This window comes from Garra rufa, unplaced genomic scaffold (assembly GCF_049309525.1).
Source record: "Garra rufa unplaced genomic scaffold, GarRuf1.0 hap1_unplaced_001, whole genome shotgun sequence".
Classification (NCBI taxonomy): domain Eukaryota; kingdom Metazoa; phylum Chordata; class Actinopteri; order Cypriniformes; family Cyprinidae; genus Garra; species Garra rufa.
Window position 1 is genome coordinate 13,682,230 of NW_027394276.1, and position 72,089 is coordinate 13,754,318.

Below are 72,089 nucleotides of genomic sequence, written 5' to 3' on the forward strand. Positions count from 1 at the left end.
TTTAATATTGCAGTCTGTGCATGAATAAAACCTATTTTGCAACACAGAGAAACATATCTGAAGGTGTTAGAAGTGTTTTGCATGATTTTTGAAGTTAGAGCCTGAAATGTCAGAAAACAGCGTTTCAGCGCAGAACAAACTTGGTTCCAGCAATGCAAGCTGAATCTTGGTCCCACTTTAAAATATCAGTCTGTGCATGAATAAAACCTATTTTGCAACACAGAGAAACATATCTGAAGGTGTTAGAAGTGTTTTGCATGATTTTTGAAGTTAGAGCCTGAAGTGTCAGAAAACAGCGTTTCAGCGCAGAACAAACTTGGTTCCAGCAATGCAAGCTGAATCTTGGTCCAAAATTAAAATTGCAGTCTGTGCCTGAATAAAACCTATTTTGCAACACAGAGAAACATATCTGAAGGTGTTAGAAGTGTTTTGCATGATTTTTGAAGTTAGAGCCTGAAATGTCAGAAAAAGGCGTTTCAGCACATAACAAACTTGGTTCAGGCAATGCAAGCTGAAACTCGGTCCAAAATTAAAATTGCAGTCTGTGCATGAATAAAACCTATTTTGCAACACAGAGAAACATATCTGAAGGTGTTAGAAGTGTTTTGCATGATTTTTGAAGTTAGAGCCTGAAATGTCAGAAAACAGCGTTTCAGCGCAGAACAAACTTGGTTCCAGCACTGCAAGCTGAATCTTGGTCCCACTTTAAAATATCAGTCTGTGCATGAATAAAACCTATTTTGCAACACAGAGAAACATATCTGAACGTGTTAGAAGTGTTTTGCATGATTTTTGAAGTTAGAGCCTGAAATGTCAGGAAACAGCGTTTCAGTGCAGAACAAAGTTGGTTCAGGCAATGCAAGCTGAATCTCTGTCCCACTTTAAATTTACACTCTTTGCATGACTAAAACCTATTTTGCAACACAGAGAAACATATCTGAAGTTGTTAGAAGTGTTTTGCATGATTTTTGAAGTTAGAGCCTGAAATGTCAGAAAACGGCTTTTCAGCACATAACAAACTTGGTTCAGGCAATGCAAGCTGAAACTTGGTCCAAAATTAAAATTGCAGTCTGTGCATGAATAAAACCTATTTTGCAACACAGAGAAACATATTTGAAGGTGTTAGAAGTGTTTTGCATGATTTTTGAAGTTAGAGCCTGAAATGTCAGAAAACGGCTTTTCAGCACATAACAAACTTGGTTCAGGCAATGCAAGCTGAAACTCGGTCCAATATTAAAATTGCAGTCTGTGCATGAATAAAACCTATTTTGCAACACAGAGAAACATATCTGAAGGTGTTAGAAGTGTTTTGCATGATTTTTGAAGTTAGAGCCTGAAATGTCAGGAAACAGCGTTTCAGTGCAGAACAAACTTGTTTCAAGCAATGCAAGCTGAATCTCTGTCCCACTTTAATATTGCAGTCTGTGCATGAATAAAACCTATTTTGCAACACAGAGAAACATATCTGAAGGTGTTAGAAGTGTTTTGCATGATTTTTGAAGTTAGAGCCTGAAATGTCAGAAAACAGCGTTTCAGCGCAGAACAAACTTGGTTCCAGCAATGCAAGCTAAATCTTGGTCCCACTTTAAAATATCAGTCTGTGCATGAATAAAACCTATTTTGCAACACAGAGAAACATATCTGAAGGTGTTAGAAGTGTTTTGCATGATTTTTGAAGTTAGAGCCTGAAATGTCAGAAAACGTCTAGGTTACGAAGGTAACCCTCGTTCCCCGAAGGAGGGAACGGAGACGTTACATTGGGATCTCGCCTGAGAGACCGATCACCTCTGAGCCTTATTAAAAAGGCCAATTGAAAATTGGCGAGTGGACGTGCGCGCCGGCCACGCCCCCGTACATACGGGTATATAAGATGGCTGCGCGCACCACTCAGTCAGGCTTTTGCTGAAGAGCCGGGAGAGCCCGGCGTCAGCGCGACGCCAGGGGCGTGGCAGGGGAATGTAACGTCTCCGTTCCCTCCTTCGGGGAACGAGGGTTACCTTCGTAACCTAGACGTTACCCCTTCAGTCGAATCACTTCGACGTTACATTGGGAACAAACCCATGGAAAAGGCCACGACCCTGACGCCGCGTTACGCAACAGCTTCACGTGCTGACAAGTATACGTGCCGGCAGGCGAAGTGTAACGTAACCTTCCCAACGCCCTGGGGCCCAATAAGGGGGCCCCTCCAGGGATGCCAGTTGTACTGAAGCATGGGTTGGGGGGGCGGAGCACATGAAATTTTACATGTGGAAATAAGAATAATTCAATATATCCATAAAAAGTTTTTTGGGGATATACGAGGGAAACAGCGGTCTCCTCCGCTGGAATAATAAAAAAACTAAGCCACAACCTGCGGGGCGAAGGAAACCCAGGCAGGATCACAGTGCAGGACTACTCCGCGCCTAGCCCTGACTGCGGGGCAGGAGGACCCAGGGTTCGCCGGAGGGAACATTCTGGGAAATAGCGCACGGATCCACGTGGGAATGGCGCAGCAAGCCGACACCAGCCGGTCTTCCCGCTCGCCTGAGAGTCCCTAAGTTAGGACACGGGAGAACGGCCTCTACGCAAGGTTGGAGAACCAAGCGAAGGTAGGGTGTCGCCCAGCCCGCAGCTTCCGATTTTTACATCTGCTGGTGAGGTGCCATGAACCAAGGATCACGGCTGTCCCTGGGTATAACAGGGAGGGGCATCTACCACCATTTAGCCAACCTCAGTTCGGGGAGCATTCCCTTTCTGCGAATCCCGAGGCAGAAGCTGCTGGTGCGGCTGAAGTGCCGAGTGATTCAGTCTCACATATTTAACGACACAACATCGCACGACTGGGTCTGCCTCCTCCAGAGCAGAGCTTGCAGGTCTACCACCTGGTCGCGGAAAGGCGTGGTGGGGACCTTGGGCACCGAGCCGGGGTCTCGACGGTAACGTGGAGAACGCCGGGCCCGAATTCTCGACACACTTTGCTGGCAGAGAAGCTTATAGGCCCTCTTGATGGGAGCCAGGGCAGTCAGGAGCGCTGTCTTAATGACAGGAACTTTAGCTCGACTGAGGCCCGTGGCTCCAACGGAGCGACCCGCGGCCCTGAAAGGCGACGGGGAGGCCCACGAGGTATGAGGTGCGTGCTAAGCACCTCTGAGGAACCTGAGCTTGTCGGTAACTTACCCTCTTAAGGAAGCCGGGGCAGTCAGGAGTGCTGTCTTAATGACAGAAATTCTAGCTCGACTGAGGCCCGAGGCTCCTGAGGAGCACCCCGCGGCCCCGAAGGCGACGGGGGGGTCCCAGAGGGTATGAGGCGTTACTTGACAGAGAAAACTTTTAGGTCTCCTGCCCTCTTAACGGGAGCCAGGGCGGTCAGGAGCGCTGTCTTGATGACAGGAATGCTAGCTCGACTGAGGCCAGTGGCTCAATTGGAGCGTCCCGCGGCTCTGAAGGCGACGGAAAGGCCCCAAGAGGGTGTGGGGTGCGTTCTGGGCACCTCTGGGAAACCTCACGGCCAGTGAATGCTTACCTACTTAGCTCCATCTACTGCATGTGATACGCGGCGAAGCAGCTGCATATACTTAGAGTGAGGGGACAGTCTGCGCTCAACTCTCCTGCAGGAAGGGAAGCATACTGCAACCGTGTAACTCTGTGGAAAGCCAGCAAATAGACCTCATCTCAGTGCGAGCCTGCCTAGTCAAGGGAGCTCGGTACTGAGTGATAATTGTATCACGGCCTGCGAAGGCCGGAGAGGTCTGGGTGTCATCCCGTGCCCTACAGGGAGGGACTGCCGCGAGGGAACGGTTACTAGACCTGAGTCTGGGTGGGCCATTCTTGTAGCGCAACCAACAGACTTACTCCTCGTCCTCCCTGGACTTGCACAGAGTCTGTGCAAGGAGGCTCGCTGGGGAAGGGCGTACTTGGGCCCCGGAGGACAGCTGAGTGCCAGCGCTGCTCTGAAAGAGGCAGCTGGTAATGGGAGCAATCGGGGGCGAGCGGATGTGGCTGGCCTACCGATATGCTCCAAACTAGCTGCGTCACGGGGTGGAGTCGCCATCCTGCAGGTGGTGGACTGCCGTGAGAGCCGATAGGCTGCACGGTTGAGTTTACCTGCTTCGAGTGAATGGCCAGTAGCAAAATCTGCCACATACTCCCTGGGAGCAGATGGAGAGGCTGTAAGCCTCTGTCGTACATGGCAACCCAACCCGTGGTGAGCCACGGGCTGGCTTGTCGGCCAAACTGCGGGAAAACGCCAGTCCGGAGTGGGCCGAGATGCCATGCCCATCATGGGACTCGATCGTGCTGAAGCGGTCTCACATGAACAAGCTTAGCGGCTCTTAGCGGCTAGAGCTGTCATGTGCCCCAGGAGCCTCAGTTTGAGAGAACCGCTGTGTTGTGCCTGATTGATTCAGGAACTACAGCACTGACTGCGCGCTCTTGGTAGTAAGGCGGGCTGTCTTGAGGACCGAGTCGGGCTCCCGACCGAGGAAACGAATTTCCTCGGTTGGCCTGAAGGACCAGATGGCGGGGGTGCCGAGGCACCAGGTCCCAATGTTCGCACAACGGAACTCACGAGTGGGCTGGTAAAGCACCAGTCGAAGAGACGGTTGAAGACGCGAATACCTGTCTGCCGAAGAGGGGACAGGGGAGCTCCCATGGCCTAAGAAGGCAGGAAGGAGAGGGACTAGCCAAATGGAAGCACCTCGCGCTGAGCGCTCGATCCCCGGGGCAGACCGCCGAAGGGGTGTGCGCCGGGGAGATCGAGACGCGACAGCGGGTGCCCTTCAGGCAGATGGCTGCAACCCAGCCCTGGAGACGGAACATACTTGTATGTGCGTCGTCGTGAGCATGTGAGCCGACAGCCTAAGAAGGGATCGGAACAGAGCTCCATCCAGGGCGGATGTTAACCCACCACTCTAACTGGACACGTGAAGTCAGGACTCTTATCAAACCCCGACCTCGTCCCGGCTGGAGAGACAGGCTGGATCGCGTCCTTCGCCAGTAGGAACGCGACCTCCGCAGGCAGAACAGAGGCACGCCTGTTTCTGAATAAAGAATGTAAGGGGTACCTGTGAGTCTGGGCGGACGCCTGGAGCCGGGCCGTACCGTCCGTATCAACCAGTGTAGTGGTATCAAGGGAACGTTGACCGGCGTGACCGTGGTGGGGCAGCCTGGGGAAAGACAGGGAAGGAGACAAAACCCAGAAGGATAACGTCCTGGAGAAGTGTCTAACTGCACTAAGCAGTGCTTACCTACTTCCCTGGTTCCCGCGCTGGCGACATCCGGTCCCGAGTCTGGTTCCGAGGAGTGGAAGTGCTGCTCAGGAAGGAAACTCGGGGCCGGGGCCCCAGAGGTGAGAAGGCTGGGTCTTTCTGTGATTTCAAATGACCGGCTAAGTCCCGCTTCCAGCGGGAGTGCCGACAGAGTAGCTCTCTCCACCTCCGGGGGTGCTCGCATCAGGGACGCTTCGAAGCTCGCCTGCGAGGGTCTTCCGTCGCAGGACCCTGAGAGGCGAGCGGCGTCCCTCTCCCACGGGCGGCTCGACGTCGGCTGCGAGCCTGGATCGTGTGGCTCAGCAGGGGACGGAGCTGCGGGGGGACGCCCTCGGCGACGGGCAGGCGGAGGCGGGGGCCCAGGCGGCGGAATGGTAACTTCGCGGCGGGGCAGGATATGTTGGACGGCCTCCGTCTGCCTCTGGACCGTTGGAGCGCCAGAGGAGATGCCCAGCCCGAACGACGGGGAGGCGTACTGCTCTGGCATCTCGACGGGGTATGCTGATGGGCGGAGGATCGCAGGCTTTTGGGGGCCGGCGATACGTTCGACGCCGCTGAGCAAAAACCCTTCACGGTGTCGCCGAATAGGCCGCTCTGGGGAATGGGAGAGTCGAGAAAGCGAACTTTGTCGGCCTCTGCCATCCGGGCCAGAGTCAGCCATAGGTGGCGTTCCTGGACCACACAGGTGGACATCACCTGACCAAGGGGACACGCCGCGACCTAGTAGCCCGAAGGGCGAAGTCAGTGGCGGCGCGGAGTTCTTCAAGTACCCCCTGGTCAGGACCACTCTCGTGCAGGCCTTAAGGTGCCTGCACCTGGCACTTTTGCAGTGTTGCCATGGCCTGCAGGGCGGGGCAGCGTGTCGGGGGGCGCAGAAAAGGCCCAGCCGATGAGGGCGGAAGAATTTCACATGCCCAAAAAGGGAGACGCGGAGGGCCCCACCAGGCGGCCGCGCCTGCGGGCAAAGGTGCACCGCGATGGCGCGCCCGACCCGGGGGACCGCCACGTACCCCTTGGCTGCCCCGCCATGGAGAGTGGCGAGGGGAGAGGAGCTGGAAGCGCGTCAAATGAATAGGGCGCCGTAGATTTTGTCAGCTCCTCATGCACATCCGGTCAGAACGGGACCGGGGGGGAGCGCGGCGCTGCCGCCGGGCCCCCCCCAGGAACCAGTCGTCCAGCCTAGAAGGATCGGCCGGGCCCCCTGAGGAACCTTCAAACCGATCCCCCCCGGCCGCCCGGAGAAGCATAGCCTACAGTTCGACATCAACCTCCGGGGGGGCAGCGACCATGGGTGGGCGCCGCGCCGCGGGAAGAGATGTGTCACCGTCTGACTCTCCCTCTGATGCTGTGACAGACATCTCATCCTCTGCAGGAGCACCGAAGGAGACGCTCAGCCCGCCAGGCGGGGAAGCGTCTGCTGCGGAAACTCAACGGGACCGCGCTGAGATAGAGAGGTCCGCAGGGCTTTTTGAGCCGGCGGAATGCTGTCTATCGTAATTTGAATGTCCCCCCCCGCGCCCCACCGCGGTGGCCGAAGAGCATAGGCGGCTCAACGGCTGACCACGGGAGGGAGGCGGGGGGAGCCAGCTCGCGAACGAGCGGCGGGACTTCAGCGTGGTCATGGTCATGCTTTCACCGCATGAACCATTCATGAGCACCACCCCAGTGTGCTCAAAGCCTAAACACGTGAGGCAGCGCTCATGTCCGTTTGCTGAGGAGAGGAAACTACCACATCCAGAAACGCACGGCCGAAAAGACATCCTGAAAAGAACGTCTAAAACGGCCGCTAGAAATTGCTCTTTTGTGATCCCGGTTTGCCCAGGGAGGCGCCGCGGGGCAATGCACTCGCCGGGGCTGCTCGCTGGAATGCAAAAAGGCTTTATATGGCCGTGAAAACGGCCGCCCGCGGGACCGCGCTGGCGGCTGCCAAACAATGCTCTTTCTGTGAAACACTCTTTTAGTTATGGCAGCGCAGCAGCAGGAGGGAGCATGAACTCTGAAGAACTCTTCTCGGCTGTTTAGAGGCTCGACACATCGGCTCTGAAAGCAAAAGTCTGACTGAGTGGTGCGCGCAGCCATCTTATATACCCGTATGTACGGGGGCGTGGCCGGCGCGCACGTCCACTCGCCAATTTTCAATTGGCCTTTTTAATAAGGCTCAGAGGTGATCGGTCTCTCAGGCGAGATCCCAATGTAACGTCGAAGTGATTCGACTGAAGGGGTAACAGCGTTTCAGCGCAGAAGAAACTTGGTTCCAGCAATGCAAGCTGAATCTTGGTCCCACTTTAAAATATCAGTCTGTGCATGAATAAAACCTATTTTGCAACACAGAGAAACATATCTGAACGTGTTAGAAGTGTTTTGCATGATTTTTGAAGTTAGAGCCTGAAATGTCAGGAAACAGCGTTTCAGTGCAGAACAAACTTGTTTCAAGCAATGCAAGCTGAATCTCTCTCCCACTTTAATATTGCAGTCTGTGCATGAATAAAACCTATTTTGCAACACAGAGAAACATATCTGAAGGTGTTAGAAGTGTTTTGCATGATTTTTGAAGTTAGAGCCTGAAATGTCAGAAAACAGCGTTTCAGCGCAGAACAAACTTGGTTCCAGCAATGCAAGCTGAATCTTGGTCCCACTTTAAAATATCAGTCTGTGCATGAATAAAACCTATTTTGCAACACAGAGAAACATATCTGAAGGTGTTAGAAGTGTTTTGCATGATTTTTGAAGTTAGAGCCTGAAATGTCAGAAAACAGCGTTTCAGCCCATAACAAACTTGGTTCTGGCAATGCAGGCTGAAACTCGGTCCAAAATTAAAATTGCAGCCTGTGCATGAATAAAACCTATTTTGCAACACAGAGAAACATGTCTTAAGGTGTTAGAAGTGTTTTGCATGATTTTTTAAGTTAGAGCCTGAAATGTCAGAAAACAGCGTTTCAGCGCAGAACAAACTTGCTTCTGGCAATGCAGGCTGAAACTCGGTCCAATATTAAAATTGCAGTCTGTGCATGAATAAAACCTATTTTGCAACACAGAGAAACATATCTGAAGGTGTTAGAAGTGTTTTGCATGATTTTTGAAGTTAGAGCCTGAAATGTCAGAAAACGGCTTTTCAGCACATAACAAACTTGGTTCAGGCAATGCAAGCTGAAACTCGGTCCAATATTAAAATTGCAGTCTGTGCATGAATAAAACCTATTTTGCAACACAGAGAAACATATCTGAAGGTGTTAGAAGTGTTTTGCATGATTTTTGAAGTTAGAGCCTGAAATGTCAGAAAACAGCGTTTCAGCCCATAACAAACTTGGTTCTGGCAATGCAGGCTGAAACTCGGTCCAAAATTAAAATTGCAGCCTGTGCATGAATAAAACCTATTTTGCAACACAGAGAAACATGTCTTAAGGTGTTAGAAGTGTTTTGCATGATTTTTTAAGTTAGAGCCTGAAATGTCAGGAAACAGCGTTTCAGTGCAGAACAAACTTGTTTCAAGCAATGCAAGCTGAATCTCTGTCCCACTTTAATATTGCAGTCTGTGCATGAATAAAACCTATTTTGCAACACAGAGAAACATATCTGAAGGTGTTAGAAGTGTTTTGCATGATTTTTGAAGTTAGAGCCTGTAATGTCAGAAAACAGCGTTTCAGCGCAGAACAAACTTGGTTCCAGCAATGCAAGCTGAATCTTGGTCCCACTTTAAAATATCAGTCTGTGCATGAATAAAACCTATTTTGCAACACAGAGAAACATATCTGAAGGTGTTAGAAGTGTTTTGCATGATTTTTGAAGTTAGAGCCTGAAATGTCAGAAAACAGCGTTTCAGCGCAGAAGAAACTTGGTTCCAGCAATGCAAGCTGAATCTTGGTCCCACTTTAAAATATCAGTCTGTGCATGAATAAAACCTATTTTGCAACACAGAGAAACATATCTGAAGGTGTTAGAAGTGTTTTGCATGATTTTTGAAGTTAGAGCCTGAAATGTCAGCAAACAGCGTTTCAGCGCAGAACAAACTTGGTTCCAGCAATGCAAGATGAATCTTGGTCCCAATTTAAAATATCAGTCTGTGCATGAATAAAACCTATTTTGCAACACAAAGAAACATATCTGAAGGTGTTAGAAGTGTTTTGCATGATTTTTGAAGTTAGAGCCTGAAGTGTCAGAAAACAGCGTTTCAGCGCAGATAAAACTTGGTTCCAGCAATGCAAGCTGAATCTTGGTCCCACTTTAAAATATCAGTCTGTGCATGAATAAAACCTATTTTGCAACACAGAGAAACATATCTGAACTTGTTAGAAGTGTTTTGCATGATTTTTGAAGTTAGAGCCTGAAATGTCAGGAAACAGCGTTTCAGTGCAGAACAAACTTGTTTCAAGCAATGCAAGCTGAATCTCTCTCCCACTTTAATATTGCAGTCTGTGCATGAATAAAACCTATTTTGCAACACAGAGAAACATATCTGAAGGTGTTAGAAGTGTTTTGCATGATTTTTGAAGTTAGAGCCTGAAATGTCAGAAAACGGCTTTTCAGCACATAACAAACTTGGTTCAGGCAATGCAAGCTGAAACTTGGTCCAAAATTAAAATTGCAGTCTGTGCATGAATAAAACCTATTTTGCAACACAGAGAAACATATCTGAAGGTGTTAGAAGTGTTTTGCATGATTTTTGAAGTTAGAGCCTGAAATGTCAGAAAACGGCGTTTCAGCACATAACAAACTTGGTTCAGGCAATGCAAGCTGAAACTCGGTCCAAAATTAAAATTGCAGTCTGTGCATGAATAAAACCTATTTTGCAACACAGAGAAACATATTTGAAGGTGTTAGAAGTGTTTTGCATGATTTTTGAAGTTAGAGCCTGAAATGTCAGAAAACGGCTTTTCAGCACATAACAAACTTGGTTCAGGCAATGCAAGCTGAAACTCGGTCCAATATTAAAATTGCAGTCTGTGCATGAATAAAACCTATTTTGCAACACAGAGAAACATATCTGAAGGTGTTAGAAGTTTTTTGCATGATTTTTGAAGTTAGAGCCTGAAATGTCAGGAAACAGCGTTTCAGTGCAGAACAAACTTGTTTCAAGCAATGCAAGCTGAATCTCTGTCCCACTTTAATATTGCAGTCTGTGCATGAATAAAACCTATTTTGCAACACAGAGAAACATATCTGAAGGTGTTAGAAGTGTTTTGCATGATTTTTGAAGTTAGAGCCTGAAATGTCAGAAAACAGCGTTTCAGCGCAGAACAAACTTGGTTCCAGCAATGCAAGCTAAATCTTGGTCCCACTTTAAAATATCAGTCGGTGCAAGAATAAAACCTATTTTGCAACACAGAGAAACATATCTGAAGGTGTTAGAAGTGTTTTGCATGATTTTTGAAGTTAGAGCCTGAAATGTCAGAAAACAGCGTTTCAGCGCAGAACAAACTTGGTTCCAGCAATGCAAGATGAATCTTGGTCCCAATTTAAAATATCAGTCTGTGCATGAATAAAACCTATTTTGCAACACAGAGAAACATATCTGAAGGTGTTAGAAGTGTTTTGCATGATTTTTGAAGTTAGAGCCTGAAGTGTCAGAAAACAGCGTTTCAGCGCAGATAAAACTTGGTTCCAGCAATGCAAGCTGAATCTTGGTCCCACTTTAAAATATCAGTCTGTGCATGAATAAAACCTATTTTGCAACACAGAGAAACATATCTGAACGTGTTAGAAGTGTTTTGCATGATTTTTGAAGTTAGAGCCTGAAATGTCAGGAAACAGCGTTTCAGTGCAGAACAAACTTGTTTCAAGCAATGCAAGCTGAATCTCTCTCCCACTTTAATATTGCAGTCTGTGCATGAATAAAACCTATTTTGCAACACAGAGAAACATATCTGAAGGTGTTAGAAGTGTTTTGCATGATTTTTGAAGTTAGAGCCTGAAATGTCAGAAAACAGCGTTTCAGCGCAGAACAAACTTGGTTCCAGCAATGCAAGCTGAATCTTGGTCCCACTTTAAAATATCAGTCTGTGCATGAATAAAACCTATTTTGCAACACAGAGAAACATATCTGAAGGTGTTAGAAGTGTTTTGCATGATTTTTGAAGTTAGAGCCTGAAATGTCAGGAAACAGCGTTTCAGTGCAGAACAAACTTGTTTCAAGCATTGCAAGCTGAATCTTGGTCCCACTTTAATATTGCAGTCTGTGCATGAATAAAACCTATTTTGCAACACAGAGAAACATATCTGAAGGTGTTAGAAGTGTTTTGCATGATTTTTGAAGTTAGAGCCTGAAATGTCAGAAAACAGCGTTTCAGCGCAGAACAAACTTGGTTCCAGCAATGCAAGCTGAATCTTGGTCCCACTTTAAAATATCAGTCTGTGCATGAATAAAACCTATTTTGCAACACAGAGAAACATATCTGAAGGTGTTAGAAGTGTTTTGCATGATTTTTGAAGTTAGAGCCTGAAGTGTCAGAAAACAGCGTTTCAGCGCAGAACAAACTTGGTTCCAGCAATGCAAGCTGAATCTTGGTCCAAAATTAAAATTGCAGTCTGTGCCTGAATAAAACCTATTTTGCAACACAGAGAAACATATCTGAAGGTGTTAGAAGTGTTTTGCATGATTTTTGAAGTTAGAGCCTGAAATGTCAGAAAAAGGCGTTTCAGCACATAACAAACTTGGTTCAGGCAATGCAAGCTGAAACTCGGTCCAAAATTAAAATTGCAGTCTGTGCATGAATAAAACCTATTTTGCAACACAGAGAAACATATCTGAAGGTGTTAGAAGTGTTTTGCATGATTTTTGAAGTTAGAGCCTGAAATGTCAGAAAACAGCGTTTCAGCGCAGAACAAACTTGGTTCCAGCACTGCAAGCTGAATCTTGGTCCCACTTTAAAATATCAGTCTGTGCATGAATAAAACCTATTTTGCAACACAGAGAAACATATCTGAACGTGTTAGAAGTGTTTTGCATGATTTTTGAAGTTAGAGCCTGAAATGTCAGGAAACAGCGTTTCAGTGCAGAACAAAGTTGGTTCAGGCAATGCAAGCTGAATCTCTGTCCCACTTTAAATTTACACTCTTTGCATGACTAAAACCTATTTTGCAACACAGAGAAACATATCTGAAGTTGTTAGAAGTGTTTTGCATGATTTTTGAAGTTAGAGCCTGAAATGTCAGAAAACGGCTTTTCAGCACATAACAAACTTGGTTCAGGCAATGCAAGCTGAAACTTGGTCCAAAATTAAAATTGCAGTCTGTGCATGAATAAAACCTATTTTGCAACACAGAGAAACATATTTGAAGGTGTTAGAAGTGTTTTGCATGATTTTTGAAGTTAGAGCCTGAAATGTCAGAAAACGGCTTTTCAGCACATAACAAACTTGGTTCAGGCAATGCAAGCTGAAACTCGGTCCAATATTAAAATTGCAGTCTGTGCATGAATAAAACCTATTTTGCAACACAGAGAAACATATCTGAAGGTGTTAGAAGTGTTTTGCATGATTTTTGAAGTTAGAGCCTGAAATGTCAGGAAACAGCGTTTCAGTGCAGAACAAACTTGTTTCAAGCAATGCAAGCTGAATCTCTGTCCCACTTTAATATTGCAGTCTGTGCATGAATAAAACCTATTTTGCAACACAGAGAAACATATCTGAAGGTGTTAGAAGTGTTTTGCATGATTTTTGAAGTTAGAGCCTGAAATGTCAGAAAACAGCGTTTCAGCGCAGAACAAACTTGGTTCCAGCAATGCAAGCTAAATCTTGGTCCCACTTTAAAATATCAGTCTGTGCATGAATAAAACCTATTTTGCAACACAGAGAAACATATCTGAAGGTGTTAGAAGTGTTTTGCATGATTTTTGAAGTTAGAGCCTGAAATGTCAGAAAACAGCGTTTCAGCGCAGAAGAAACTTGGTTCCAGCAATGCAAGCTGAATCTTGGTCCCACTTTAAAATATCAGTCTGTGCATGAATAAAACCTATTTTGCAACACAGAGAAACATATCTGAAGGTGTTAGAAGTGTTTTGCATGATTTTTGAAGTTAGAGCCTGAAATGTCAGAAAACAGCGTTTCAGCGCAGAACAAACTTGGTTCCAGCAATGCAAGATGAATCTTGGTCCCAATTTAAAATATCAGTCTGTGCATGAATAAAACCTATTTTGCAACACAGAGAAACATATCTGAAGGTGTTAGAAGTGTTTTGCATGATTTTTGAAGTTAGAGCCTGAAGTGTCAGAAAACAGCGTTTCAGCGCAGATAAAACTTGGTTCCAGCAATGCAAGCTGAATCTTGGTCCCACTTTAAAATATCAGTCTGTGCATGAATAAAACCTATTTTGCAACACAGAGAAACATATCTGAATGTGTTAGAAGTGTTTTGCATGATTTTTGAAGTTAGAGCCTGAAATGTCAGGAAACAGCGTTTCAGTGCAGAACAAACTTGTTTCAAGCAATGCAAGCTGAATCTCTCTCCCACTTTAATATTGCAGTCTGTGCATGAATAAAACCTATTTTGCAACACAGAGAAACATATCTGAAGGTGTTAGAAGTGTTTTGCATGATTTTTGAAGTTAGAGCCTGAAATGTCAGAAAACAGCGTTTCAGCGCAGAACAAACTTGGTTCCAGCAATGCAAGCTGAATCTTGGTCCCACTTTAAAATATCAGTCTGTGCATGAATAAAACCTATTTTGCAACACAGAGAAACATATCTGAAGGTGTTAGAAGTGTTTTGCATGATTTTTGAAGTTAGAGCCTGAAATGTCAGGAAACAGCGTTTCAGTGCAGAACAAACTTGTTTCAAGCATTGCAAGCTGAATCTTGGTCCCACTTTAATATTGCAGTCTGTGCATGAATAAAACCTATTTTGCAACACAGAGAAACATATCTGAAGGTGTTAGAAGTGTTTTGCATGATTTTTGAAGTTAGAGCCTGAAATGTCAGAAAACAGCGTTTCAGCGCAGAACAAACTTGGTTCCAGCAATGCAAGCTGAATCTTGGTCCCACTTTAAAATATCAGTCTGTGCATGAATAAAACCTATTTTGCAACACAGAGAAACATATCTGAAGGTGTTAGAAGTGTTTTGCATGATTTTTGAAGTTAGAGCCTGAAGTGTCAGAAAACAGCGTTTCAGCGCAGAACAAACTTGGTTCCAGCAATGCAAGCTGAATCTTGGTCCAAAATTAAAATTGCAGTCTGTGCATGAATAAAACCTATTTTGCAACACAGAGAAACATATCTGAAGGTGTTAGAAGTGTTTTGCATGATTTTTGAAGTTAGAGCCTGAAATGTCAGAAAACAGCGTTTCAGCCCATAACAAACTTGGTTCTGGCAATGCAGGCTGAAACTCGGTCCAAAATTAAAATTGCAGCCTGTGCATGAATAAAGCCTATTTTGCAACACAGAGAAACAAGTCTTAAGGTGTTAGAAGTGTTTTGCATGATTTTTTAAGTTAGAGCCTGAAATGTCAGAAAACAGCGTTTCAGCGCAGAACAAACTTGCTTCTGGCAATGCAGGCTGAAACTCGGTCCAATATTAAAATTGCAGTCTGTGCATGAATAAAACCTATTTTGCAACACAGAGAAACATATCTGAAGGTGTTAGAAGTGTTTTGCATGATTTTTGAAGTTAGAGCCTGAAATGTCAGAAAACGGCTTTTCAGCACATAACAAACTTGGTTCAGGCAATGCAGGCTGAAACTCGGTCCAAAATTAAAATTGCAGCCTGTGCATGAATAAAACCTATTTTGCAACACAGAGAAACATGTCTTAAGGTGTTAGAAGTGTTTTGCATGATTTTTTAAGTTAGAGCCTGAAATTTTAGAAAACAGCGTTTCAGCGCAGAACAAACTTGCTTCTGGCAATGCAGGCTGAAACTCGGTCCAATATTAAAATTGCAGTCTGTGCATGAATAAAACCTATTTTGCAACACAGAGAAACATATCTGAAGGTGTTAGAAGTGTTTTGCATGATTTTTGAAGTTAGAGCCTGAAATGTCAGAAAACAGCGTTTCAGCCCATAACAAACTTGGTTCTGGCAATGCAGGCTGAAACTCGGTCCAAAATTAAAATTGCAGCCTGTGCATGAATAAAACCTATTTTGCAACACAGAGAAACATGTCTTAAGGTGTTAGAAGTGTTTTGCATGATTTTTTAAGTTAGAGCCTGAAATTTTAGAAAACAGCGTTTCAGCGCAGAACAAACTTGCTTCTGGCAATGCAGGCTGAAACTCGGTCCAATATTAAAATTGCAGTCTGTGCATGAATAAAACCTATTTTGCAACACAGAGAAACATATCTGAAGGTGTTAGAAGTGTTTTGCATGATTTTTGAAGTTAGAGCCTGAAATGTCAGAAAACGGCTTTTCAGCACATAACAAACTTGGTTCAGGCAATGCAAGCTGAAACTCGTTCCAATATTAAAATTGCAGTCTGTGCATGAATAAAACCGATTTTGCAACACAGAGAAACATATCTGAAGGTGTTAGAAGTGTTTTGCATGATTTTTGAAGTTAGAGCCTGAAATGTCAGAAAACAGCGTTTCAGCGCAGAACAAACTTTGTTCCAGCAATGCAAGCTGAATCTTGGTCCCACTTTAAAATATCAGTCTGTGCATGAATAAAACCTATTTTGCAACACAGAGAAACATATCTGAAGGTGTTAGAAGTGTTTGGCATGATTTTTGAAGTTAGAGCCTGAAATGTCAGAAAACAGCGTTTCAGCCCATAACAAACTTGTTTCAAGCATTGCAAGCTGAATCTTGGTCCCACTTTAAAATATCAGTCTGTGCATGAATAAAACCTATTTTGCAACACAGAGAAACATATCTGAAGGTGTTAGAAGTGTTTTGCATGATTTTTGAAGTTAGAGCCTGAAATGTCAGAAAACAGCGTTTCAGCACATAACAAACTTGGTTCAGGCAATGCAAGCTGAAACTCGGTCCAAAATTAAAATTGCAGTCTGTGCATGAATAAAACCTATTTTGCAACACAGAGAAACATATCTGAAGGTGTTAGAAGTGTTTTGCATGATTTTTGAAGTTAGAGCCTGAAATGTCAGAAAACAGCGTTTCAGCGCAGAACAAACTTGGTTCCAGCACTGCAAGCTGAATCTTGGTCCCACTTTAAAATATCAGTCTGTGCATGAATAAAACCTATTTTGCAACACAGAGAAACATATCTGAAGGTGTTAGAAGTGTTTTGCATGATTTTTGAAGTTAGAGCCTGAAATGTCAGAAAACAGCGTTTCAGCGCAGAAGAAACTTGGTTCCAGCAATGCAAGCTGAATCTTGGTCCCACTTTAAAATATCAGTCTGTGCATGAATAAAACCTATTTTGCAACACAGAGAAACATATCTGAACGTGTTAGAAGTGTTTTGCATGATTTTTGAAGTTAGAGCCTGAAATGTCAGGAAACAGCGTTTCAGTGCAGAACAAACTTGTTTCAAGCAATGCAAGCTGAATCTCTCTCCCACTTTAATATTGCAGTCTGTGCATGAATAAAACCTATTTTGCAACACAGAGAAACATATCTGAAGGTGTTAGAAGTGTTTTGCATGATTTTTGAAGTTAGAGCCTGAAATGTCAGAAAACAGCGTTTCAGCGCAGAACAAACTTGGTTCCAGCAATGCAAGCTGAATCTTGGTCCCACTTTAAAATATCAGTCTGTGCATGAATAAAACCTATTTTGCAACACAGAGAAACATATCTGAAGGTGTTAGAAGTGTTTTGCATGATTTTTGAAGTTAGAGCCTGAAATGTCAGAAAACAGCGTTTCAGCCCATAACAAACTTGGTTCTGGCAATGCAGGCTGAAACTCGGTCCAAAATTAAAATTGCAGCCTGTGCATGAATAAAACCTATTTTGCAACACAGAGAAACATGTCTTAAGGTGTTAGAAGTGTTTTGCATGATTTTTTAAGTTAGAGCCTGAAATGTCAGAAAACAGCGTTTCAGCGCAGAACAAACTTGCTTCTGGCAATGCAGGCTGAAACTCGGTCCAATATTAAAATTGCAGTCTGTGCATGAATAAAACCTATTTTGCAACACAGAGAAACATATCTGAAGGTGTTAGAAGTGTTTTGCATGATTTTTGAAGTTAGAGCCTGAAATGTCAGAAAACGGCTTTTCAGCACATAACAAACTTGGTTCAGGCAATGCAAGCTGAAACTCGGTCCAATATTAAAATTGCAGTCTGTGCATGAATAAAACCTATTTTGCAACACAGAGAAACATATCTGAAGGTGTTAGAAGTGTTTTGCATGATTTTTGAAGTTAGAGCCTGAAATGTCAGAAAACAGCGTTTCAGCCCATAACAAACTTGGTTCTGGCAATGCAGGCTGAAACTCGGTCCAAAATTAAAATTGCAGCCTGTGCATGAATAAAACCTATTTTGCAACACAGAGAAACATGTCTTAAGGTGTTAGAAGTGTTTTGCATGATTTTTTAAGTTAGAGCCTGAAATGTCAGGAAACAGCGTTTCAGTGCAGAACAAACTTGTTTCAAGCAATGCAAGCTGAATCTCTGTCCCACTTTAATATTGCAGTCTGTGCATGAATAAAACCTATTTTGCAACACAGAGAAACATATCTGAAGGTGTTAGAAGTGTTTTGCATGATTTTTGAAGTTAGAGCCTGTAATGTCAGAAAACAGCGTTTCAGCGCAGAACAAACTTGGTTCCAGCAATGCAAGCTGAATCTTGGTCCCACTTTAAAATATCAGTCTGTGCATGAATAAAACCTATTTTGCAACACAGAGAAACATATCTGAAGGTGTTAGAAGTGTTTTGCATGATTTTTGAAGTTAGAGCCTGAAATGTCAGAAAACAGCGTTTCAGCGCAGAAGAAACTTGGTTCCAGCAATGCAAGCTGAATCTTGGTCCCACTTTAAAATATCAGTCTGTGCATGAATAAAACCTATTTTGCAACACAGAGAAACATATCTGAAGGTGTTAGAAGTGTTTTGCATGATTTTTGAAGTTAGAGCCTGAAATGTCAGCAAACAGCGTTTCAGCGCAGAACAAACTTGGTTCCAGCAATGCAAGATGAATCTTGGTCCCAATTTAAAATATCAGTCTGTGCATGAATAAAACCTATTTTGCAACACAAAGAAACATATCTGAAGGTGTTAGAAGTGTTTTGCATGATTTTTGAAGTTAGAGCCTGAAGTGTCAGAAAACAGCGTTTCAGCGCAGATAAAACTTGGTTCCAGCAATGCAAGCTGAATCTTGGTCCCACTTTAAAATATCAGTCTGTGCATGAATAAAACCTATTTTGCAACACAGAGAAACATATCTGAACTTGTTAGAAGTGTTTTGCATGATTTTTGAAGTTAGAGCCTGAAATGTCAGGAAACAGCGTTTCAGTGCAGAACAAACTTGTTTCAAGCAATGCAAGCTGAATCTCTCTCCCACTTTAATATTGCAGTCTGTGCATGAATAAAACCTATTTTGCAACACAGAGAAACATATCTGAAGGTGTTAGAAGTGTTTTGCATGATTTTTGAAGTTAGAGCCTGAAATGTCAGAAAACGGCTTTTCAGCACATAACAAACTTGGTTCAGGCAATGCAAGCTGAAACTTGGTCCAAAATTAAAATTGCAGTCTGTGCATGAATAAAACCTATTTTGCAACACAGAGAAACATATCTGAAGGTGTTAGAAGTGTTTTGCATGATTTTTGAAGTTAGAGCCTGAAATGTCAGAAAACGGCGTTTCAGCACATAACAAACTTGGTTCAGGCAATGCAAGCTGAAACTCGGTCCAAAATTAAAATTGCAGTCTGTGCATGAATAAAACCTATTTTGCAACACAGAGAAACATATTTGAAGGTGTTAGAAGTGTTTTGCATGATTTTTGAAGTTAGAGCCTGAAATGTCAGAAAACGGCTTTTCAGCACATAACAAACTTGGTTCAGGCAATGCAAGCTGAAACTCGGTCCAATATTAAAATTGCAGTCTGTGCATGAATAAAACCTATTTTGCAACACAGAGAAACATATCTGAAGGTGTTAGAAGTTTTTTGCATGATTTTTGAAGTTAGAGCCTGAAATGTCAGGAAACAGCGTTTCAGTGCAGAACAAACTTGTTTCAAGCAATGCAAGCTGAATCTCTGTCCCACTTTAATATTGCAGTCTGTGCATGAATAAAACCTATTTTGCAACACAGAGAAACATATCTGAAGGTGTTAGAAGTGTTTTGCATGATTTTTGAAGTTAGAGCCTGAAATGTCAGAAAACAGCGTTTCAGCGCAGAACAAACTTGGTTCCAGCAATGCAAGCTAAATCTTGGTCCCACTTTAAAATATCAGTCGGTGCAAGAATAAAACCTATTTTGCAACACAGAGAAACATATCTGAAGGTGTTAGAAGTGTTTTGCATGATTTTTGAAGTTAGAGCCTGAAATGTCAGAAAACAGCGTTTCAGCGCAGAACAAACTTGGTTCCAGCAATGCAAGATGAATCTTGGTCCCAATTTAAAATATCAGTCTGTGCATGAATAAAACCTATTTTGCAACACAGAGAAACATATCTGAAGGTGTTAGAAGTGTTTTGCATGATTTTTGAAGTTAGAGCCTGAAGTGTCAGAAAACAGCGTTTCAGCGCAGATAAAACTTGGTTCCAGCAATGCAAGCTGAATCTTGGTCCCACTTTAAAATATCAGTCTGTGCATGAATAAAACCTATTTTGCAACACAGAGAAACATATCTGAACGTGTTAGAAGTGTTTTGCATGATTTTTGAAGTTAGAGCCTGAAATGTCAGGAAACAGCGTTTCAGTGCAGAACAAACTTGTTTCAAGCAATGCAAGCTGAATCTCTCTCCCACTTTAATATTGCAGTCTGTGCATGAATAAAACCTATTTTGCAACACAGAGAAACATATCTGAAGGTGTTAGAAGTGTTTTGCATGATTTTTGAAGTTAGAGCCTGAAATGTCAGAAAACAGCGTTTCAGCGCAGAACAAACTTGGTTCCAGCAATGCAAGCTGAATCTTGGTCCCACTTTAAAATATCAGTCTGTGCATGAATAAAACCTATTTTGCAACACAGAGAAACATATCTGAAGGTGTTAGAAGTGTTTTGCATGATTTTTGAAGTTAGAGCCTGAAATGTCAGGAAACAGCGTTTCAGTGCAGAACAAACTTGTTTCAAGCATTGCAAGCTGAATCTTGGTCCCACTTTAATATTGCAGTCTGTGCATGAATAAAACCTATTTTGCAACACAGAGAAACATATCTGAAGGTGTTAGAAGTGTTTTGCATGATTTTTGAAGTTAGAGCCTGAAATGTCAGAAAACAGCGTTTCAGCGCAGAACAAACTTGGTTCCAGCAATGCAAGCTGAATCTTGGTCCCACTTTAAAATATCAGTCTGTGCATGAATAAAACCTATTTTGCAACACAGAGAAACATATCTGAAGGTGTTAGAAGTGTTTTGCATGATTTTTGAAGTTAGAGCCTGAAGTGTCAGAAAACAGCGTTTCAGCGCAGAACAAACTTGGTTCCAGCAATGCAAGCTGAATCTTGGTCCAAAATTAAAATTGCAGTCTGTGCCTGAATAAAACCTATTTTGCAACACAGAGAAACATATCTGAAGGTGTTAGAAGTGTTTTGCATGATTTTTGAAGTTAGAGCCTGAAATGTCAGAAAAAGGCGTTTCAGCACATAACAAACTTGGTTCAGGCAATGCAAGCTGAAACTCGGTCCAAAATTAAAATTGCAGTCTGTGCATGAATAAAACCTATTTTGCAACACAGAGAAACATATCTGAAGGTGTTAGAAGTGTTTTGCATGATTTTTGAAGTTAGAGCCTGAAATGTCAGAAAACAGCGTTTCAGCGCAGAACAAACTTGGTTCCAGCACTGCAAGCTGAATCTTGGTCCCACTTTAAAATATCAGTCTGTGCATGAATAAAACCTATTTTGCAACACAGAGAAACATATCTAAACGTGTTAGAAGTGTTTTGCATGATTTTTGAAGTTAGAGCCTGAAATGTCAGGAAACAGCGTTTCAGTGCAGAACAAAGTTGGTTCAGGCAATGCAAGCTGAATCTCTGTCCCACTTTAAATTTACACTCTTTGCATGACTAAAACCTATTTTGCAACACAGAGAAACATATCTGAAGTTGTTAGAAGTGTTTTGCATGATTTTTGAAGTTAGAGCCTGAAATGTCAGAAAACGGCTTTTCAGCACATAACAAACTTGGTTCAGGCAATGCAAGCTGAAACTTGGTCCAAAATTAAAATTGCAGTCTGTGCATGAATAAAACCTATTTTGCAACACAGAGAAACATATTTGAAGGTGTTAGAAGTGTTTTGCATGATTTTTGAAGTTAGAGCCTGAAATGTCAGAAAACGGCTTTTCAGCACATAACAAACTTGGTTCAGGCAATGCAAGCTGAAACTCGGTCCAATATTAAAATTGCAGTCTGTGCATGAATAAAACCTATTTTGCAACACAGAGAAACATATCTGAAGGTGTTAGAAGTGTTTTGCATGATTTTTGAAGTTAGAGCCTGAAATGTCAGGAAACAGCGTTTCAGTGCAGAACAAACTTGTTTCAAGCAATGCAAGCTGAATCTCTGTCCCACTTTAATATTGCAGTCTGTGCATGAATAAAACCTATTTTGCAACACAGAGAAACATATCTGAAGGTGTTAGAAGTGTTTTGCATGATTTTTGAAGTTAGAGCCTGAAATGTCAGAAAACAGCGTTTCAGCGCAGAACAAACTTGGTTCCAGCAATGCAAGCTAAATCTTGGTCCCACTTTAAAATATCAGTCTGTGCATGAATAAAACCTATTTTGCAACACAGAGAAACATATCTGAAGGTGTTAGAAGTGTTTTGCATGATTTTTGAAGTTAGAGCCTGAAATGTCAGAAAACAGCGTTTCAGCGCAGAAGAAACTTGGTTCCAGCAATGCAAGCTGAATCTTGGTCCCACTTTAAAATATCAGTCTGTGCATGAATAAAACCTATTTTGCAACACAGAGAAACATATCTGAAGGTGTTAGAAGTGTTTTGCATGATTTTTGAAGTTAGAGCCTGAAATGTCAGAAAACAGCGTTTCAGCGCAGAACAAACTTGGTTCCAGCAATGCAAGATGAATCTTGGTCCCAATTTAAAATATCAGTCTGTGCATGAATAAAACCTATTTTGCAACACAGAGAAACATATCTGAAGGTGTTAGAAGTGTTTTGCATGATTTTTGAAGTTAGAGCCTGAAGTGTCAGAAAACAGCGTTTCAGCGCAGATAAAACTTGGTTCCAGCAATGCAAGCTGAATCTTGGTCCCACTTTAAAATATCAGTCTGTGCATGAATAAAACCTATTTTGCAACACAGAGAAACATATCTGAATGTGTTAGAAGTGTTTTGCATGATTTTTGAAGTTAGAGCCTGAAATGTCAGGAAACAGCGTTTCAGTGCAGAACAAACTTGTTTCAAGCAATGCAAGCTGAATCTCTCTCCCACTTTAATATTGCAGTCTGTGCATGAATAAAACCTATTTTGCAACACAGAGAAACATATCTGAAGGTGTTAGAAGTGTTTTGCATGATTTTTGAAGTTAGAGCCTGAAATGTCAGAAAACAGCGTTTCAGCGCAGAACAAACTTGGTTCCAGCAATGCAAGCTGAATCTTGGTCCCACTTTAAAATATCAGTCTGTGCATGAATAAAACCTATTTTGCAACACAGAGAAACATATCTGAAGGTGTTAGAAGTGTTTTGCATGATTTTTGAAGTTAGAGCCTGAAATGTCAGGAAACAGCGTTTCAGTGCAGAACAAACTTGTTTCAAGCATTGCAAGCTGAATCTTGGTCCCACTTTAATATTGCAGTCTGTGCATGAATAAAACCTATTTTGCAACACAGAGAAACATATCTGAAGGTGTTAGAAGTGTTTTGCATGATTTTTGAAGTTAGAGCCTGAAATGTCAGAAAACAGCGTTTCAGCGCAGAACAAACTTGGTTCCAGCAATGCAAGCTGAATCTTGGTCCCACTTTAAAATATCAGTCTGTGCATGAATAAAACCTATTTTGCAACACAGAGAAACATATCTGAAGGTGTTAGAAGTGTTTTGCATGATTTTTGAAGTTAGAGCCTGAAGTGTCAGAAAACAGCGTTTCAGCCCATAACAAACTTGGTTCTGGCAATGCAGGCTGAAACTCGGTCCAAAATTAAAATTGCAGCCTGTGCATGAATAAAACCTATTTTGCAACACAGAGAAACAAGTCTTAAGGTGTTAGAAGTGTTTTGCATGATTTTTTAAGTTAGAGCCTGAAATGTCAGAAAACAGCGTTTCAGCGCAGAACAAACTTGCTTCTGGCAATGCAGGCTGAAACTCGGTCCAATATTAAAATTGCAGTCTGTGCATGAATAAAACCTATTTTGCAACACAGAGAAACATATCTGAAGGTGTTAGAAGTGTTTTGCATGATTTTTGAAGTTAGAGCCTGAAATGTCAGAAAACGGCTTTTCAGCACATAACAAACTTGGTTCAGGCAATGCAGGCTGAAACTCGGTCCAAAATTAAAATTGCAGCCTGTGCATGAATAAAACCTATTTTGCAACACAGAGAAACATGTCTTAAGGTGTTAGAAGTGTTTTGCATGATTTTTTAAGTTAGAGCCTGAAATTTTAGAAAACAGCGTTTCAGCGCAGAACAAACTTGCTTCTGGCAATGCAGGCTGAAACTCGGTCCAATATTAAAATTGCAGTCTGTGCATGAATAAAACCTATTTTGCAACACAGAGAAACATATCTGAAGGTGTTAGAAGTGTTTTGCATGATTTTTGAAGTTAGAGCCTGAAATGTCAGAAAACAGCGTTTCAGCCCATAACAAACTTGGTTCTGGCAATGCAGGCTGAAACTCGGTCCAAAATTAAAATTGCAGCCTGTGCATGAATAAAACCTATTTTGCAACACAGAGAAACATGTCTTAAGGTGTTAGAAGTGTTTTGCATGATTTTTTAAGTTAGAGCCTGAAATTTTAGAAAACAGCGTTTCAGCGCAGAACAAACTTGCTTCTGGCAATGCAGGCTGAAACTCGGTCCAATATTAAAATTGCAGTCTGTGCATGAATAAAACCTATTTTGCAACACAGAGAAACATATCTGAAGGTGTTAGAAGTGTTTTGCATGATTTTTGAAGTTAGAGCCTGAAATGTCAGAAAACGGCTTTTCAGCACATAACAAACTTGGTTCAGGCAATGCAAGCTGAAACTCGTTCCAATATTAAAATTGCAGTCTGTGCATGAATAAAACCTATTTTGCAACACAGAGAAACATATCTGAAGGTGTTAGAAGTGTTTTGCATGATTTTTGAAGTTAGAGCCTGAAATGTCAGAAAACAGCGTTTCAGCCCATAACAAACTTGGTTCTGGCAATGCAGGCTGAAACTCGGTCCAAAATTAAAATTGCAGCCTGTGCATGAATAAAACCTATTTTGCAACACAGAGAAACATGTCTTAAGGTGTTAGAAGTGTTTTGCATGATTTTTTAAGTTAGAGCCTGAAATTTTAGAAAACAGCGTTTCAGCGCAGAACAAACTTGCTTCTGGCAATGCAGGCTGAAACTCGGTCCAATATTAAAATTGCAGTCTGTGCATGAATAAAACCTATTTTGCAACACAGAGAAACATATCTGAAGGTGTTAGAAGTGTTTTGCATGATTTTTGAAGTTAGAGCCTGAAATGTCAGAAAACGGCTTTTCAGCACATAACAAACTTGGTTCAGGCAATGCAAGCTGAAACTTGGTCCAAAATTAAAATTGCAGTCTGTGCATGAATAAAACCTATTTTGCAACACAGAGAAACATATCTGAAGGTGTTAGAAGTGTTTTGCATGATTTTTGAAGTTAGAGCCTGAAATGTCAGAAAACAGCGTTTCAGCGCAGAACAAACTTGGTTCCAGCAATGCAAGCTAAATCTTGGTCCCACTTTAAAATATCAGTCTGTGCATGAATAAAACCTATTTTGCAACACAGAGAAACATATCTGAAGGTGTTAGAAGTGTTTTGCATGATTTTTGAAGTTAGAGCCTGAAATGTCAGAAAACAGCGTTTCAGCGCAGAAGAAACTTGGTTCCAGCAATGCAAGCTGAATCTTGGTCCCACTTTAAAATATCAGTCTGTGCATGAATAAAACCTATTTTGCAACACAGAGAAACATATCTGAAGGTGTTAGAAGTGTTTTGCATGATTTTTGAAGTTAGAGCCTGAAATGTCAGAAAACAGCGTTTCAGCGCAGAACAAACTTGGTTCCAGCAATGCAAGATGAATCTTGGTCCCAATTTAAAATATCAGTCTGTGCATGAATAAAACCTATTTTGCAACACAGAGAAACATATCTGAAGGTGTTAGAAGTGTTTTGCATGATTTTTGAAGTTAGAGCCTGAAGTGTCAGAAAACAGCGTTTCAGCGCAGATAAAACTTGGTTCCAGCAATGCAAGCTGAATCTTGGTCCCACTTTAAAATATCAGTCTGTGCATGAATAAAACCTATTTTGCAACACAGAGAAACATATCTGAACGTGTTAGAAGTGTTTTGCATGATTTTTGAAGTTAGAGCCTGAAATGTCAGGAAACAGCGTTTCAGTGCAGAACAAACTTGTTTCAAGCAATGCAAGCTGAATCTCTCTCCCACTTTAATATTGCAGTCTGTGCATGAATAAAACCTATTTTGCAACACAGAGAAACATATCTGAAGGTGTTAGAAGTGTTTTGCATGATTTTTGAAGTTAGAGCCTGAAATGTCAGAAAACAGCGTTTCAGCGCAGAACAAACTTGGTTCCAGCAATGCAAGCTGAATCTTGGTCCCACTTTAAAATATCAGTCTGTGCATGAATAAAACCTATTTTGCAACACAGAGAAACATATCTGAAGGTGTTAGAAGTGTTTTGCATGATTTTTGAAGTTAGAGCCTGAAATGTCAGGAAACAGCGTTTCAGTGCAGAACAAACTTGTTTCAAGCATTGCAAGCTGAATCTTGGTCCCACTTTAATATTGCAGTCTGTGCATGAATAAAACCTATTTTGCAACACAGAGAAACATATCTGAAGGTGTTAGAAGTGTTTTGCATGATTTTTGAAGTTAGAGCCTGAAATGTCAGAAAAAGGCGTTTCAGCACATAACAAACTTGGTTCAGGCAATGCAAGCTGAAACTCGGTCCAAAATTAAAATTGCAGTCTGTGCATGAATAAAACCTATTTTGCAACACAGAGAAACATATCTGAAGGTGTTAGAAGTGTTTTGCATGATTTTTGAAGTTAGAGCCTGAAATGTCAGAAAACAGCGTTTCAGCGCAGAACAAACTTGGTTCCAGCAATGCAAGATGAATCTTGGTCCCAATTTAAAATATCAGTCTGTGCATGAATAAAACCTATTTTGCAACACAGAGAAACATATCTGAAGGTGTTAGAAGTGTTTTGCATGATTTTTGAAGTTAGAGCCTGAAGTGTCAGAAAACAGCGTTTCAGCGCAGATAAAACTTGGTTCCAGCAATGCAAGCTGAATCTTGGTCCCACTTTAAAATATCAGTCTGTGCATGAATAAAACCTATTTTGCAACACAGAGAAACATATCTGAACGTGTTAGAAGTGTTTTGCATGATTTTTGAAGTTAGAGCCTGAAATGTCAGGAAACAGCGTTTCAGTGCAGAACAAACTTGTTTCAAGCAATGCAAGCTGAATCTCTCTCCCACTTTAATATTGCAGTCTGTGCATGAATAAAACCTATTTTGCAACACAGAGAAACATATCTGAAGGTGTTAGAAGTGTTTTGCATGATTTTTGAAGTTAGAGCCTGAAATGTCAGAAAACAGCGTTTCAGCGCAGAACAAACTTGGTTCCAGCAATGCAAGCTGAATCTTGGTCCCACTTTAAAATATCAGTCTGTGCATGAATAAAACCTATTTTGCAACACAGAGAAACATATCTGAAGGTGTTAGAAGTGTTTTGCATGATTTTTGAAGTTAGAGCCTGAAATGTCAGGAAACAGCGTTTCAGTGCAGAACAAACTTGTTTCAAGCATTGCAAGCTGAATCTTGGTCCCACTTTAATATTGCAGTCTGTGCATGAATAAAACCTATTTTGCAACACAGAGAAACATATCTGAAGGTGTTAGAAGTGTTTTGCATGATTTTTGAAGTTAGAGCCTGAAATGTCAGAAAAAGGCGTTTCAGCACATAACAAACTTGGTTCAGGCAATGCAAGCTGAAACTCGGTCCAAAATTAAAATTGCAGTCTGTGCATGAATAAAACCTATTTTGCAACACAGAGAAACATATCTGAAGGTGTTAGAAGTGTTTTGCATGATTTTTGAAGTTAGAGCCTGAAATGTCAGAAAACAGCGTTTCAGCGCAGAACAAACTTGGTTCCAGCACTGCAAGCTGAATCTTGGTCCCACTTTAAAATATCAGTCTGTGCATGAATAAAACCTATTTTGCAACACAGAGAAACATATCTGAACGTGTTAGAAGTGTTTTGCATGATTTTTGAAGTTAGAGCCTGAAATGTCAGGAAACAGCGTTTCAGTGCAGAACAAAGTTGGTTCAGGCAATGCAAGCTGAATCTCTGTCCCACTTTAAATTTACACTCTTTGCATGACTAAAACCTATTTTGCAACACAGAGAAACATATCTGAAGTTGTTAGAAGTGTTTTGCATGATTTTTGAAGTTAGAGCCTGAAATGTCAGAAAACGGCTTTTCAGCACATAACAAACTTGGTTCAGGCAATGCAAGCTGAAACTTGGTCCAAAATTAAAATTGCAGTCTGTGCATGAATAAAACCTATTTTGCAACACAGAGAAACATATTTGAAGGTGTTAGAAGTGTTTTGCATGATTTTTGAAGTTAGAGCCTGAAATGTCAGAAAACGGCTTTTCAGCACATAACAAACTTGGTTCAGGCAATGCAAGCTGAAACTCGGTCCAATATTAAAATTGCAGTCTGTGCATGAATAAAACCTATTTTGCAACACAGAGAAACATATCTGAAGGTGTTAGAAGTGTTTTGCATGATTTTTGAAGTTAGAGCCTGAAATGTCAGGAAACAGCGTTTCAGTGCAGAACAAACTTGTTTCAAGCAATGCAAGCTGAATCTCTGTCCCACTTTAATATTGCAGTCTGTGCATGAATAAAACCTATTTTGCAACACAGAGAAACATATCTGAAGGTGTTAGAAGTGTTTTGCATGATTTTTGAAGTTAGAGCCTGAAATGTCAGAAAACAGCGTTTCAGCGCAGAACAAACTTGGTTCCAGCAATGCAAGCTAAATCTTGGTCCCACTTTAAAATATCAGTCTGTGCATGAATAAAACCTATTTTGCAACACAGAGAAACATATCTGAAGGTGTTAGAAGTGTTTTGCATGATTTTTGAAGTTAGAGCCTGAAATGTCAGAAAACAGCGTTTCAGCGCAGAAGAAACTTGGTTCCAGCAATGCAAGCTGAATCTTGGTCCCACTTTAAAATATCAGTCTGTGCATGAATAAAACCTATTTTGCAACACAGAGAAACATATCTGAAGGTGTTAGAAGTGTTTTGCATGATTTTTGAAGTTAGAGCCTGAAATGTCAGAAAACAGCGTTTCAGCGCAGAACAAACTTGGTTCCAGCAATGCAAGATGAATCTTGGTCCCAATTTAAAATATCAGTCTGTGCATGAATAAAACCTATTTTGCAACACAGAGAAACATATCTGAAGGTGTTAGAAGTGTTTTGCATGATTTTTGAAGTTAGAGCCTGAAGTGTCAGAAAACAGCGTTTCAGCGCAGATAAAACTTGGTTCCAGCAATGCAAGCTGAATCTTGGTCCCACTTTAAAATATCAGTCTGTGCATGAATAAAACCTATTTTGCAACACAGAGAAACATATCTGAACGTGTTAGAAGTGTTTTGCATGATTTTTGAAGTTAGAGCCTGAAATGTCAGGAAACAGCGTTTCAGTGCAGAACAAACTTGTTTCAAGCAATGCAAGCTGAATCTCTCTCCCACTTTAATATTGCAGTCTGTGCATGAATAAAACCTATTTTGCAACACAGAGAAACATATCTGAAGGTGTTAGAAGTGTTTTGCATGATTTTTGAAGTTAGAGCCTGAAATGTCAGAAAACAGCGTTTCAGCGCAGAACAAACTTGGTTCCAGCAATGCAAGCTGAATCTTGGTCCCACTTTAAAATATCAGTCTGTGCATGAATAAAACCTATTTTGCAACACAGAGAAACATATCTGAAGGTGTTAGAAGTGTTTTGCATGATTTTTGAAGTTAGAGCCTGAAATGTCAGGAAACAGCGTTTCAGTGCAGAACAAACTTGTTTCAAGCATTGCAAGCTGAATCTTGGTCCCACTTTAATATTGCAGTCTGTGCATGAATAAAACCTATTTTGCAACACAGAGAAACATATCTGAAGGTGTTAGAAGTGTTTTGCATGATTTTTGAAGTTAGAGCCTGAAATGTCAGAAAACAGCGTTTCAGCGCAGAACAAACTTGGTTCCAGCAATGCAAGCTGAATCTTGGTCCCACTTTAAAATATCAGTCTGTGCATGAATAAAACCTATTTTGCAACACAGAGAAACATATCTGAAGGTGTTAGAAGTGTTTTGCATGATTTTTGAAGTTAGAGCCTGAAGTGTCAGAAAACAGCGTTTCAGCGCAGAACAAACTTGGTTCCAGCAATGCAAGCTGAATCTTGGTCCAAAATTAAAATTGCAGTCTGTGCCTGAATAAAACCTATTTTGCAACACAGAGAAACATATCTGAAGGTGTTAGAAGTGTTTTGCATGATTTTTGAAGTTAGAGCCTGAAATGTCAGAAAAAGGCGTTTCAGCACATAACAAACTTGGTTCAGGCAATGCAAGCTGAAACTCGGTCCAAAATTAAAATTGCAGTCTGTGCATGAATAAAACCTATTTTGCAACACAGAGAAACATATCTGAAGGTGTTAGAAGTGTTTTGCATGATTTTTGAAGTTAGAGCCTGAAATGTCAGAAAACAGCGTTTCAGCGCAGAACAAACTTGGTTCCAGCACTGCAAGCTGAATCTTGGTCCCACTTTAAAATATCAGTCTGTGCATGAATAAAACCTATTTTGCAACACAGAGAAACATATCTGAACGTGTTAGAAGTGTTTTGCATGATTTTTGAAGTTAGAGCCTGAAATGTCAGGAAACAGCGTTTCAGTGCAGAACAAAGTTGGTTCAGGCAATGCAAGCTGAATCTCTGTCCCACTTTAAATTTACACTCTTTGCATGACTAAAACCTATTTTGCAACACAGAGAAACATATCTGAAGTTGTTAGAAGTGTTTTGCATGATTTTTGAAGTTAGAGCCTGAAATGTCAGAAAACGGCTTTTCAGCACATAACAAACTTGGTTCAGGCAATGCAAGCTGAAACTTGGTCCAAAATTAAAATTGCAGTCTGTGCATGAATAAAACCTATTTTGCAACACAGAGAAACATATTTGAAGGTGTTAGAAGTGTTTTGCATGATTTTTGAAGTTAGAGCCTGAAATGTCAGAAAACGGCTTTTCAGCACATAACAAACTTGGTTCAGGCAATGCAAGCTGAAACTCGGTCCAATATTAAAATTGCAGTCTGTGCATGAATAAAACCTATTTTGCAACACAGAGAAACATATCTGAAGGTGTTAGAAGTGTTTTGCATGATTTTTGAAGTTAGAGCCTGAAATGTCAGGAAACAGCGTTTCAGTGCAGAACAAACTTGTTTCAAGCAATGCAAGCTGAATCTCTGTCCCACTTTAATATTGCAGTCTGTGCATGAATAAAACCTATTTTGCAACACAGAGAAACATATCTGAAGGTGTTAGAAGTGTTTTGCATGATTTTTGAAGTTAGAGCCTGAAATGTCAGAAAACAGCGTTTCAGCGCAGAACAAACTTGGTTCCAGCAATGCAAGCTAAATCTTGGTCCCACTTTAAAATATCAGTCTGTGCATGAATAAAACCTATTTTGCAACACAGAGAAACATATCTGAAGGTGTTAGAAGTGTTTTGCATGATTTTTGAAGTTAGAGCCTGAAATGTCAGAAAACAGCGTTTCAGCGCAGAAGAAACTTGGTTCCAGCAATGCAAGCTGAATCTTGGTCCCACTTTAAAATATCAGTCTGTGCATGAATAAAACCTATTTTGCAACACAGAGAAACATATCTGAAGGTGTTAGAAGTGTTTTGCATGATTTTTGAAGTTAGAGCCTGAAATGTCAGAAAACAGCGTTTCAGCGCAGAACAAACTTGGTTCCAGCAATGCAAGATGAATCTTGGTCCCAATTTAAAATATCAGTCTGTGCATGAATAAAACCTATTTTGCAACACAGAGAAACATATCTGAAGGTGTTAGAAGTGTTTTGCATGATTTTTGAAGTTAGAGCCTGAAGTGTCAGAAAACAGCGTTTCAGCGCAGATAAAACTTGGTTCCAGCAATGCAAGCTGAATCTTGGTCCCACTTTAAAATATCAGTCTGTGCATGAATAAAACCTATTTTGCAACACAGAGAAACATATCTGAATGTGTTAGAAGTGTTTTGCATGATTTTTGAAGTTAGAGCCTGAAATGTCAGGAAACAGCGTTTCAGTGCAGAACAAACTTGTTTCAAGCAATGCAAGCTGAATCTCTCTCCCACTTTAATATTGCAGTCTGTGCATGAATAAAACCTATTTTGCAACACAGAGAAACATATCTGAAGGTGTTAGAAGTGTTTTGCATGATTTTTGAAGTTAGAGCCTGAAATGTCAGAAAACAGCGTTTCAGCCCATAACAAACTTGGTTCTGGCAATGCAGGCTGAAACTCGGTCCAAAATTAAAATTGCAGCCTGTGCATGAATAAAACCTATTTTGCAACACAGAGAAACAAGTCTTAAGGTGTTAGAAGTGTTTTGCATGATTTTTTAAGTTAGAGCCTGAAATGTCAGAAAACAGCGTTTCAGCGCAGAACAAACTTGCTTCTGGCAATGCAGGCTGAAACTCGGTCCAATATTAAAATTGCAGTCTGTGCATGAATAAAACCTATTTTGCAACACAGAGAAACATATCTGAAGGTGTTAGAAGTGTTTTGCATGATTTTTGAAGTTAGAGCCTGAAATGTCAGAAAACGGCTTTTCAGCACATAACAAACTTGGTTCAGGCAATGCAGGCTGAAACTCGGTCCAAAATTAAAATTGCAGCCTGTGCATGAATAAAACCTATTTTGCAACACAGAGAAACATGTCTTAAGGTGTTAGAAGTGTTTTGCATGATTTTTTAAGTTAGAGCCTGAAATTTTAGAAAACAGCGTTTCAGCGCAGAACAAACTTGCTTCTGGCAATGCAGGCTGAAACTCGGTCCAATATTAAAATTGCAGTCTGTGCATGAATAAAACCTATTTTGCAACATAGAGAAACATATCTGAAGGTGTTAGAAGTGTTTTGCATGATTTTTGAAGTTAGAGCCTGAAATGTCAGAAAACAGCGTTTCAGCCCATAACAAACTTGGTTCTGGCAATGCAGGCTGAAACTCGGTCCAAAATTAAAATTGCAGCCTGTGCATGAATAAAACCTATTTTGCAACACAGAGAAACATGTCTTAAGGTGTTAGAAGTGTTTTGCATGATTTTTTAAGTTAGAGCCTGAAATTTTAGAAAACAGCGTTTCAGCGCAGAACAAACTTGCTTCTGGCAATGCAGGCTGAAACTCGGTCCAATATTAAAATTGCAGTCTGTGCATGAATAAAACCTATTTTGCAACACAGAGAAACATATCTGAAGGTGTTAGAAGTGTTTTGCATGATTTTTGAAGTTAGAGCCTGAAATGTCAGAAAACGGCTTTTCAGCACATAACAAACTTGGTTCAGGCAATGCAAGCTGAAACTCGTTCCAATATTAAAATTGCAGTCTGTGCATGAATAAAACCTATTTTGCAACACAGAGAAACATATCTGAAGGTGTTAGAAGTGTTTTGCATGATTTTTGAAGTTAGAGCCTGAAATGTCAGAAAACAGCGTTTCAGCCCATAACAAACTTGGTTCTGGCAATGCAGGCTGAAACTCGGTCCAAAATTAAAATTGCAGCCTGTGCATGAATAAAACCTATTTTGCAACACAGAGAAACATGTCTTAAGGTGTTAGAAGTGTTTTGCATGATTTTTTAAGTTAGAGCCTGAAATTTTAGAAAACAGCGTTTCAGCGCAGAACAAACTTGCTTCTGGCAATGCAGGCTGAAACTCGGTCCAATATTAAAATTGCAGTCTGTGCATGAATAAAACCTATTTTGCAACACAGAGAAACATATCTGAAGGTGTTAGAAGTGTTTTGCATGATTTTTGAAGTTAGAGCCTGAAATGTCAGAAAACGGCTTTTCAGCACATAACAAACTTGGTTCAGGCAATGCAAGCTGAAACTTGGTCCAAAATTAAAATTGCAGTCTGTGCATGAATAAAACCTATTTTGCAACACAGAGAAACATATCTGAAGGTGTTAGAAGTGTTTTGCATGATTTTTGAAGTTAGAGCCTGAAATGTCAGAAAACAGCGTTTCAGCGCAGAACAAACTTGGTTCCAGCAATGCAAGCTAAATCTTGGTCCCACTTTAAAATATCAGTCTGTGCATGAATAAAACCTATTTTGCAACACAGAGAAACATATCTGAAGGTGTTAGAAGTGTTTTGCATGATTTTTGAAGTTAGAGCCTGAAATGTCAGAAAACAGCGTTTCAGCGCAGAAGAAACTTGGTTCCAGCAATGCAAGCTGAATCTTGGTCCCACTTTAAAATATCAGTCTGTGCATGAATAAAACCTATTTTGCAACACAGAGAAACATATCTGAAGGTGTTAGAAGTGTTTTGCATGATTTTTGAAGTTAGAGCCTGAAATGTCAGAAAACAGCGTTTCAGCGCAGAACAAACTTGGTTCCAGCAATGCAAGATGAATCTTGGTCCCAATTTAAAATATCAGTCTGTGCATGAATAAAACCTATTTTGCAACACAGAGAAACATATCTGAAGGTGTTAGAAGTGTTTTGCATGATTTTTGAAGTTAGAGCCTGAAGTGTCAGAAAACAGCGTTTCAGCGCAGATAAAACTTGGTTCCAGCAATGCAAGCTGAATCTTGGTCCCACTTTAAAATATCAGTCTGTGCATGAATAAAACCTATTTTGCAACACAGAGAAACATATCTGAACGTGTTAGAAGTGTTTTGCATGATTTTTGAAGTTAGAGCCTGAAATGTCAGGAAACAGCGTTTCAGTGCAGAACAAACTTGTTTCAAGCAATGCAAGCTGAATCTCTCTCCCACTTTAATATTGCAGTCTGTGCATGAATAAAACCTATTTTGCAACACAGAGAAACATATCTGAAGGTGTTAGAAGTGTTTTGCATGATTTTTGAAGTTAGAGCCTGAAATGTCAGAAAACAGCGTTTCAGCGCAGAACAAACTTGGTTCCAGCAATGCAAGCTGAATCTTGGTCCCACTTTAAAATATCAGTCTGTGCATGAATAAAACCTATTTTGCAACACAGAGAAACATATCTGAAGGTGTTAGAAGTGTTTTGCATGATTTTTGAAGTTAGAGCCTGAAATGTCAGGAAACAGCGTTTCAGTGCAGAACAAACTTGTTTCAAGCATTGCAAGCTGAATCTTGGTCCCACTTTAATATTGCAGTCTGTGCATGAATAAAACCTATTTTGCAACACAGAGAAACATATCTGAAGGTGTTAGAAGTGTTTTGCATGATTTTTGAAGTTAGAGCCTGAAATTTTAGAAAACAGCGTTTCAGCGCAGAACAAACTTGCTTCTGGCAATGCAGGCTGAAACTCGGTCCAATATTAAAATTGCAGTCTGTGCATGAATAAAACCTATTTTGCAACACAGAGAAACATATCTGAAGGTGTTAGAAGTGTTTTGCATGATTTTTGAAGTTAGAGCCTGAAATGTCAGAAAACAGCGTTTCAGCGCAGAACAAACTTGGTTCCAGCAATGCAAGCTGAATCTTGGTCCCACTTTAAAATATCAGTCTGTGCATGAATAAAACCTATTTTGCAACACAGAGAAACATATCTGAAGGTGTTAGAAGTGTTTTGCATGATTTTTGAAGTTAGAGCCTGAAATGTCAGGAAACAGCGTTTCAGTGCAGAACAAACTTGTTTCAAGCATTGCAAGCTGAATCTTGGTCCCACTTTAATATTGCAGTCTGTGCATGAATAAAACCTATTTTGCAACACAGAGAAACATATCTGAAGGTGTTAGAAGTGTTTTGCATGATTTTTGAAGTTAGAGCCTGAAATTTTAGAAAACAGCGTTTCAGCGCAGAACAAACTTGCTTCTGGCAATGCAGGCTGAAACTCGGTCCAATATTAAAATTGCAGTCTGTGCATGAATAAAACCTATTTTGCAACACAGAGAAACATATCTGAAGGTGTTAGAAGTGTTTTGCATGATTTTTGAAGTTAGAGCCTGAAATGTCAGAAAACGGCTTTTCAGCACATAACAAACTTGGTTCAGGCAATGCAAGCTGAAACTTGGTCCAAAATTAAAATTGCAGTCTGTGCATGAATAAAACCTATTTTGCAACACAGAGAAACATATCTGAAGGTGTTAGAAGTGTTTTGCATGATTTTTGAAGTTAGAGCCTGAAATGTCAGAAAACAGCGTTTCAGCGCAGAACAAACTTGGTTCCAGCAATGCAAGCTAAATCTTGGTCCCACTTTAAAATATCAGTCTGTGCATGAATAAAACCTATTTTGCAACACAGAGAAACATATCTGAAGGTGTTAGAAGTGTTTTGCATGATTTTTGAAGTTAGAGCCTGAAATGTCAGAAAACAGCGTTTCAGCGCAGAAGAAACTTGGTTCCAGCAATGCAAGCTGAATCTTGGTCCCACTTTAAAATATCAGTCTGTGCATGAATAAAACCTATTTTGCAACACAGAGAAACATATCTGAAGGTGTTAGAAGTGTTTTGCATGATTTTTGAAGTTAGAGCCTGAAATGTCAGAAAACAGCGTTTCAGCGCAGAACAAACTTGGTTCCAGCAATGCAAGATGAATCTTGGTCCCAATTTAAAATATCAGTCTGTGCATGAATAAAACCTATTTTGCAACACAGAGAAACATATCTGAAGGTGTTAGAAGTGTTTTGCATGATTTTTGAAGTTAGAGCCTGAAGTGTCAGAAAACAGCGTTTCAGCGCAGATAAAACTTGGTTCCAGCAATGCAAGCTGAATCTTGGTCCCACTTTAAAATATCAGTCTGTGCATGAATAAAACCTATTTTGCAACACAGAGAAACATATCTGAACGTGTTAGAAGTGTTTTGCATGATTTTTGAAGTTAGAGCCTGAAATGTCAGAAAACAGCGTTTCAGCGCAGAACAAACTTGGTTCCAGCAATGCAAGCTGAATCTTGGTCCCACTTTAAAATATCAGTCTGTGCATGAATAAAACCTATTTTGCAACACAGAGAAACATATCTGAAGGTGTTAGAAGTGTTTTGCATGATTTTTGAAGTTAGAGCCTGAAATGTCAGGAAACAGCGTTTCAGTGCAGAACAAACTTGTTTCAAGCAATGCAAGCTGAATCTCTCTCCCACTTTAATATTGCAGTCTGTGCATGAATAAAACCTATTTTGCAACAGAGAAACATATCTGAAGGTGTTAGAAGTGTTTTGCATGATTTTTGAAGTTAGAGCCTGAAATGTCAGAAAACAGCGTTTCAGCCCATAACAAACTTGGTTCAGGCAATGCAAGCTGAAACTTGGTCCAAAATTAAAATTGCAGTCTGTGCATGAATAAAACCTATTTTGCAACACAGAGAAACATATCTGAAGGTGTTAGAAGTGTTTTGCATGATTTTTGAAGTTAGAGCCTGAAATGTCAGAAAACGGCTTTTCAGCACATAACAAACTTGGTTCAGGCAATGCAAGCTGAAACTCGTTCCAATATTAAAATTGCAGTCTGTGCATGAATAAAACCTATTTTGCAACACAGAGAAACATATCTGAAGGTGTTAGAAGTGTTTTGCATGATTTTTGAAGTTAGAGCCTGAAATGTCAGAAAACAGCGTTTCAGCCCATAACAAACTTGGTTCTGGCAATGCAGGCTGAAACTCGGTCCAAAATTAAAATTGCAGCCTGTGCATGAATAAAACCTATTTTGCAACACAGAGAAACATGTCTTAAGGTGTTAGAAGTGTTTTGCATGATTTTTTAAGTTAGAGCCTGAAATTTTAGAAAACAGCGTTTCAGCGCAGAACAAACTTGCTTCTGGCAATGCAGGCTGAAACTCGGTCCAATATTAAAATTGCAGTCTGTGCATGAATAAAACCTATTTTGCAACACAGAGAAACATATCTGAAGGTGTTAGAAGTGTTTTGCATGATTTTTGAAGTTAGAGCCTGAAATGTCAGAAAACGGCTTTTCAGCACATAACAAACTTGGTTCAGGCAATGCAAGCTGAAACTCGGTCCAATATTAAAATTGCAGTCTGTGCATGAATAAAACCTATTTTGCAACACAGAGAAACATATCTGAAGGTGTTAGAAGTGTTTTGCATGATTTTTGAAGTTAGAGCCTGAAATGTCAGAAAACGGCTTTTCAGCACATAACAAACTTGGTTCAGGCAATGCAAGCTGAAACTTGGTCCAAAATTAAAATTGCAGTCTGTGCATGAATAAAACCTATTTTGCAACACAGAGAAACATATCTGAACGTGTTAGAAGTGTTTTGCATGATTTTTGAAGTTAGAGCCTGAAATGTCAGAAAACAGCGTTTCAGCGCAGAACAAACTTGGTTCCAGCAATGCAAGCTAAATCTTGGTCCCACTTTAAAATATCAGTCTGTGCATGAATAAAACCTATTTTGCAACACAGAGAAACATATCTGAAGGTGTTAGAAGTGTTTTGCATGATTTTTGAAGTTAGAGACTGAAATGTCAGAAAACAGCGTTTCAGCGCAGAAGAAACTTGGTTCCAGCAATGCAAGCTGAATCTTGGTCCCACTTTAAAATATCAGTCTGTGCATGAATAAAACCTATTTTGCAACACAGAGAAACATATCTGAAGGTGTTAGAAGTGTTTTGCATGATTTTTGAAGTTAGAGCCTGAAATGTCAGAAAACAGCGTTTCAGCGCAGAACAAACTTGGTTCCAGCAATGCAAGATGAATCTTGGTCCCAATTTAAAATATCAGTCTGTGCATGAATAAAACCTATTTTGCAACACAGAGAAACATATCTGAAGGTGTTAGAAGTGTTTTGCATGATTTTTGAAGTTAGAGCCTGAAGTGTCAGAAAACAGCGTTTCAGCGCAGATAAAACTTGGTTCCAGCAATGCAAGCTGAATCTTGGTCCCACTTTAAAATATCAGTCTGTGCATGAATAAAACCTATTTTGCAACACAGAGAAACATATCTGAACGTGTTAGAAGTGTTTTGCATGATTTTTGAAGTTAGAGCCTGAAATGTCAGGAAACAGCGTTTCAGTGCAGAACAAACTTGTTTCAAGCAATGCAAGCTGAATCTCTCTCCCACTTTAATATTGCAGTCTGTGCATGAATAAAACCTATTTTGCAACACAGAGAAACATATCTGAAGGTGTTAGAAGTGTTTTGCATGATTTTTGAAGTTAGAGCCTGAAATGTCAGAAAACAGCGTTTCAGCGCAGAACAAACTTGGTTCCAGCAATGCAAGCTGAATCTTGGTCCCACTTTAAAATATCAGTCTGTGCATGAATAAAACCTATTTTGCAACACAGAGAAACATATCTGAAGGTGTTAGAAGTGTTTTGCATGATTTTTGAAGTTAGAGCCTGAAATGTCAGGAAACAGCGTTTCAGTGCAGAACAAACTTGTTTCAAGCATTGCAAGCTGAATCTTGGTCCCACTTTAATATTGCAGTCTGTGCATGAATAAAACCTATTTTGCAACACAGAGAAACATATCTGAAGGTGTTAGAAGTGTTTTGCATGATTTTTGAAGTTAGAGCCTGAAATTTTAGAAAACAGCGTTTCAGCGCAGAACAAACTTGCTTCTGGCAATGCAGGCTGAAACTCGGTCCAATATTAAAATTGCAGTCTGTGCATGAATAAAACCTATTTTGCAACACAGAGAAACATATCTGAAGGTGTTAGAAGTGTTTTGCATGATTTTTGAAGTTAGAGCCTGAAATGTCAGAAAACAGCGTTTCAGCGCAGAACAAACTTGGTTCCAGCAATGCAAGCTGAATCTTGGTCCCACTTTAAAATATCAGTCTGTGCATGAATAAAACCTATTTTGCAACACAGAGAAACATATCTGAAGGTGTTAGAAGTGTTTTGCATGATTTTTGAAGTTAGAGCCTGAAATGTCAGGAAACAGCGTTTCAGTGCAGAACAAACTTGTTTCAAGCATTGCAAGCTGAATCTTGGTCCCACTTTAATATTGCAGTCTGTGCATGAATAAAACCTATTTTGCAACACAGAGAAACATATCTGAAGGTGTTAGAAGTGTTTTGCATGATTTTTGAAGTTAGAGCCTGAAATTTTAGAAAACAGCGTTTCAGCGCAGAACAAACTTGCTTCTGGCAATGCAGGCTGAAACTCGGTCCAATATTAAAATTGCAGTCTGTGCATGAATAAAACCTATTTTGCAACACAGAGAAACATATCTGAAGGTGTTAGAAGTGTTTTGCATGATTTTTGAAGTTAGAGCCTGAAATGTCAGAAAACGGCTTTTCAGCACATAACAAACTTGGTTCAGGCAATGCAAGCTGAAACTTGGTCCAAAATTAAAATTGCAGTCTGTGCATGAATAAAACCTATTTTGCAACACAGAGAAACATATCTGAAGGTGTTAGAAGTGTTTTGCATGATTTTTGAAGTTAGAGCCTGAAATGTCAGAAAACAGCGTTTCAGCGCAGAACAAACTTGGTTCCAGCAATGCAAGCTAAATCTTGGTCCCACTTTAAAATATCAGTCTGTGCATGAATAAAACCTATTTTGCAACACAGAGAAACATATCTGAAGGTGTTAGAAGTGTTTTGCATGATTTTTGAAGTTAGAGCCTGAAATGTCAGAAAACAGCGTTTCAGCGCAGAAGAAACTTGGTTCCAGCAATGCAAGCTGAATCTTGGTCCCACTTTAAAATATCAGTCTGTGCATGAATAAAACCTATTTTGCAACACAGAGAAACATATCTGAAGGTGTTAGAAGTGTTTTGCATGATTTTTGAAGTTAGAGCCTGAAATGTCAGAAAACAGCGTTTCAGCGCAGAACAAACTTGGTTCCAGCAATGCAAGATGAATCTTGGTCCCAATTTAAAATATCAGTCTGTGCATGAATAAAACCTATTTTGCAACACAGAGAAACATATCTGAAGGTGTTAGAAGTGTTTTGCATGATTTTTGAAGTTAGAGCCTGAAGTGTCAGAAAACAGCGTTTCAGCGCAGATAAAACTTGGTTCCAGCAATGCAAGCTGAATCTTGGTCCCACTTTAAAATATCAGTCTGTGCATGAATAAAACCTATTTTGCAACACAGAGAAACATATCTGAACGTGTTAGAAGTGTTTTGCATGATTTTTGAAGTTAGAGCCTGAAATGTCAGGAAACAGCGTTTCAGTGCAGAACAAACTTGTTTCAAGCAATGCAAGCTGAATCTCTCTCCCACTTTAATATTGCAGTCTGTGCATGAATAAAACCTATTTTGCAACACAGAGAAACATATCTGAAGGTGTTAGAAGTGTTTTGCATGATTTTTGAAGTTAGAGCCTGAAATGTCAGAAAACAGCGTTTCAGCGCAGAACAAACTTGGTTCCAGCAATGCAAGCTGAATCTTGGTCCCACTTTAAAATATCAGTCTGTGCATGAATAAAACCTATTTTGCAACACAGAGAAACATATCTGAAGGTGTTAGAAGTGTTTTGCATGATTTTTGAAGTTAGAGCCTGAAATGTCAGGAAACAGCGTTTCAGTGCAGAACAAACTTGTTTCAAGCATTGCAAGCTGAATCTTGGTCCCACTTTAATATTGCAGTCTGTGCATGAATAAAACCTATTTTGCAACACAGAGAAACATATCTGAAGGTGTTAGAAGTGTTTTGCATGATTTTTGAAGTTAGAGCCTGAAATGTCAGAAAACAGCGTTTCAGCGCAGAACAAACTTGGTTCCAGCAATGCAAGCTGAATCTTGGTCCCACTTTAAAATATCAGTCTGTGCATGAATAAAACCTATTTTGCAACACAGAGAAACATATCTGAAGGTGTTAGAAGTGTTTTGCATGATTTTTTAAGTTAGAGCCTGAAATGTCAGAAAACAGCGTTTCAGCGCAGAAGAAACTTGCTTCTGGCAATGCAGGCTGAAACTCGGTCCAATATTAAAATTGCAGTCTGTGCATGAATAAAACCTATTTTGCAACACAGAGAAACATATCTGAAGGTGTTAGAAGTGTTTTGCATGATTTTTGAAGTTAGAGCCTGAAATGTCAGAAAACGGCTTTTCAGCACATAACAAACTTGGTTCAGGCAATGCAAGCTGAAACTCGTTCCAATATTAAAATTGCAGTCTGTGCATGAATAAAACCTATTTTGCAACACAGAGAAACATATCTGAAGGTGTTAGAAGTGTTTTGCATGATTTTTGAAGTTAGAGCCTGAAATGTCAGAAAACAGCGTTTCAGCCCATAACAAACTTGGTTCTGGCAATGCAGGCTGAAACTCGGTCCAAAATTAAAATAGCAGCCTGTGCATGAATAAAACCTATTTTGCAACACAGAGAAACATGTCTTAAGGTGTTAGAAGTGTTTTGCATGATTTTTTAAGTTAGAGCCTGAAATTTTAGAAAACAGCGTTTCAGCGCAGAAGAAACTTGGTTCCAGCAATGCAAGCTGAATCTTGGTCCCAATTTAAAATATCAGTCTGTGCATGAATAAAACCTATTTTGCAACACAGAGAAACATATCTGAAGGTGTTAGAAGTGTTTTGCATGATTTTTGAAGTTAGAGCCTGAAGTGTCAGAAAACAGCGTTTCAGCGCAGATAAAACTTGGTTCCAGCAATGCAAGCTGAATCTTGGTCCCACTTTAAAATATCAGTCTGTGCATGAATAAAATCTATTTTGCAACACAGAGAAACATATCTGAACGTGTTAGAAGTGTTTTGCATGATTTTTGAAGTTAGAGCCTGAAATGTCAGGAAACAGCGTTTCAGTGCAGAACAAACTTGTTTCAAGCAATGCAAGCTGAATCTCTCTCCCACTTTAATATTGCAGTCTGTGCATGAATAAAACCTATTTTGCAACACAGAGAAACATATCTGAAGGTGTTAGAAGTGTTTTGCATGATTTTTGAAGTTAGAGCCTGAAATGTCAGAAAACAGCGTTTCAGCGCAGAACAAACTTGGTTCCAGCAATGCAAGCTGAATCTTGGTCCCACTTTAAAATATCAGTCTGTGCATGAATAAAACCTATTTTGCAACACAGAGAAACATATCTGAAGGTGTTAGAAGTGTTTTGCATGATTTTTGAAGTTAGAGCCTGAAATGTCAGGAAACAGCGTTTCAGTGCAGAACAAACTTGTTTCAAGCATTGCAAGCTGAATCTTGGTCCCACTTTAATATTGCAGTCTGTGCATGAATAAAACCTATTTTGCAACACAGAGAAACATATCTGAAGGTGTTAGAAGTGTTTTGCATGATTTTTGAAGTTAGAGCCTGAAATGTCAGAAAACAGCGTTTCAGCGCAGAACAAACTTGGTTCCAGCAATGCAAGCTGAATCTTGGTCCCACTTTAAAATATCAGTCTGTGCATGAATAAAACCTATTTTGCAACACAGAGAAACATATCTGAAGGTGTTAGAAGTGTTTTGCATGATTTTTGAAGTTAGAGCCTGAAGTGTCAGAAAACAGCGTTTCAGCGCAGAACAAACTTGGTTCCAGCAATGCAAGCTGAATCTTGGTCCAAAATTAAAATTGCAGTCTGTGCATGAATAAAACCTATTTTGCAACACAGAGAAACATATCTGAAGGTGTTAGAAGTGTTTTGCATGATTTTTGAAGTTAGAGCCTGAAATGTCAGAAAAAGGCGTTTCAGCACATAACAAACTTGGTTCAGGCAATGCAAGCTGAAACTCGGTCCAAAATTAAAATTGCAGTCTGTGCATGAATAAAACCTATTTTGCAACACAGAGAAACATATCTGAAGGTGTTAGAAGTGTTTTGCATGATTTTTGAAGTTAGAGCCTGAAATGTCAGAAAACAGCGTTTCAGCGCAGAACAAACTTGGTTCCAGCACTGCAAGCTGAATCTTGGTCCCACTTTAAAATATCAGTCTGTGCATGAATAAAACCTATTTTGCAACACAGAGAAACATATCTGAACGTGTTAGAAGTGTTTTGCATGATTTTTGAAGTTAGAGCCTGAAATGTCAGGAAACAGCGTTTCAGTGCAGAACAAACTTGTTTCAATCAATGCAAGCTGAATCTCTCTCCCACTTTAATATTGCAGTCTGTGCATGAATAAAACCTATTTTGCAACACAAGTGTTTTGCATGATTTTTTAAGTTAGAGCCTGAAATGTCAGAAAACAGCGTTTCAGCGCAGAAGAAACTTGCTTCTGGCAATGCAGGCTGAAACTCGGTCCAATATTAAAATTGCAGTCTGTGCATGAATAAAACCTATTTTGCAACACAGAGAAACATATCTGAAGGTGTTAGAAGTGTTTTGCATGATTTTTGAAGTTAGAGCCTGAAATGTCAGAAAACGGCTTTTCAGCACATAACAAACTTGGTTCAGGCAATGCAAGCTGAAACTCGTTCCAATATTAAAATTGCAGTCTGTGCATGAATAAAACCTATTTTGCAACACAGAGAAACATATCTGAAGGTGTTAGAAGTGTTTTGCATGATTTTTGAAGTTAGAGCCTGAAATGTCAGAAAACAGCGTTTCAGCCCATAACAAACTTGGTTCTGGCAATGCAGGCTGAAACTCGGTCCAAAATTAAAATTGCAGCCTGTGCATGAATAAAACCTATTTTGCAACACAGAGAAACATGTCTTAAGGTGTTAGAAGTGTTTTGCATGATTTTTTAAGTTAGAGCCTGAAATTTTAGAAAACAGCGTTTCAGCGCAGAACAAACTTGCTTCTGGCAATGCAGGCTGAAACTCGGTCCAATATTAAAATTGCAGTCTGTGCATGAATAAAACCTATTTTGCAACACAGAGAAACATATCTGAAGGTGTTAGAAGTGTTTTGCATGATTTTTGAAGTTAGAGCCTGAAATGTCAGAAAACGGCTTTTCAGCACATAACAAACTTGGTTCAGGCAATGCAAGCTGAAACTCGTTCCAATATTAAAATTGCAGTCTGTGCATGAATAAAACCTATTTTGCAACACAGAGAAACATATCTGAAGGTGTTAGAAGTGTTTTGCATGATTTTTGAAGTTAGAGCCTGAAATGTCAGAAAACAGCGTTTCAGCCCATAACAAACTTGGTTCTGGCAATGCAGGCTGAAACTCGGTCCAAAATTAAAATTGCAGCCTGTGCATGAATAAAACCTATTTTGCAACACAGAGAAACATGTCTTAAGGTGTTAGAAGTGTTTTGCATGATTTTTTAAGTTAGAGCCTGAAATTTTAGAAAACAGCGTTTCAGCGCAGAACAAACTTGCTTCTGGCAATGCAGGCTGAAACTCGGTCCAATATTAAAATTGCAGTCTGTGCATGAATAAAACCTATTTTGCAACACAGAGAAACATATCTGAAGGTGTTAGAAGTGTTTTGCATGATTTTTGAAGTTAGAGCCTGAAATGTCAGAAAACGGCTTTTCAGCACATAACAAACTTGGTTCAGGCAATGCAAGCTGAAACTTGGTCCAAAATTAAAATTGCAGTCTGTGCATGAATAAAACCTATTTTGCAACACAGAGAAACATATCTGAAGGTGTTAGAAGTGTTTTGCATGATTTTTTAAGTCAGAGCCTGAAATGTCAGAAAACAGCGTTTCAGCGCAGAACAAACTTGCTTCTGGCAATGCAGGCTGAAACTCGGTCCAATATTAAAATTGCAGTCTGTGCATGAATAAAACCTATTTTGCAACACAGAGAAACATATCTGAAGGTGTTAGAAGTGTTTTGCATGATTTTTGAAGTTAGAGCCTGAAATGTCAGAAAACGGCTTTTCAGCACATAACAAACTTGGTTCAGACAATGCAAGCTGAAACTCGGTCCAATATTAAAATTGCAGTCTGTGCATGAATAAAACCTATTTTGCAACACAGAGAAACATATCTGAAGGTGTTAGAAGTGTTTTGCATGATTTTTGAAGTTAGAGCCTGAAATGTCAGAAAACGGCTTTTCAGCACATAACAAACTTGGTTCAGGCAATGCAAGCTGAAACTCGGTCCAAAATTAAAATTGCAGTCTGTGCATGAATAAAACCTATTTTGCAACACAGAGAAACATATCTGAAGGTGTTAGAAGTGTTTTGCATGATTTTTTAAGTTAGAGCCTGAAATGTCAGAAAACAGCGTTTCAGCGCAGAACAAACTTCCTTCTGGCAATGCAGGCTGAAACTCGGTCCAATATTAAAATTGCAGTCTGTGCATGAATAAAACCTATTTTGCAACACAGAGAAACATATCTGAAGGTGTTAGAAGTGTTTTGCATGATTTTTGAAGTTAGAGCCTGAAATGTCAGAAAACGGCTTTTCAGCACATAACAAACTTGGTTCAGGCAATGCAAGCTGAAACTCGGTCCAAAATTAAAATTGAAGTCTGTGCATGAATAAAACCTATTTTGCAACACAGAGAAACATATCTGAAGGTGTTAGACGTGTTTTGCATGATTTTTGAAGTTAGAGCCTGAAATGTCAGAAAACGGCTTTTCAGCACATAACAAACTTGGTTCAGGCAATGCAAGCTGAAACTCGGTCCAATATTAAAATTGCAGTCTGTGCATGAATAAAACCTATTTTGCAACACAGAGAAACATATCTGAAGGTGTTAGAAGTGTTTTGCATGATTTTTGAAGTTAGAGCCTGAAATGTCAGGAAACAGCGTTTCAGTGCAGAACAAACTTGTTTCAAGCAATGCAAGCTGAATCTCTGTCCCACTTTAATATTGCAGTCTGTGCATGAATAAAACCTATTTTGCAACACAGAGAAACATATCTGAAGGTGTTAGAAGTGTTTTGCATGATTTTTGAAGTTAGAGCCTGTAATGTCAGAAAACAGCGTTTCAGCGCAGAACAAACTTGGTTCCAGCAATGCAAGCTGAATCTTGGTCCCACTTTAAAATATCAGTCTGTGCATGAATAAAACCTATTTTGCAACACAGAGAAACATATCTGAAGGTGTTAGAAGTGTTTTGCATGATTTTTGAAGTTAGAGCCTGAAATGTCAGAAAACAGCGTTTCAGCGCAGAAGAAACTTGGTTCCAGCAATGCAAGCTGAATCTTGGTCCCACTTTAAAATATCAGTCTGTGCATGAATAAAACCTATTTTGCAACACAGAGAAACATATCTGAAGGTGTTAGAAGTGTTTTGCATGATTTTTGAAGTTAGAGCCTGAAATGTCAGAAAACAGCGTTTCAGCGCAGAACAAACTTGGTTCCAGCAATGCAAGATGAATCTTGGTCCCAATTTAAAATATCAGTCTGTGCATGAATAAAACCTATTTTGCAACACAAAGAAACATATCTGAAGGTGTTAGAAGTGTTTTGCATGATTTTTGAAGTTAGAGCCTGAAGTGTCAGAAAACAGCGTTTCAGCGCAGATAAAACTTGGTTCCAGCAATGCAAGCTGAATCTTGGTCCCACTTTAAAATATCAGTCTGTGCATGAATAAAACCTATTTTGCAACACAGAGAAACATATCTGAACTTGTTAGAAGTGTTTTGCATGATTTTTGAAGTTAGAGCCTGAAATGTCAGGAAACAGCGTTTCAGTGCAGAACAAACTTGTTTCAAGCAATGCAAGCTGAATCTCTCTCCCACTTTAATATTGCAGTCTGTGCATGAATAAAACCTATTTTGCAACACAGAGAAACATATCTGAAGGTGTTAGAAGTGTTTTGCATGATTTTTGAAGTTAGAGCCTGAAATGTCAGAAAACAGCGTTTCAGCGCAGAACAAACTTGGTTCCAGCAATGCAAGCTGAATCTTGGTCCCACTTTAAAATATCAGTCTGTGCATGAATAAAACCTATTTTGCAACACAGAGAAACATATCTGAAGGTGTTAGAAGTGTTTTGCATGATTTTTGAAGTTAGAGCCTGAAATGTCAGGAAACAGCGTTTCAGTGCAGAACAAACTTGTTTCAAGCATTGCAAGCTGAATCTTGGTCCCACTTTAATATTGCAGTCTGTGCATGAATAAAACCTATTTTGCAACACAGAGAAACATATCTGAAGGTGTTAGAAGTGTTTTGCATGATTTTTGAAGTTAGAGCCTGAAATGTCAGAAAACAGCGTTTCAGCGCAGAACAAACTTGGTTCCAGCAATGCAAGCTGAATCTTGGTCCCACTTTAAAATATCAGTCTGTGCATGAATAAAACCTATTTTGCAACACAGAGAAACATATCTGAAGGTGTTAGAAGTGTTTTGCATGATTTTTGAAGTTAGAGCCTGAAATGTCAGAAAACAGCGTTTCAGCCCATAACAAACTTGGTTCTGGCAATGCAGGCTGAAACTCGGTCCAAAATTAAAATTGCAGCCTGTGCATGAATAAAACCTATTTTGCAACACAGAGAAACATGTCTTAAGGTGTTAGAAGTGTTTTGCATGATTTTTTAAGTTAGAGCCTGAAATGTCAGAAAACAGCGTTTCAGCGCAGAACAAACTTGCTTCTGGCAATGCAGGCTGAAACTCGGTCCAATATTAAAATTGCAGTCTGTGCATGAATAAAACCTATTTTGCAACACAGAGAAACATATCTGAAGGTGTTAGAAGTGTTTTGCATGATTTTTGAAGTTAGAGCCTGAAATGTCAGAAAACGGCTTTTCAGCACATAACAAACTTGGTTCAGGCAATGCAAGCTGAAACTTGGTCCAAAATTAAAATTGCAGTCTGTGCATGAATAAAACCTATTTTGCAACACAGAGAAACATATCTGAAGGTGTTAGAAGTGTTTTGCATGATTTTTTAAGTCAGAGCCTGAAATGTCAGAAAACAGCTTTCAGCGCAGAACAAACTTGCTTCTGGCAATGCAGGCTGAAACTCGGTCCAATATTAAAATTGCAGTCTGTGCATGAATAAAACCTATTTTGCAACACAGAGAAACATATCTGAAGGTGTTAGAAGTGTTTTGCATGATTTTTGAAGTTAGAGCCTGAAATGTCAGAAAACGGCTTTTCAGCACATAACAAACTTGGTTCAGACAATGCAAGCTGAAACTCGGTCCAATATTAAAATTGCAGTCTGTGCATGAATAAAACCTATTTTGCAACACAGAGAAACATATCTGAAGGTGTTAGAAGTGTTTTGCATGATTTTTGAAGTTAGAGCCTGAAATGTCAGAAAACGGCTTTTCAGCACATAACAAACTTGGTTCAGGCAATGCAAGCTGAAACTCGGTCCAAAATTAAAATTGCAGCCTGTGCATGAATAAAACCTATTTTGCAACACAGAGAAACATATCTGAAGGTGTTAGAAGTGTTTTGCATGATTTTTTAAGTTAGAGCCTGAAATGTCAGAAAACAGCGTTTCAGCGCAGAACAAACTTCCTTCTGGCAATGCAGGCTGAAACTCGGTCCAATATTAAAATTGCAGTCTGTGCATGAATAAAACCTATTTTGCAACACAGAGAAACATATCTGAAGGTGTTAGAAGTGTTTTGCATGATTTTTGAAGTTAGAGCCTGAAATGTCAGAAAACGGCTTTTCAGCACATAACAAACTTGGTTCAGGCAATGCAAGCTGAAACTCGGTCCAAAATTAAAATTGAAGTCTGTGCATGAATAAAACCTATTTTGCAACACAGAGAAACATATCTGAAGGTGTTAGACGTGTTTTGCATGATTTTTGAAGTTAGAGCCTGAAATGTCAGAAAACGGCTTTTCAGCACATAACAAACTTGGTTCAGGCAATGCAAGCTGAAACTCGGTCCAATATTAAAATTGCAGTCTGTGCATGAATAAAACCTATTTTGCAACACAGAGAAACATATCTGAACGTGTTAGAAGTGTTTTGCATGATTTTTGAAGTTAGAGCCTGAAATGTCAGGAAACAGCGTTTCAGTGCAGAACAAACTTGTTTCAAGCAATGCAAGCTGAATCTCTCTCCCACTTTAATATTGCAGTCTGTGCATGAATAAAACCTATTTTGCAACACAGAGAAACATATCTGAAGGTGTTAGAAGTGTTTTGCATGATTTTTGAAGTTAGAGCCTGAAATGTCAGAAAACAGCGTTTCAGCGCAGAACAAACTTGGTTCCAGCAATGCAAGCTGAATCTTGGTCCCACTTTAAAATATCAGTCTGTGCATGAATAAAACCTATTTTGCAACACAGAGAAACATATCTGAAGGTGTTAGAAGTGTTTTGCATGATTTTTGAAGTTAGAGCCTGAAATGTCAGAAAACAGCGTTTCAGCGCAGAAGAAACTTGGTTCCAGCAATGCAAGCTGAATCTTGGTCCCACTTTAAAATATCAGTCTGTGCATGAATAAAACCTATTTTGCAACACAGAGAAACATATCTGAAGGTGTTAGAAGTGTTTTGCATGATTTTTGAAGTTAGAGCCTGAAATGTCAGAAAACAGCGTTTCAGCGCAGAACAAACTTGGTTCCAGCAATGCAAGATGAATCTTGGTCCCAATTTAAAATATCAGTCTGTGCATGAATAAAACCTATTTTGCAACACAAAGAAACATATCTGAAGGTGTTAGAAGTGTTTTGCATGATTTTTGAAGTTAGAGCCTGAAATGTCAGAAAACAGCGTTTCAGCCCATAACAAACTTGGTTCTGGCAATGCAGGCTGAAACTCGGTCCAAAATTAAAATTGCAGCCTGTGCATGAATAAAACCTATTTTGCAACACAGAGAAACATATCTGAAGGTGTTAGAAGTGTTTTGCATGATTTTTGAAGTTAGAGCCTGAAATGTCAGAAAACAGCGTTTCAGCGCAGAACAAACTTGGTTCCAGCAATGCAAGCTGAATCTTGGTCCCACTTTAAAATATCAGTCTGTGCATGAATAAAACCTATTTTGCAACACAGAGAAACATATCTGAAGGTGTTAGAAGTGTTTTGCATGATTTTTGAAGTTAGAGCCTGAAATGTCAGGAAACAGCGTTTCAGTGCAGAACAAACTTGTTTCAAGCATTGCAAGCTGAATCTTGGTCCCACTTTAATATTGCAGTCTGTGCATGAATAAAACCTATTTTGCAACACAGAGAAACATATCTGAAGGTGTTAGAAGTGTTTTGCATGATTTTTGAAGTTAGAGCCTGAAATTTTAGAAAACAGCGTTTCAGCGCAGAACAAACTTGCTTCTGGCAATGCAGGCTGAAACTCGGTCCAATATTAAAATTGCAGTCTGTGCATGAATAAAACCTATTTTGCAACACAGAGAAACATATCTGAAGGTGTTAGAAGTGTTTTGCATGATTTTTGAAGTTAGAGCCTGAAATGTCAGAAAACGGCTTTTCAGCACATAACAAACTTGGTTCAGGCAATGCAAGCTGAAACTTGGTCCAAAATTAAAATTGCAGTCTGTGCATGAATAAAACCTATTTTGCAACACAGAGAAACATATCTGAAGGTGTTAGAAGTGTTTTGCATGATTTTTGAAGTTAGAGCCTGAAATGTCAGAAAACAGCGTTTCAGCGCAGAACAAACTTGGTTCCAGCAATGCAAGCTAAATCTTGGTCCCACTTTAAAATATCAGTCTGTGCATGAATAAAACCTATTTTGCAACACAGAGAAACATATCTGAAGGTGTTAGAAGTGTTTTGCATGATTTTTGAAGTTAGAGCCTGAAATGTCAGAAAACAGCGTTTCAGCGCAGAAGAAACTTGGTTCCAGCAATGCAAGCTGAATCTTGGTCCCACTTTAAAATATCAGTCTGTGCATGAATAAAACCTATTTTGCAACACAGAGAAACATATCTGAAGGTGTTAGAAGTGTTTTGCATGATTTTTGAAGTTAGAGCCTGAAATGTCAGAAAACAGCGTTTCAGCGCAGAACAAACTTGGTTCCAGCAATGCAAGATGAATCTTGGTCCCAATTTAAAATATCAGTCTGTGCATGAATAAAACCTATTTTGCAACACAGAGAAACATATCTGAAGGTGTTAGAAGTGTTTTGCATGATTTTTGAAGTTAGAGCCTGAAGTGTCAGAAAACAGCGTTTCAGCGCAGATAAAACTTGGTTCCAGCAATGCAAGCTGAATCTTGGTCCCACTTTAAAATATCAGTCTGTGCATGAATAAAACCTATTTTGCAACACAGAGAAACATATCTGAACGTGTTAGAAGTGTTTTGCATGATTTTTGAAGTTAGAGCCTGAAATGTCAGGAAACAGCGTTTCAGTGCAGAACAAACTTGTTTCAAGCAATGCAAGCTGAATCTCTCTCCCACTTTAATATTGCAGTCTGTGCATGAATAAAACCTATTTTGCAACACAGAGAAACATATCTGAAGGTGTTAGAAGTGTTTTGCATGATTTTTGAAGTTAGAGCCTGAAATGTCAGAAAACAGCGTTTCAGCGCAGAACAAACTTGGTTCCAGCAATGCAAGCTGAATCTTGGTCCCACTTTAAAATATCAGTCTGTGCATGAATAAAACCTATTTTGCAACACAGAGAAACATATCTGAAGGTGTTAGAAGTGTTTTGCATGATTTTTGAAGTTAGAGCCTGAAATGTCAGGAAACAGCGTTTCAGTGCAGAACAAACTTGTTTCAAGCATTGCAAGCTGAATCTTGGTCCCACTTTAATATTGCAGTCTGTGCATGAATAAAACCTATTTTGCAACACAGAGAAACATATCTGAAGGTGTTAGAAGTGTTTTGCATGATTTTTGAAGTTAGAGCCTGAAATGTCAGAAAACAGCGTTTCAGCGCAGAACAAACTTGGTTCCAGCAATGCAAGCTGAATCTTGGTCCCACTTTAAAATATCAGTCTGTGCATGAATAAAACCTATTTTGCAACACAGAGAAACATATCTGAAGGTGTTAGAAGTGTTTTGCATGATTTTTTAAGTTAGAGCCTGAAATGTCAGAAAACAGCGTTTCAGCGCAGAAGAAACTTGCTTCTGGCAATGCAGGCTGAAACTCGGTCCAATATTAAAATTGCAGTCTGTGCATGAATAAAACCTATTTTGCAACACAGAGAAACATATCTGAAGGTGTTAGAAGTGTTTTGCATGATTTTTGAAGTTAGAGCCTGAAATGTCAGAAAACGGCTTTTCAGCACATAACAAACTTGGTTCAGGCAATGCAAGCTGAAACTCGTTCCAATATTAAAATTGCAGTCTGTGCATGAATAAAACCTATTTTGCAACACAGAGAAACATATCTGAAGGTGTTAGAAGTGTTTTGCATGATTTTTGAAGTTAGAGCCTGAAATGTCAGAAAACAGCGTTTCAGCCCATAACAAACTTGGTTCTGGCAATGCAGGCTGAAACTCGGTCCAAAATTAAAATAGCAGCCTGTGCATGAATAAAACCTATTTTGCAACACAGAGAAACATGTCTTAAGGTGTTAGAAGTGTTTTGCATGATTTTTTAAGTTAGAGCCTGAAATTTTAGAAAACAGCGTTTCAGCGCAGAAGAAACTTGGTTCCAGCAATGCAAGCTGAATCTTGGTCCCAATTTAAAATATCAGTCTGTGCATGAATAAAACCTATTTTGCAACACAGAGAAACATATCTGAAGGTGTTAGAAGTGTTTTGCATGATTTTTGAAGTTAGAGCCTGAAGTGTCAGAAAACAGCGTTTCAGCGCAGATAAAACTTGGTTCCAGCAATGCAAGCTGAATCTTGGTCCCACTTTAAAATATCAGTCTGTGCATGAATAAAATCTATTTTGCAACACAGAGAAACATATCTGAACTTGTTAGAAGTGTTTTGCATGATTTTTGAAGTTAGAGCCTGAAATGTCAGGAAACAGCGTTTCAGTGCAGAACAAACTTGTTTCAAGCAATGCAAGCTGAATCTCTCTCCCACTTTAATATTGCAGTCTGTGCATGAATAAAACCTATTTTGCAACACAGAGAAACATATCTGAAGGTGTTAGAAGTGTTTTGCATGATTTTTGAAGTTAGAGCCTGAAATGTCAGAAAACAGCGTTTCAGCGCAGAACAAACTTGGTTCCAGCAATGCAAGCTGAATCTTGGTCCCACTTTAAAATATCAGTCTGTGCATGAATAAAACCTATTTTGCAACACAGAGAAACATATCTGAAGGTGTTAGAAGTGTTTTGCATGATTTTTGAAGTTAGAGCCTGAAATGTCAGGAAACAGCGTTTCAGTGCAGAACAAACTTGTTTCAAGCATTGCAAGCTGAATCTTGGTCCCACTTTAATATTGCAGTCTGTGCATGAATAAAACCTATTTTGCAACACAGAGAAACATATCTGAAGGTGTTAGAAGTGTTTTGCATGATTTTTGAAGTTAGAGCCTGAAATGTCAGAAAACAGCGTTTCAGCGCAGAACAAACTTGGTTCCAGCAATGCAAGCTGAATCTTGGTCCCACTTTAAAATATCAGTCTGTGCATGAATAAAACCTATTTTGCAACACAGAGAAACATATCTGAAGGTGTTAGAAGTGTTTTGCATGATTTTTGAAGTTAGAGCCTGAAATGTCAGAAAACAGCGTTTCAGCCCATAACAAACTTGGTTCTGGCAATGCAGGCTGAAACTCGGTCCAAAATTAAAATTGCAGCCTGTGCATGAATAAAACCTATTTTGCAACACAGAGAAACATGTCTTAAGGTGTTAGAAGTGTTTTGCATGATTTTTTAAGTTAGAGCCTGAAATGTCAGAAAACAGCGTTTCAGCGCAGAACAAACTTGCTTCTGGCAATGCAGGCTGAAACTCGGTCCAATATTAAAATTGCAGTCTGTGCATGAATAAAACCTATTTTGCAACACAGAGAAACATATCTGAAGGTGTTAGAAGTGTTTTGCATGATTTTTGAAGTTAGAGCCTGAAATGTCAGAAAACGGCTTTTCAGCACATAACAAACTTGGTTCAGGCAATGCAAGCTGAAACTTGGTCCAAAATTAAAATTGCAGTCTGTGCATGAATAAAACCTATTTTGCAACACAGAGAAACATATCTGAAGGTGTTAGAAGTGTTTTGCATGATTTTTTAAGTCAGAGCCTGAAATGTCAGAAAACAGCTTTCAGCGCAGAACAAACTTGCTTCTGGCAATGCAGGCTGAAACTCGGTCCAATATTAAAATTGCAGTCTGTGCATGAATAAAACCTATTTTGCAACACAGAGAAACATATCTGAAGGTGTTAGAAGTGTTTTGCATGATTTTTGAAGTTAGAGCCTGAAATGTCAGAAAACGGCTTTTCAGCACATAACAAACTTGGTTCAGACAATGCAAGCTGAAACTCGGTCCAATATTAAAATTGCAGTCTGTGCATGAATAAAACCTATTTTGCAACACAGAGAAACATATCTGAAGGTGTTAGAAGTGTTTTGCATGATTTTTGAAGTTAGAGCCTGAAATGTCAGAAAACGGCTTTTCAGCACATAACAAACTTGGTTCAGGCAATGCAAGCTGAAACTCGGTCCAAAATTAAAATTGCAGCCTGTGCATGAATAAAACCTATTTTGCAACACAGAGAAACATATCTGAAGGTGTTAGAAGTGTTTTGCATGATTTTTTAAGTTAGAGCCTGAAATGTCAGAAAACAGCGTTTCAGCGCAGAACAAACTTCCTTCTGGCAATGCAGGCTGAAACTCGGTCCAATATTAAAATTGCAGTCTGTGCATGAATAAAACCTATTTTGCAACACAGAGAAACATATCTGAAGGTGTTAGAAGTGTTTTGCATGATTTTTGAAGTTAGAGCCTGAAATGTCAGAAAACGGCTTTTCAGCACATAACAAACTTGGTTCAGGCAATGCAAGCTGAAACTCGGTCCAAAATTAAAATTGAAGTCTGTGCATGAATAAAACCTATTTTGCAACACAGAGAAACATATCTGAAGGTGTTAGACGTGTTTTGCATGATTTTTGAAGTTAGAGCCTGAAATGTCAGAAAACGGCTTTTCAGCACATAACAAACTTGGTTCAGGCAATGCAAGCTGAAACTCGGTCCAATATTAAAATTGCAGTCTGTGCATGAATAAAACCTATTTTGCAACACAGAGAAACATATCTGAACGTGTTAGAAGTGTTTTGCATGATTTTTGAAGTTAGAGCCTGAAATGTCAGGAAACAGCGTTTCAGTGCAGAACAAACTTGTTTCAAGCAATGCAAGCTGAATCTCTCTCCCACTTTAATATTGCAGTCTGTGCATGAATAAAACCTATTTTGCAACACAGAGAAACATATCTGAAGGTGTTAGAAGTGTTTTGCATGATTTTTGAAGTTAGAGCCTGAAATGTCAGAAAACAGCGTTTCAGCGCAGAACAAACTTGGTTCCAGCAATGCAAGCTGAATCTTGGTCCCACTTTAAAATATCAGTCTGTGCATGAATAAAACCTATTTTGCAACACAGAGAAACATATCTGAAGGTGTTAGAAGTGTTTTGCATGATTTTTGAAGTTAGAGCCTGAAATGTCAGAAAACAGCGTTTCAGCGCAGAAGAAACTTGGTTCCAGCAATGCAAGCTGAATCTTGGTCCCACTTTAAAATATCAGTCTGTGCATGAATAAAACCTATTTTGCAACACAGAGAAACATATCTGAAGGTGTTAGAAGTGTTTTGCATGATTTTTGAAGTTAGAGCCTGAAATGTCAGAAAACAGCGTTTCAGCGCAGAACAAACTTGGTTCCAGCAATGCAAGATGAATCTTGGTCCCAATTTAAAATATCAGTCTGTGCATGAATAAAACCTATTTTGCAACACAAAGAAACATATCTGAAGGTGTTAGAAGTGTTTTGCATGATTTTTGAAGTTAGAGCCTGAAATGTCAGAAAACAGCGTTTCAGCCCATAACAAACTTGGTTCTGGCAATGCAGGCTGAAACTCGGTCCAAAATTAAAATTGCAGCCTGTGCATGAATAAAACCTATTTTGCAACACAGAGAAACATATCTGAAGGTGTTAGAAGTGTTTTGCATGATTTTTGAAGTTAGAGCCTGAAATGTCAGAAAACAGCGTTTCAGCGCAGAACAAACTTGGTTCCAGCAATGCAAGCTGAATCTTGGTCCCACTTTAAAATATCAGTCTGTGCATGAATAAAACCTATTTTGCAACACAGAGAAACATATCTGAAGGTGTTAGAAGTGTTTTGCATGATTTTTGAAGTTAGAGCCTGAAATGTCAGGAAACAGCGTTTCAGTGCAGAACAAACTTGTTTCAAGCATTGCAAGCTGAATCTTGGTCCCACTTTAATATTGCAGTCTGTGCATGAATAAAACCTATTTTGCAACACAGAGAAACATATCTGAAGGTGTTAGAAGTGTTTTGCATGATTTTTGAAGTTAGAGCCTGAAATTTTAGAAAACAGCGTTTCAGCGCAGAACAAACTTGCTTCTGGCAATGCAGGCTGAAACTCGGTCCAATATTAAAATTGCAGTCTGTGCATGAATAAAACCTATTTTGCAACACAGAGAAACATATCTGAAGGTGTTAGAAGTGTTTTGCATGATTTTTGAAGTTAGAGCCTGAAATGTCAGAAAACGGCTTTTCAGCACATAACAAACTTGGTTCAGGCAATGCAAGCTGAAACTTGGTCCAAAATTAAAATTGCAGTCTGTGCATGAATAAAACCTATTTTGCAACACAGAGAAACATATCTGAAGGTGTTAGAAGTGTTTTGCATGATTTTTGAAGTTAGAGCCTGAAATGTCAGAAAACAGCGTTTCAGCGCAGAACAAACTTGGTTCCAGCAATGCAAGCTAAATCTTGGTCCCACTTTAAAATATCAGTCTGTGCATGAATAAAACCTATTTTGCAACACAGAGAAACATATCTGAAGGTGTTAGAAGTGTTTTGCATGATTTTTGAAGTTAGAGCCTGAAATGTCAGAAAACAGCGTTTCAGCGCAGAAGAAACTTGGTTCCAGCAATGCAAGCTGAATCTTGGTCCCACTTTAAAATATCAGTCTGTGCATGAATAAAACCTATTTTGCAACACAGAGAAACATATCTGAAGGTGTTAGAAGTGTTTTGCATGATTTTTGAAGTTAGAGCCTGAAATGTCAGAAAACAGCGTTTCAGCGCAGAACAAACTTGGTTCCAGCAATGCAAGATGAATCTTGGTCCCAATTTAAAATATCAGTCTGTGCATGAATAAAACCTATTTTGCAACACAGAGAAACATATCTGAAGGTGTTAGAAGTGTTTTGCATGATTTTTGAAGTTAGAGCCTGAAGTGTCAGAAAACAGCGTTTCAGCGCAGATAAAACTTGGTTCCAGCAATGCAAGCTGAATCTTGGTCCCACTTTAAAATATCAGTCTGTGCATGAATAAAACCTATTTTGCAACACAGAGAAACATATCTGAACGTGTTAGAAGTGTTTTGCATGATTTTTGAAGTTAGAGCCTGAAATGTCAGGAAACAGCGTTTCAGTGCAGAACAAACTTGTTTCAAGCAATGCAAGCTGAATCTCTCTCCCACTTTAATATTGCAGTCTGTGCATGAATAAAACCTATTTTGCAACACAGAGAAACATATCTGAAGGTGTTAGAAGTGTTTTGCATGATTTTTGAAGTTAGAGCCTGAAATGTCAGAAAACAGCGTTTCAGCGCAGAACAAACTTGGTTCCAGCAATGCAAGCTGAATCTTGGTCCCACTTTAAAATATCAGTCTGTGCATGAATAAAACCTATTTTGCAACACAGAGAAACATATCTGAAGGTGTTAGAAGTGTTTTGCATGATTTTTGAAGTTAGAGCCTGAAATGTCAGGAAACAGCGTTTCAGTGCAGAACAAACTTGTTTCAAGCATTGCAAGCTGAATCTTGGTCCCACTTTAATATTGCAGTCTGTGCATGAATAAAACCTATTTTGCAACACAGAGAAACATATCTGAAGGTGTTAGAAGTGTTTTGCATGATTTTTGAAGTTAGAGCCTGAAATGTCAGAAAACAGCGTTTCAGCGCAGAACAAACTTGGTTCCAGCAATGCAAGCTGAATCTTGGTCCCACTTTAAAATATCAGTCTGTGCATGAATAAAACCTATTTTGCAACACAGAGAAACATATCTGAAGGTGTTAGAAGTGTTTTGCATGATTTTTTAAGTTAGAGCCTGAAATGTCAGAAAACAGCGTTTCAGCGCAGAAGAAACTTGCTTCTGGCAATGCAGGCTGAAACTCGGTCCAATATTAAAATTGCAGTCTGTGCATGAATAAAACCTATTTTGCAACACAGAGAAACATATCTGAAGGTGTTAGAAGTGTTTTGCATGATTTTTGAAGTTAGAGCCTGAAATGTCAGAAAACGGCTTTTCAGCACATAACAAACTTGGTTCAGGCAATGCAAGCTGAAACTCGTTCCAATATTAAAATTGCAGTCTGTGCATGAATAAAACCTATTTTGCAACACAGAGAAACATATCTGAAGGTGTTAGAAGTGTTTTGCATGATTTTTGAAGTTAGAGCCTGAAATGTCAGAAAACAGCGTTTCAGCCCATAACAAACTTGGTTCTGGCAATGCAGGCTGAAACTCGGTCCAAAATTAAAATAGCAGCCTGTGCATGAATAAAACCTATTTTGCAACACAGAGAAACATGTCTTAAGGTGTTAGAAGTGTTTTGCATGATTTTTTAAGTTAGAGCCTGAAATTTTAGAAAACAGCGTTTCAGCGCAGAAGAAACTTGGTTCCAGCAATGCAAGCTGAATCTTGGTCCCAATTTAAAATATCAGTCTGTGCATGAATAAAACCTATTTTGCAACACAGAGAAACATATCTGAAGGTGTTAGAAGTGTTTTGCATGATTTTTGAAGTTAGAGCCTGAAGTGTCAGAAAACAGCGTTTCAGCGCAGATAAAACTTGGTTCCAGCAATGCAAGCTGAATCTTGGTCCCACTTTAAAATATCAGTCTGTGCATGAATAAAATCTATTTTGCAACACAGAGAAACATATCTGAACGTGTTAGAAGTGTTTTGCATGATTTTTGAAGTTAGAGCCTGAAATGTCAGGAAACAGCGTTTCAGTGCAGAACAAACTTGTTTCAAGCAATGCAAGCTGAATCTCTCTCCCACTTTAATATTGCAGTCTGTGCATGAATAAAACCTATTTTGCAACACAGAGAAACATATCTGAAGGTGTTAGAAGTGTTTTGCATGATTTTTGAAGTTAGAGCCTGAAATGTCAGAAAACAGCGTTTCAGCGCAGAACAAACTTGGTTCCAGCAATGCAAGCTGAATCTTGGTCCCACTTTAAAATATCAGTCTGTGCATGAATAAAACCTATTTTGCAACACAGAGAAACATATCTGAAGGTGTTAGAAGTGTTTTGCATGATTTTTGAAGTTAGAGCCTGAAATGTCAGGAAACAGCGTTTCAGTGCAGAACAAACTTGTTTCAAGCATTGCAAGCTGAATCTTGGTCCCACTTTAATATTGCAGTCTGTGCATGAATAAAACCTATTTTGCAACACAGAGAAACATATCTGAAGGTGTTAGAAGTGTTTTGCATGATTTTTGAAGTTAGAGCCTGAAATGTCAGAAAACAGCGTTTCAGCGCAGAACAAACTTGGTTCCAGCAATGCAAGCTGAATCTTGGTCCCACTTTAAAATATCAGTCTGTGCATGAATAAAACCTATTTTGCAACACAGAGAAACATATCTGAAGGTGTTAGAAGTGTTTTGCATGATTTTTGAAGTTAGAGCCTGAAGTGTCAGAAAACAGCGTTTCAGCGCAGAACAAACTTGGTTCCAGCAATGCAAGCTGAATCTTGGTCCAAAATTAAAATTGCAGTCTGTGCATGAATAAAACCTATTTTGCAACACAGAGAAACATATCTGAAGGTGTTAGAAGTGTTTTGCATGATTTTTGAAGTTAGAGCCTGAAATGTCAGAAAAAGGCGTTTCAGCACATAACAAACTTGGTTCAGGCAATGCAAGCTGAAACTCGGTCCAAAATTAAAATTGCAGTCTGTGCATGAATAAAACCTATTTTGCAACACAGAGAAACATATCTGAAGGTGTTAGAAGTGTTTTGCATGATTTTTGAAGTTAGAGCCTGAAATGTCAGAAAACAGCGTTTCAGCGCAGAACAAACTTGGTTCCAGCACTGCAAGCTGAATCTTGGTCCCACTTTAAAATATCAGTCTGTGCATGAATAAAACCTATTTTGCAACACAGAGAAACATATCTGAACGTGTTAGAAGTGTTTTGCATGATTTTTGAAGTTAGAGCCTGAAATGTCAGGAAACAGCGTTTCAGTGCAGAACAAACTTGTTTCAATCAATGCAAGCTGAATCTCTCTCCCACTTTAATATTGCAGTCTGTGCATGAATAAAACCTATTTTGCAACACAGAGAAACATATCTGAAGGTGTTAGAAGTGTTTTGCATGATTTTTTAAGTTAGAGCCTGAAATGTCAGAAAACAGCGTTTCAGCGCAGAAGAAACTTGCTTCTGGCAATGCAGGCTGAAACTCGGTCCAATATTAAAATTGCAGTCTGTGCATGAATAAAACCTATTTTGCAACACAGAGAAACATATCTGAAGGTGTTAGAAGTTTTTGAAGTTAGAGCCTGAAATGTCAGAAAACGGCTTTTCAGCACATAACAAACTTGGTTCAGGCAATGCAAGCTGAAACTCGTTCCAATATTAAAATTGCAGTCTGTGCATGAATAAAACCTATTTTGCAACACAGAGAAACATATCTGAAGGTGTTAGAAGTGTTTTGCATGATTTTTGAAGTTAGAGCCTGAAATGTCAGAAAACAGCGTTTCAGCCCATAACAAACTTGGTTCTGGCAATGCAGGCTGAAACTCGGTCCAAAATTAAAATTGCAGCCTGTGCATGAATAAAACCTATTTTGCAACACAGAGAAACATGTCTTAAGGTGTTAGAAGTGTTTTGCATGATTTTTTAAGTTAGAGCCTGAAATTTTAGAAAACAGCGTTTCAGCGCAGAACAAACTTGCTTCTGGCAATGCAGGCTGAAACTCGGTCCAATATTAAAATTGCAGTCTGTGCATGAATAAAACCTATTTTGCAACACAGAGAAACATATCTGAAGGTGTTAGAAGTGTTTTGCATGATTTTTGAAGTTAGAGCCTGAAATGTCAGAAAACGGCTTTTCAGCACATAACAAACTTGGTTCAGGCAATGCAAGCTGAAACTCGTTCCAATATTAAAATTGCAGTCTGTGCATGAATAAAACCTATTTTGCAACACAGAGAAACATATCTGAAGGTGTTAGAAGTGTTTTGCATGATTTTTGAAGTTAGAGCCTGAAATGTCAGAAAACAGCGTTTCAGCCCATAACAAACTTGGTTCTGGCAATGCAGGCTGAAACTCGGTCCAAAATTAAAATTGCAGCCTGTGCATGAATAAAACCTATTTTGCAACACAGAGAAACATGTCTTAAGGTGTTAGAAGTGTTTTGCATGATTTTTTAAGTTAGAGCCTGAAATTTTAGAAAACAGCGTTTCAGCGCAGAACAAACTTGCTTCTGGCAATGCAGGCTGAAACTCGGTCCAATATTAAAATTGCAGTCTGTGCATGAATAAAACCTATTTTGCAACACAGAGAAACATATCTGAAGGTGTTAGAAGTGTTTTGCATGATTTTTGAAGTTAGAGCCTGAAATGTCAGAAAACGGCTTTTCAGCACATAACAAACTTGGTTCAGGCAATGCAAGCTGAAACTTGGTCCAAAATTAAAATTGCAGTCTGTGCATGAATAAAACCTATTTTGCAACACAGAGAAACATATCTGAAGGTGTTAGAAGTGTTTTGCATGATTTTTTAAGTCAGAGCCTGAAATGTCAGAAAACAGCGTTTCAGCGCAGAACAAACTTGCTTCTGGCAATGCAGGCTGAAACTCGGTCCAATATTAAAATTGCAGTCTGTGCATGAATAAAACCTATTTTGCAACACAGAGAAACATATCTGAAGGTGTTAGAAGTGTTTTGCATGATTTTTGAAGTTAGAGCCTGAAATGTCAGAAAACGGCTTTTCAGCACATAACAAACTTGGTTCAGACAATGCAAGCTGAAACTCGGTCCAATATTAAAATTGCAGTCTGTGCATGAATAAAACCTATTTTGCAACACAGAGAAACATATCTGAAGGTGTTAGAAGTGTTTTGCATGATTTTTGAAGTTAGAGCCTGAAATGTCAGAAAACGGCTTTTCAGCACATAACAAACTTGGTTCAGGCAATGCAAGCTGAAACTCGGTCCAAAATTAAAATTGCAGTCTGTGCATGAATAAAACCTATTTTGCAACACAGAGAAACATATCTGAAGGTGTTAGAAGTGTTTTGCATGATTTTTTAAGTTAGAGCCTGAAATGTCAGAAAACAGCGTTTCAGCGCAGAACAAACTTCCTTCTGGCAATGCAGGCTGAAACTCGGTCCAATATTAAAATTGCAGTCTGTGCATGAATAAAACCTATTTTGCAACACAGAGAAACATATCTGAAGGTGTTAGAAGTGTTTTGCATGATTTTTGAAGTTAGAGCCTGAAATGTCAGAAAACGGCTTTTCAGCACATAACAAACTTGGTTCAGGCAATGCAAGCTGAAACTCGGTCCAAAATTAAAATTGAAGTCTGTGCATGAATAAAACCTATTTTGCAACACAGAGAAACATATCTGAAGGTGTTAGACGTGTTTTGCATGATTTTTGAAGTTAGAGCCTGAAATGTCAGAAAACGGCTTTTCAGCACATAACAAACTTGGTTCAGGCAATGCAAGCTGAAACTCGGTCCAATATTAAAATTGCAGTCTGTGCATGAATAAAACCTATTTTGCAACACAGAGAAACATATCTGAAGGTGTTAGAAGTGTTTTGCATGATTTTTGAAGTTAGAGCCTGAAATGTCAGGAAACAGCGTTTCAGTGCAGAACAAACTTGTTTCAAGCAATGCAAGCTGAATCTCTGTCCCACTTTAATATTGCAGTCTGTGCATGAATAAAACCTATTTTGCAACACAGAGAAACATATCTGAAGGTGTTAGAAGTGTTTTGCATGATTTTTGAAGTTAGAGCCTGTAATGTCAGAAAACAGCGTTTCAGCGCAGAACAAACTTGGTTCCAGCAATGCAAGCTGAATCTTGGTCCCACTTTAAAATATCAGTCTGTGCATGAATAAAACCTATTTTGCAACACAGAGAAACATATCTGAAGGTGTTAGAAGTGTTTTGCATGATTTTTGAAGTTAGAGCCTGAAATGTCAGAAAACAGCGTTTCAGCGCAGAAGAAACTTGGTTCCAGCAATGCAAGCTGAATCTTGGTCCCACTTTAAAATATCAGTCTGTGCATGAATAAAACCTATTTTGCAACACAGAGAAACATATCTGAAGGTGTTAGAAGTGTTTTGCATGATTTTTGAAGTTAGAGCCTGAAATGTCAGAAAACAGCGTTTCAGCGCAGAACAAACTTGGTTCCAGCAATGCAAGATGAATCTTGGTCCCAATTTAAAATATCAGTCTGTGCATGAATAAAACCTATTTTGCAACACAAAGAAACATATCTGAAGGTGTTAGAAGTGTTTTGCATGATTTTTGAAGTTAGAGCCTGAAGTGTCAGAAAACAGCGTTTCAGCGCAGATAAAACTTGGTTCCAGCAATGCAAGCTGAATCTTGGTCCCACTTTAAAATATCAGTCTGTGCATGAATAAAACCTATTTTGCAACACAGAGAAACATATCTGAACTTGTTAGAAGTGTTTTGCATGATTTTTGAAGTTAGAGCCTGAAATGTCAGGAAACAGCGTTTCAGTGCAGAACAAACTTGTTTCAAGCAATGCAAGCTGAATCTCTCTCCCACTTTAATATTGCAGTCTGTGCATGAATAAAACCTATTTTGCAACACAGAGAAACATATCTGAAGGTGTTAGAAGTGTTTTGCATGATTTTTGAAGTTAGAGCCTGAAATGTCAGAAAACAGCGTTTCAGCGCAGAACAAACTTGGTTCCAGCAATGCAAGCTGAATCTTGGTCCCACTTTAAAATATCAGTCTGTGCATGAATAAAACCTATTTTGCAACACAGAGAAACATATCTGAAGGTGTTAGAAGTGTTTTGCATGATTTTTGAAGTTAGAGCCTGAAATGTCAGGAAACAGCGTTTCAGTGCAGAACAAACTTGTTTCAAGCATTGCAAGCTGAATCTTGGTCCCACTTTAATATTGCAGTCTGTGCATGAATAAAACCTATTTTGCAACACAGAGAAACATATCTGAAGGTGTTAGAAGTGTTTTGCATGATTTTTGAAGTTAGAGCCTGAAATGTCAGAAAACAGCGTTTCAGCGCAGAACAAACTTGGTTCCAGCAATGCAAGCTGAATCTTGGTCCCACTTTAAAATATCAGTCTGTGCATGAATAAAACCTATTTTGCAACACAGAGAAACATATCTGAAGGTGTTAGAAGTGTTTTGCATGATTTTTGAAGTTAGAGCCTGAAATGTCAGAAAACAGCGTTTCAGCCCATAACAAACTTGGTTCTGGCAATGCAGGCTGAAACTCGGTCCAAAATTAAAATTGCAGCCTGTGCATGAATAAAACCTATTTTGCAACACAGAGAAACATGTCTTAAGGTGTTAGAAGTGTTTTGCATGATTTTTTAAGTTAGAGCCTGAAATGTCAGAAAACAGCGTTTCAGCGCAGAACAAACTTGCTTCTGGCAATGCAGGCTGAAACTCGGTCCAATATTAAAATTGCAGTCTGTGCATGAATAAAACCTATTTTGCAACACAGAGAAACATATCTGAAGGTGTTAGAAGTGTTTTGCATGATTTTTGAAGTTAGAGCCTGAAATGTCAGAAAACGGCTTTTCAGCACATAACAAACTTGGTTCAGGCAATGCAAGCTGAAACTTGGTCCAAAATTAAAATTGCAGTCTGTGCATGAATAAAACCTATTTTGCAACACAGAGAAACATATCTGAAGGTGTTAGAAGTGTTTTGCATGATTTTTTAAGTCAGAGCCTGAAATGTCAGAAAACAGCTTTCAGCGCAGAACAAACTTGCTTCTGGCAATGCAGGCTGAAACTCGGTCCAATATTAAAATTGCAGTCTGTGCATGAATAAAACCTATTTTGCAACACAGAGAAACATATCTGAAGGTGTTAGAAGTGTTTTGCATGATTTTTGAAGTTAGAGCCTGAAATGTCAGAAAACGGCTTTTCAGCACATAACAAACTTGGTTCAGACAATGCAAGCTGAAACTCGGTCCAATATTAAAATTGCAGTCTGTGCATGAATAAAACCTATTTTGCAACACAGAGAAACATATCTGAAGGTGTTAGAAGTGTTTTGCATGATTTTTGAAGTTAGAGCCTGAAATGTCAGAAAACGGCTTTTCAGCACATAACAAACTTGGTTCAGGCAATGCAAGCTGAAACTCGGTCCAAAATTAAAATTGCAGCCTGTGCATGAATAAAACCTATTTTGCAACACAGAGAAACATATCTGAAGGTGTTAGAAGTGTTTTGCATGATTTTTTAAGTTAGAGCCTGAAATGTCAGAAAACAGCGTTTCAGCGCAGAACAAACTTCCTTCTGGCAATGCAGGCTGAAACTCGGTCCAATATTAAAATTGCAGTCTGTGCATGAATAAAACCTATTTTGCAACACAGAGAAACATATCTGAAGGTGTTAGAAGTGTTTTGCATGATTTTTGAAGTTAGAGCCTGAAATGTCAGAAAACGGCTTTTCAGCACATAACAAACTTGGTTCAGGCAATGCAAGCTGAAACTCGGTCCAAAATTAAAATTGAAGTCTGTGCATGAATAAAACCTATTTTGCAACACAGAGAAACATATCTGAAGGTGTTAGACGTGTTTTGCATGATTTTTGAAGTTAGAGCCTGAAATGTCAGAAAACGGCTTTTCAGCACATAACAAACTTGGTTCAGGCAATGCAAGCTGAAACTCGGTCCAATATTAAAATTGCAGTCTGTGCATGAATAAAACCTATTTTGCAACACAGAGAAACATATCTGAACGTGTTAGAAGTGTTTTGCATGATTTTTGAAGTTAGAGCCTGAAATGTCAGGAAACAGCGTTTCAGTGCAGAACAAACTTGTTTCAAGCAATGCAAGCTGAATCTCTCTCCCACTTTAATATTGCAGTCTGTGCATGAATAAAACCTATTTTGCAACACAGAGAAACATATCTGAAGGTGTTAGAAGTGTTTTGCATGATTTTTGAAGTTAGAGCCTGAAATGTCAGAAAACAGCGTTTCAGCGCAGAACAAACTTGGTTCCAGCAATGCAAGCTGAATCTTGGTCCCACTTTAAAATATCAGTCTGTGCATGAATAAAACCTATTTTGCAACACAGAGAAACATATCTGAAGGTGTTAGAAGTGTTTTGCATGATTTTTGAAGTTAGAGCCTGAAATGTCAGAAAACAGCGTTTCAGCGCAGAAGAAACTTGGTTCCAGCAATGCAAGCTGAATCTTGGTCCCACTTTAAAATATCAGTCTGTGCATGAATAAAACCTATTTTGCAACACAGAGAAACATATCTGAAGGTGTTAGAAGTGTTTTGCATGATTTTTGAAGTTAGAGCCTGAAATGTCAGAAAACAGCGTTTCAGCGCAGAACAAACTTGGTTCCAGCAATGCAAGATGAATCTTGGTCCCAATTTAAAATATCAGTCTGTGCATGAATAAAACCTATTTTGCAACACAAAGAAACATATCTGAAGGTGTTAGAAGTGTTTTGCATGATTTTTGAAGTTAGAGCCTGAAATGTCAGAAAACAGCGTTTCAGCCCATAACAAACTTGGTTCTGGCAATGCAGGCTGAAACTCGGTCCAAAATTAAAATTGCAGCCTGTGCATGAATAAAACCTATTTTGCAACACAGAGAAACATATCTGAAGGTGTTAGAAGTGTTTTGCATGATTTTTGAAGTTAGAGCCTGAAATGTCAGAAAACAGCGTTTCAGCGCAGAACAAACTTGGTTCCAGCAATGCAAGCTGAATCTTGGTCCCACTTTAAAATATCAGTCTGTGCATGAATAAAACCTATTTTGCAACACAGAGAAACATATCTGAAGGTGTTAGAAGTGTTTTGCATGATTTTTGAAGTTAGAGCCTGAAATGTCAGGAAACAGCGTTTCAGTGCAGAACAAACTTGTTTCAAGCATTGCAAGCTGAATCTTGGTCCCACTTTAATATTGCAGTCTGTGCATGAATAAAACCTATTTTGCAACACAGAGAAACATATCTGAAGGTGTTAGAAGTGTTTTGCATGATTTTTGAAGTTAGAGCCTGAAATTTTAGAAAACAGCGTTTCAGCGCAGAACAAACTTGCTTCTGGCAATGCAGGCTGAAACTCGGTCCAATATTAAAATTGCAGTCTGTGCATGAATAAAACCTATTTTGCAACACAGAGAAACATATCTGAAGGTGTTAGAAGTGTTTTGCATGATTTTTGAAGTTAGAGCCTGAAATGTCAGAAAACGGCTTTTCAGCACATAACAAACTTGGTTCAGGCAATGCAAGCTGAAACTTGGTCCAAAATTAAAATTGCAGTCTGTGCATGAATAAAACCTATTTTGCAACACAGAGAAACATATCTGAAGGTGTTAGAAGTGTTTTGCATGATTTTTGAAGTTAGAGCCTGAAATGTCAGAAAACAGCGTTTCAGCGCAGAACAAACTTGGTTCCAGCAATGCAAGCTAAATCTTGGTCCCACTTTAAAATATCAGTCTGTGCATGAATAAAACCTATTTTGCAACACAGAGAAACATATCTGAAGGTGTTAGAAGTGTTTTGCATGATTTTTGAAGTTAGAGCCTGAAATGTCAGAAAACAGCGTTTCAGCGCAGAAGAAACTTGGTTCCAGCAATGCAAGCTGAATCTTGGTCCCACTTTAAAATATCAGTCTGTGCATGAATAAAACCTATTTTGCAACACAGAGAAACATATCTGAAGGTGTTAGAAGTGTTTTGCATGATTTTTGAAGTTAGAGCCTGAAATGTCAGAAAACAGCGTTTCAGCGCAGAACAAACTTGGTTCCAGCAATGCAAGATGAATCTTGGTCCCAATTTAAAATATCAGTCTGTGCATGAATAAAACCTATTTTGCAACACAGAGAAACATATCTGAAGGTGTTAGAAGTGTTTTGCATGATTTTTGAAGTTAGAGCCTGAAGTGTCAGAAAACAGCGTTTCAGCGCAGATAAAACTTGGTTCCAGCAATGCAAGCTGAATCTTGGTCCCACTTTAAAATATCAGTCTGTGCATGAATAAAACCTATTTTGCAACACAGAGAAACATATCTGAACGTGTTAGAAGTGTTTTGCATGATTTTTGAAGTTAGAGCCTGAAATGTCAGGAAACAGCGTTTCAGTGCAGAACAAACTTGTTTCAAGCAATGCAAGCTGAATCTCTCTCCCACTTTAATATTGCAGTCTGTGCATGAATAAAACCTATTTTGCAACACAGAGAAACATATCTGAAGGTGTTAGAAGTGTTTTGCATGATTTTTGAAGTTAGAGCCTGAAATGTCAGAAAACAGCGTTTCAGCGCAGAACAAACTTGGTTCCAGCAATGCAAGCTGAATCTTGGTCCCACTTTAAAATATCAGTCTGTGCATGAATAAAACCTATTTTGCAACACAGAGAAACATATCTGAAGGTGTTAGAAGTGTTTTGCATGATTTTTGAAGTTAGAGCCTGAAATGTCAGGAAACAGCGTTTCAGTGCAGAACAAACTTGTTTCAAGCATTGCAAGCTGAATCTTGGTCCCACTTTAATATTGCAGTCTGTGCATGAATAAAACCTATTTTGCAACACAGAGAAACATATCTGAAGGTGTTAGAAGTGTTTTGCATGATTTTTGAAGTTAGAGCCTGAAATGTCAGAAAACAGCGTTTCAGCGCAGAACAAACTTGGTTCCAGCAATGCAAGCTGAATCTTGGTCCCACTTTAAAATATCAGTCTGTGCATGAATAAAACCTATTTTGCAACACAGAGAAACATATCTGAAGGTGTTAGAAGTGTTTTGCATGATTTTTTAAGTTAGAGCCTGAAATGTCAGAAAACAGCGTTTCAGCGCAGAAGAAACTTGCTTCTGGCAATGCAGGCTGAAACTCGGTCCAATATTAAAATTGCAGTCTGTGCATGAATAAAACCTATTTTGCAACACAGAGAAACATATCTGAAGGTGTTAGAAGTGTTTTGCATGATTTTTGAAGTTAGAGCCTGAAATGTCAGAAAACGGCTTTTCAGCACATAACAAACTTGGTTCAGGCAATGCAAGCTGAAACTCGTTCCAATATTAAAATTGCAGTCTGTGCATGAATAAAACCTATTTTGCAACACAGAGAAACATATCTGAAGGTGTTAGAAGTGTTTTGCATGATTTTTGAAGTTAGAGCCTGAAATGTCAGAAAACAGCGTTTCAGCCCATAACAAACTTGGTTCTGGCAATGCAGGCTGAAACTCGGTCCAAAATTAAAATAGCAGCCTGTGCATGAATAAAACCTATTTTGCAACACAGAGAAACATGTCTTAAGGTGTTAGAAGTGTTTTGCATGATTTTTTAAGTTAGAGCCTGAAATTTTAGAAAACAGCGTTTCAGCGCAGAAGAAACTTGGTTCCAGCAATGCAAGCTGAATCTTGGTCCCAATTTAAAATATCAGTCTGTGCATGAATAAAACCTATTTTGCAACACAGAGAAACATATCTGAAGGTGTTAGAAGTGTTTTGCATGATTTTTGAAGTTAGAGCCTGAAGTGTCAGAAAACAGCGTTTCAGCGCAGATAAAACTTGGTTCCAGCAATGCAAGCTGAATCTTGGTCCCACTTTAAAATATCAGTCTGTGCATGAATAAAATCTATTTTGCAACACAGAGAAACATATCTGAACGTGTTAGAAGTGTTTTGCATGATTTTTGAAGTTAGAGCCTGAAATGTCAGGAAACAGCGTTTCAGTGCAGAACAAACTTGTTTCAAGCAATGCAAGCTGAATCTCTCTCCCACTTTAATATTGCAGTCTGTGCATGAATAAAACCTATTTTGCAACACAGAGAAACATATCTGAAGGTGTTAGAAGTGTTTTGCATGATTTTTGAAGTTAGAGCCTGAAATGTCAGAAAACAGCGTTTCAGCGCAGAACAAACTTGGTTCCAGCAATGCAAGCTGAATCTTGGTCCCACTTTAAAATATCAGTCTGTGCATGAATAAAACCTATTTTGCAACACAGAGAAACATATCTGAAGGTGTTAGAAGTGTTTTGCATGATTTTTGAAGTTAGAGCCTGAAATGTCAGGAAACAGCGTTTCAGTGCAGAACAAACTTGTTTCAAGCATTGCAAGCTGAATCTTGGTCCCACTTTAATATTGCAGTCTGTGCATGAATAAAACCTATTTTGCAACACAGAGAAACATATCTGAAGGTGTTAGAAGTGTTTTGCATGATTTTTGAAGTTAGAGCCTGAAATGTCAGAAAACAGCGTTTCAGCGCAGAACAAACTTGGTTCCAGCAATGCAAGCTGAATCTTGGTCCCACTTTAAAATATCAGTCTGTGCATGAATAAAACCTATTTTGCAACACAGAGAAACATATCTGAAGGTGTTAGAAGTGTTTTGCATGATTTTTGAAGTTAGAGCCTGAAGTGTCAGAAAACAGCGTTTCAGCGCAGAACAAACTTGGTTCCAGCAATGCAAGCTGAATCTTGGTCCAAAATTAAAATTGCAGTCTGTGCATGAATAAAACCTATTTTGCAACACAGAGAAACATATCTGAAGGTGTTAGAAGTGTTTTGCATGATTTTTGAAGTTAGAGCCTGAAATGTCAGAAAAAGGCGTTTCAGCACATAACAAACTTGGTTCAGGCAATGCAAGCTGAAACTCGGTCCAAAATTAAAATTGCAGTCTGTGCATGAATAAAACCTATTTTGCAACACAGAGAAACATATCTGAAGGTGTTAGAAGTGTTTTGCATGATTTTTGAAGTTAGAGCCTGAAATGTCAGAAAACAGCGTTTCAGCGCAGAACAAACTTGGTTCCAGCACTGCAAGCTGAATCTTGGTCCCACTTTAAAATATCAGTCTGTGCATGAATAAAACCTATTTTGCAACACAGAGAAACATATCTGAACGTGTTAGAAGTGTTTTGCATGATTTTTGAAGTTAGAGCCTGAAATGTCAGGAAACAGCGTTTCAGTGCAGAACAAACTTGTTTCAATCAATGCAAGCTGAATCTCTCTCCCACTTTAATATTGCAGTCTGTGCATGAATAAAACCTATTTTGCAACACAGAGAAACATATCTGAAGGTGTTAGAAGTGTTTTGCATGATTTTTTAAGTTAGAGCCTGAAATGTCAGAAAACAGCGTTTCAGCGCAGAAGAAACTTGCTTCTGGCAATGCAGGCTGAAACTCGGTCCAATATTAAAATTGCAGTCTGTGCATGAATAAAACCTATTTTGCAACACAGAGAAACATATCTGAAGGTGTTAGAAGTGTTTTGCATGATTTTTGAAGTTAGAGCCTGAAATGTCAGAAAACGGCTTTTCAGCACATAACAAACTTGGTTCAGGCAATGCAAGCTGAAACTCGTTCCAATATTAAAATTGCAGTCTGTGCATGAATAAAACCTATTTTGCAACACAGAGAAACATATCTGAAGGTGTTAGAAGTGTTTTGCATGATTTTTGAAGTTAGAGCCTGAAATGTCAGAAAACAGCGTTTCAGCCCATAACAAACTTGGTTCTGGCAATGCAGGCTGAAACTCGGTCCAAAATTAAAATT